Here is a 72,089-nt window from a genome sequence, read left to right as displayed (position 1 = left end):
TACAACCCAACGTATATAATGAAGGAAGTTATGAAGCGATAATTAGAGCATTTAGATGCGATTATGTGGAAGTAGCGACAAAGAAGGAGAAGACAGACGAGGATGAGGAAAAAGTAGAGGATGTTGAAGAACGCGTAAATGAAGGAAGAAATAGAGAAGAGGAAATAAAAGAGAGAGAAGTAGCAGTCGAAGCTTATCCTACAGAAAGTTCGAATTCACAATGGAAATTCCTGAAAAGACTCATGTAAGATTCAGTGGAGGATTAGTTGATGCAAGAAGAAGAAGAACAGAACCAACCCTTTCAAATTCAACCAATTGTGAAGGCCATGGTGAAGCATATCCCAGTCAATATTGTAATTGATAGCGGAAGTGAACTGACTGCGATCTCAGAAAATTTATTCATGCAGTGTAATGCCAATGAGGAATTGCCAGTTCCGAAAACACGTAAGATTAAAGTAAGAGGTCCAATTAGAAACAATGCTGCGGAAGTTGTGAGACAAACAAGGATAACTCTTTCGTGTCAAGGTCAAAAGATCGAAGCCGACTTCGTGAATATACCTAAACTAAATGTAGATTTCATTATAGGTGCAGATTTTGTAAATGAGAGAGCGATAATAGATATGGGGAAAGGTAGCGTAACATTCGGGAATATCACACTTCTCTTTGAGCAAAAGCTAAAATTAAAAGAAATACCAGTTATAAACAAACAATTAAGAATGACACGGGATAAAGAGGATGAAGAATAAGAATGGTATGCACAAAAGGGGGAATCGCCTCAACTCATGTTAGAAATCCATAAAGAAATCGACGAAAAATTGCAAGAAGTTCAAGGTATTTTGGAACACAGTAAAAGAGAATTAGAGGGTATTTTACGAGATAAAGCAGAGGTATTTTTACCTAAGACTGGCAGTATTAAACACTTTCAGTACAAGTTTGAAGTAAAACAGGCAAAACCTTAGGACTTCACCATGTGAGCCATATCAAAAAGTTTGAAGATTAATTTTATTACTGGTAAATAATCAGCACAATATTTCAAATTTATGTTGCAGATAAGATCGTCAGGAGAAAGAAGAATGAAGAGAGAGGAAGGTGAGAAAAAGAAAGTAGTTTCAATAAAAACAAAAATAACACCAATAGCACCATAGATTAAGGTGGAGGGATAAAGTGTAGATAGTCTAACAGCATGAAATACTAAAATGCTATACATCATGACACTACACAAAAATAAAAAACGAATTTGAGGATTCTTGTAGAAGTTAAGACTCAAAATATCTTAGAATTGTAACATGGAAAGGGTGCCGAAATTTGTAAAGCTTTTTAAGAAGGCGTAAATGGTTCAAATAGCTCTGAGCACTATGGGACTCAACATCTGTGGTCATCAGTCCCCTAGAACGTAGAACTACTTAAACCTAACTAACCTAAGGACATCACACACATCCATGCCTGAGGCAGGATTCGAACCTGCGACCGTAGCAGTCCCATGGTTCCAGACTGAGCGCCTAGAACCGCGATACCACCGTGGCCAGCAGAAGGCGTAAACAATGTAGGTACTAGACAGATGATTATAAGTAAAACTTTTTGTAAGAACCATTGTACAAACTCCAGCAAGGACGAGATGCAACGACCCTCAAGTTGCAACGAGAGAAGTATCAAGAAAGAAAAGGACGTAATTAGCAAGACACGATTCCTGCAAGGCAGAAGTGTCGAGAGAAGGGAAAGGACAGCGGAACCACAGAGTGGCGGAACCCTGCAGAGTCACAACAGGACACCGAATGCCAGAAGGGTCTCGGAACGCCCCAACTCAGCGGAGCGAGCAAAAAACGGCCCAACGAGAAGACCGATTTGGCAAGCCACCACTGGCAAAAAAATATGTGTAGAAGTCACAATACTACTATTAAACAGCATACTGATGCACGAAACTGAAGAAAACTTCCACAAAGTAAAAATGATGCGCCCAAACAATTTATCAAACTGTTACTAAGAGGAGAACTTCAAAGCGAGTAGTTATCAATAAATATAAATATTTCCATATCCTGCCCAGAGAAGAACCAAGAATCAAGTAAGAAGCAGAGAAAAAGCAGGAAGAACAGAAGTTGAAAATTCGCAAGATTCAGACCAAGAAAGAAGATGGGTGAAGAATAGATGACATACCTTCCCAAATACCTATACTATTGTAAACTAGTCGTCTGCGAAGTATTACTACAAAAAAGGACCGCTTTCAGCGACACTTAACGATGACTTTCACGCATACAAAGCCAGTAAACCACGAGATTCTGCACTCACAGCTCCAAGGATGCACAACAGCAACACACTTGCAAAGCCAACAAGGAACGACGAACGAAGCTGTACATCAAATACTTACCCACATCCATCTCGCTCAAGTCCATTACCTTCATGCAAAAACATTTTCCAACCTCATGCTTAAACATTCATAGGATTGTGTGAATATGTGAAATCAAATTACGTGATGTAGGCATTGTGCGAAAATAAACGTGTGAAAAACTAAATAAGTTAAGCACACCAGGCAGCTAATAAACTACAAAATAACAGTCATTGACTATGGACTTAAATAAAAAATAGACTATCGATAAAAATAAGTCATTAGTTCTGAAATGGACAGTATATAATGAACAAAAGTAAGGCATAATAAACATTAAAACTGTATGCCACTTATTTTCTCTTCATAAAAATAAAAGAATAACTATATTTTACTCATTTTCTCCTTATAAAAACAAAGAATAAAAAATTATCTTGTTGCATGTTTTCCCTTTTTTTAACATTTGTACCATTTGTTAGGATAATATCTCAATACTTGTGTATGTATATTTCGTTGTCAAAGCAATTCTTGGAAATAATTCTTATTTGTTAGTGTAACAATATTGAAATGAGTGTCTAGAAACAAAAACATTTTTCCTGTACATGATATTTAGAAAATGTGTTAGGAATAGATTTTACTTAATTACTACATTTGAAAAAAATAAAAAATAAGTAAAAAAATTCTAAGAAAATCGATAACAAACTTCTTAAAAAACAAACTTCACACTTAAATAAAGAAAGAAAATAATTATAAATAAATAATAATAGTAATAGCATAGAAATATTCTTCTCTTGTCAATATAAACATATAAATTAGTAATACAAACTAGCATACAACCAGAATAACGTGGTTGAACAGTAGGCAACAAAATTTAGACAAAGGAATAATTTTTGACTGACTTCATCATTGCCTAACTTCAGTGTAAAAATTAAGTTCGAAGGGTGGTGATATGTAAGGTGTCAGGCAAATCCAACACCTTCCATGAAAACCCTGACATGATAAGCAAATCCGGCAGTATGTCACATAGTTCCGAATAAATCCTACCATTAAATTAACCAAAGTAATACGATCAACGAGTGAGCAAATGGAATACCACAGACTAACACAAGGACGCCTAAATGCATGTCATACCTTCCCACCGTGAAACAGATGCAGTTCCGAGGGGAGAAACGAGAACAGAGGCCGAGAGCAGAACCGTGTTAAGCTAGAAGGCCCTACGATAAGGGACGGACACCAACGTCGCCAGCTAACCACCAGGACCACCCCCCCCAGCCCATGTTAAAAGCTAGAGCCCTCCAGAAGAACAGTATAGGTCTTACGATAACACTAAAAGGGCCACACCAGCCACAAGTTTTAGCGTGAGACGTTTTCGCATCTCTGTTACGTTGCAATCCTAGGAAATATTGCCCAACCACGAAAAGTAACCGATAGGACCACCCCCCAGCCCATGTTAAAAGCTAGAGCCCTCCAGAAGAACAGTATAGATCTTACGATAACACAAAAAGGGTCACACCAGCCGCAAGTTTTAGCGTGAGACTTTTTCGCGTCTCTGTTACGTTGCAAACTTTAAAAACATTGCCCCACCACGAAAAGTATAACGTTTCTCATTGGATGGACAGAATTTTTGTAGGCGGAACTTAAGGTTAACATTGAGACCCTGATTGGTCAGATGAAAACACAGCCAGATAGTTTTTTTTAAACCAACTTCGGTAAATTGTAGTAAGGAGAAGTTAGGAGGGAATTGCTTCCGAGACAGCGAGGTGAGCGGAGCTGTGCTGCCCGCTGCCCCCTGACGAACACCGACAAGGTAATGAACGCACGCGATGCCGCTTAACAGCGCATAAGGCTTCACTCAGAACTACAGAAGTCTCATCTGTTACATCCCCTTTTTACGTAATACTAGTGTCAATCGTCAATTGAAGCTCATGGTATTCACATTTGCTACTTAAGTTAAAATCTGAAACGCGATGATTTTTGTGTTATATAATTATTGAGAAGCCACATCAGCCACTGTAATTTACGACAAGTTAGATAAGTAATTAAAGATAATTGAGGGTCACTGTAGACCATTTCGATAGTTTTCTCTTTTGTGAAACTTAATTTAAACCTAGATTATAGATGTGATATGGCATAGGACATCCTTCGATCCGTTGTAGAACTTGGACACCCATTCAGGGAATATTCGTTCACATTTTTGTTGAACGCAGTTGGTTTTTATCATCCTGTATTAAAACATTTCCTTTTATCAATAGTGCAATTTATAAACAATGTTTTGTCAGTAGAATAAAGTTTCCAATGGTAAACTTAACTGCTTTTTCGACGTTATTTTACCAGCTAACAAAAAATAGGAAAGCCTTGAACCCCTTCCACTAAATTTAGTTAGTATTAAGATTCTTTTACAGGGAGTGCAGTGGAGCTGATGCTGAAATCATTAAGTATTTGGTTATATCATCGCTAGTCTCACTGAACTCTTCCGAGCTCTACACGTCATGTGTGGTCTGGCGTCTCCTTACCAGCAACAGGTCCCAGGTTCAAACTAGTCAATTCCCTAAAAAACACGCTCAGAGCGTCGTTGCGCGAAAGTGGTAGACATAGAACAACAGACACCACGCAGAATGTTAGATGGTCACCGACGTCATCTGTCTCTTTTCCATCTGTAGAGCACCTCGTGTAAACGTGACGGCTGCATAGAGTTCGTGTGGTTGAGTGCCTTGTCAATTCTTACTTAGCGTTCTTGGATACTGTGGCTGCACTATAGTCCATGATGGACCAGGCAATTAGGAGTAGCAGAAACACCATTAGCGATAAGCTTAACATCAAAACTCGGGATCGCTAAGTAGACGATCTTAAGGAATTCCGCTGCCATGGAAGCAAATTAACATATGATGGGCGAACCAAGGAGGACATAAAATGCGGATTAGTACAGGCAAAGAGGGCGTACCTGGCCAGAGAAATCTGTTGGCATCGAACAACGTTCCTAATCTAGGGAAGAAATTTCTGAGAATTTACTTCTGAGGCACAGAATGGTATGGATGTTATTCATGGACAGGGGAAAAAGCAGATACGAAGAGAGCCGAAGCGTTTGAGATTTGGTGTTAGAAGGGAACGTTGAAACTTAGGTGGATGAGGTAAGGAATAAGGTGATTCTTTGCAGAATCGGAGAAAACAGACACATAAGGAAAACAGGAGGTGAAGAAGTTGGTACCTGGCGGGCGGCATCCATCCAGTCACACGACTGACGACTTAAGAAAGGAAACAGCAGAAATAATTTTTTCACACATTTTAGTACATTTTTTTTGCCTTAAAATTAGCATCTTTCCTGCAACTTTATTGTTACATTTTGCACCGAGAATCCTTTAGCTAGTCATTGTTATCTACTCGTAGCACCTAACCACATCTCCTTTTATTAGTTTCATCACTCGTGAACATTTTCTATAGGCTGTGGGGCTCAGCTACGGTTCAAACACTTTTTTCAGTAACAGTTGTTGTTGTTGTGGTCTTCAGTCCTGAGACTGGTTTGATGCAGCTCTCCATGCTACTCTATCCTGTGCAAGCTTCTTCATCTCCCAGTGCCTACTGCAACCCACATCCTTCTGAATCTGCTTAGTATATTCATCTCTTGGTCTCCCTCTACGACTTTTACTCTCCACGCTGCCCTCCAATACTAAATTGGTGATCCCTTGATGCCTCAGAACATGTCCTACCAACCGATCCCTTCTTCCACTCAAGTTGTCCCACAAACTCCTCCCCAATTCTATTCAGTACCTCCTCATTAGTTATGTGATCTACTCATCTAATCTCCAGCATTCTTCTGTAGCATCACATGTCGAAAGCTTCTATTCTCGTCTTGTCCAAACTATTTATCGTCCATGTTTCACTTCCATACATGGCTACACTCCATACAAAAGTAGCAGTATCCCAATAAAAAATTCTAAAAATGCCTACCCTTCAGGTGAAGTGTTACCTTGAGACAGCCACGTTGGTTATCATGGTTTTCACTGTGCATCACTTTTATTTTTGGGTTTAACATTGGCTTTACAGTATTTTATTAAGAGCGAAATTGTCAAGTCACCTCATTTTCAGGAGTTGAGGAAAACTATGACTTAGGTATCACTGGAGGATCGTATTGGTATACAGGGTGTTAGAAAAAGGTACGGCCAAACTTTCAGGAAACATTCCTCACACACAAATAAAGAAAAGATGTTATGTGGACATGTGTCCGAAAACGCTTAATTTCCATGTTAGAGCTCATTTTAGTTTCGTCAGTATGTACTGTACTTCCTCGATTCACCGCCAGTTGACCCAATTGAAAGAAGGTAATGTTCACTTCGGTGCTTGTGTTGACATGCGACTCATTGCTCTACAGTACTAGCATCAAGCACATCAGTACGTAGCATCAACAGTTTAGTGTTCATCACGAACGTGGTTTTGCAGTCAGTGCAATGTTTACAAATGCGGAATTGGCAGATGCCCATTTGATGTATGGATTAGCACGGGGCAATAGCCGTGGCGCGGTACGTTTTTATCGAGACAGATTTCCAGAACGAAGGTGTCCCGACAGGAAGACATTCGAAGCAATTGATCGGCGTCTTAGGGAGCACGGAACATCCCAGCCTGTGACTCGCGACGGGGGAAGACCTAGAACGACGAGGACACCTGCAATGGACGAGGAAATTCTTCGTGCAGTTGACGATAACCCTAATGTCAGCGTCAGAGAAGTTGCTGCTGTACAAGGTAACGTTGACCACGTCGCTGTATGGAGAGTGCTACGGGAGAACCAGTTGTTTCCGTACCATGTACAGCGTGTGCAGGCACTATCAGTAGCTGATTGGCCTCCACGGGTACACTTCTGCGAATGGTTCATCCAACAATGTGTCAATCCTCATTTCAGTGCAAATGTTCTCTTTACGGATGAGGCTTCATTCCAACGTGATCAAATTGTAAATTTTCACAATCAACATGTGTGGGCAGACGAGAATCCGCACGCAATTGTGCAATCACGTCATCAACACAGATTTTCTGTGAACGTTTGGGCAGGCATTGTTGGTGATGTCTTGATTGGGCCCCATGTTCTTCCACCTACGCTCAATGGAGCACGTTATCATGATTTCATACGGGATACTCTACCTGTGCTGCTAGAACATGTGCCTTTACAAGTACGACACAACATGTGGTTCATGCACGATGGAGCTCCTGCACATTTCAATCGAAGTGTTCGTACCCTTCTCAACAACAGATTCGGTGACCGATGGATTGGTAGAGGCGGACCAATTCCATGGCCTCCACGCTCTCCTGACCTCAACCCTCTTGACTTTCATTTATGGGGGCATTTGAAAGCTCTTGTCTACGCAATCCCGGTACCAAATGTAGAGACTCTTCGTGCTCGTATTGTGGACGGCTGTGATACAATACGCCACTCTCCAGGGCTGCATCAGCGTATCAGGGATTCCATGCGACAGAGGGTGGATGCATGTATCCTCTCTAACGGAGGACATCTTGAACATTTCCTGTAACAAAATGTTCGAGGTCACGCTGGTACGTTCTGTTGCTGTTTGTTCCCATTTCATGATTAATGTGATTTGAAGAGAAGTAATAAAATGAGCTCTAACATGGAAAGTAAGCGTTTCCGGACACATGTCCACATAACATATTTTCTTTCTTTGTGTGTGAGGAATGTTTCCTGAAAGTTTGGCCGTACCTTTTTGTAACACCCTGTATATTGGCTACGAGTTAAGTGTTTCAGCTCTGCGCTAACTCGGTCACACTTTCTCTCGCACGAAGCGTTTTCAGCAGTGAGTCAGCTCCTAATGAGGGCGGTCCGTGGGTGGGCGCAACCCGTGGGATGCGCAGCAAAGATGCAGCCGTGTTTGTGTAAACTTGGCACGTGCTCGTTTTGGTTTAAAGGTATTCAGGTACGGCTGACGCAAAGTCCACAAATAAGGCGTGACACAATCGGCTGTCCACTCTAGCGCGCAAATAAACATTTAAGCCATATTATTTATGAATAGCCTACAGTAACTAAATGTGATTATTATTTGGAACGTGCATACCTTTTAAACTCAGTAATTTAAAAATCTGTTTATAGCAGGCAGAACACTGCGCACAGGAATGATAATCTATAACAAAATGAAACCAAAAGCTTCGTAGAATAAAAAAAAAAGTCCTGCGTGAGAAAAAATGTTGACGAACTGAACTCGAAACATCATCTGTCAAAAATCACGACGCAGTGCACAGAAATTCCGACAGCTTAAGACAGCAACCCTCAGATGCCACGGGCGCCGTAGCTGCGAAACCATTCCTGTGGCGTGCATCCGTTTGTGAATGTCTTGCTGGAACAATACAAGGTGTTCCAAGAACAGATTCATTCTATATCACAGGACTGTAAGTTCCACATGAATGAAGATAGAAATTGGGAATGAATGTTATCATTGTCGTAGGTCTCGCAGGACTCTCTTCTTTCAATATGACAACAGCCGTTTTCACTGGACAATTTGGTAAGTACACGGGCTATAATCCTTCATTTAGCATACCTGAAGAAAGAAGAGATATCTTGATCTCTTCCTCACAGTAATGAGAATATTATGAAGCTTAAATCGATCTTAAGTGATACTAGCATGAGGTCACCTGGAGATATCTATTTCTTCTGTGTGCTTATTGGAATATGGTAATGCACTTATGAAACAGGTAAATTTTGTATCCTTCGCGGTGGGCAATATGTGCAATGAAGCATCAAATACAACGATTTCTGTACTCTCAAGTTTGATCACAGAGTCATTTGCCATAGCGCTGATCGGCTGCCAACATTGAACGAGATTTGGGTTAGAAGTGGGGAACATACAACCTGTTAACCTTGGCAATACCTCACGGCATATACACTGTCGAAGATATTACCATCATATTCGAAGAACCTAGACATGTTTCCTGATTTAATCTCGTATCAGACACTAGCAGCGTGGCAAAGATCTACTCCAGGCTCATTATGAGAGCAAATGAACTGCAGCTTGCTGGGCTGTGAGTACAGCGAACGGTATGATTAATAAGTATTTTGTGCCCTCGCCCGCCACCTTGAGTCTTGCGGTGATTGATCTTGCCGGATGCTCGCTCACTTGACCTAACGGCCTAACAACTTTTATTTTCACTTTTCTAATTATACAACTCCAACCCCGGCATGACTTAGCTAAAGTCCCCTGCTTTTTCTGGTCCGTATCAAAAATGATACACCGGAACAGTGCGGATGAAGTTAATACACGATACGAGAGGAATAGAAGGCTATAAATTAGAAAACTGAAGTTGTTATCACGGTTTCTTTAGCGTGACGTTACTGATGATCGGTCTTATGGCACACGTTAAGCCCAAAGGAGTGTAAATTACAGAATGATCCAAAAGCCTGGTAACATTTGAAAATGCAGTATTTCACGGAATAATGTGGGTGGGGAGGTAAAAATTGACACACATGCTTGAAATGACATAAGGTTTTATTGAAACCAGAGAAAAGGTATACAGAATGACAAGCAGATGGCGATTCATACGATACAAAAGCGACAATTATCATAATAATTGATTTTTACCAAAGACGATCTTCTTTATTCATTCATCAGCAGTACCTGTACTCGGGACAATATTGTGAACGGCTCTGTACAGCATATGAGTAGGTATGGTGAGATATTGCCGTCTTATGTTGTCTTTCTGCAGCCTTAATGAGGTCAGACAAACGTGGTAGAATTGCGACTTTAGGTTGCCCCACAACCAATTATCACACAGAATGACGTCTGGCGACATGGGAGGCCAAGTATGATCTGGCGACATGGGAGGCGAAATGTGACGGAAGTGACGGCTCATCACGCGATCCTCACCAAACATTGTGCGGAAGAGATCTTTCACGTATGTAGCAGAATGGTGTGGAGCACCATCCTGCATAAAAGTCCTCCTTTTCGGCAACTGTTTATCAGCCAGGTTAATGACGACGCGATTCTGTAACATATCGGGGTACCGTGCAGCCGTCAGACTGCCAGTTTGAAAAATTGCAACCCGCGTTTCCTCGAAGGAAAAGGGTCCGATCACGACTGACTTGGTAAATCCAAGCCACATCGAGGCTTTCACGCCATGCAGTGGGGTTTCCACACACGATTCTCATTCCGAGCTACGGACGTGTTCCTGTCCAACGTCATCTATTGGCCAGCTTTTGCGGTCGTTTCCGGTTTCAATAAAACCCCAAATCACTTCGCGCATATGCGACAGTTTTTATCTCTCTACAAACATTATTCCGTGAATTAGTGCATTTTCAAATGCTAAAGGACTTTTGCGTCATCTTGTACATTCATTGTTGAGTAAGTATGTCGCCATTTAAACTAAACTGTTTTGAGAGGTGCACGTGGGATTTCGTGTTCTGTAACGTAGAAGTGAATAAGCGTAAAGTAAAATCTTCTTGGCGGCGTACTAAGCACAGTAGCGCACTGGAATTACTACATTCTTCTTGAAGTCTGAGGGTGTTTCGCCTGTGTAACACATCTTGCACACCACAAGGAAGAGTTCTGTCATGGCTGGCTCTCCCAAGGCTGTCAGTAGTTCTGACGGAGTATAGTCTATCTGCGGCACCTTGTAATTGGAGAAATTGGCTCGAATCCCTTATCGCCCATAGAACTTTAGGTTTCCCGCGGTTGCTCTAAATTGCTTGACCAGATTTGAAGATCAATCCCTCTCCAATGGAGATACAGTTACTCTCCAACGAAGAGCCACTGAACATTGATCTTCCTGCCAAAACAGTTTCAAAATCTGTAGCTCGGTAGTTACTACTCTTAGCAACTGACCCGTCAAACGTGCGTCAGATTCTGCGATTCTCTGTCCCCTACTCAATGAAACCCACAGTAGCTTTCCTCCACACCCTGTTGCACTAACACCGCTGTTAGAAAGGGAATGGCAGAAATTACCCTCAAAAGAAGAATCTGTGAATTTGTGCTATGATGTGATGTGCAGTTTCTGTCTTTCAGAATGTTTCTTAACTGTGTGTTAGAAACTGGGAAACTATTTCATGTCCTGGTTCTCTTACTGAATAACTGTCTACAACTAGCGTTGAAATAGAACTTAACAATTCATTTTTGACGTATTATGCCAAGTGAGTTTCTGGAAGACCCGCGTAATACCCTTGGACAAGTGTATTCTCTTCGCCAAAGATGTTCTCCTTCATTAAGTCTGACCAACACTTACACACTTTTCTATCCATCAAGTATAGAGTACGTTGAGTATTATTCACTGTTCATTCCACTACTCTTCGCACTGCAATCAATTAAAATCACCCTATTTGCAGTTAAGAAGAAGACAGTGGCCATCATTGTTGGCAGATGAAATCTAATTTATCCATTTTGGTCAAAACTTCTAGAAACGTTAAACGTCTATTTTTTAATGTCACGCCACAAGTCTTCCTTTTGTCAATGAAATAGGGTAACAATTAAGTGCCAATATGCTGCACGAATATCAAGATCTCATGTGGAAAACCAGTCCTAAGCAAAGAACGGAAAGCTATAAGGTGGAAGGAGTATGTAGAGGGTCTACACAAGGGAGACGAACTTGAAGGCAATTTCTAGAAAGAGAAGTGGACGTAGATGAATATGAGATGGGAAACATGATACTGCCAGAAGAATTTGACAAATTTCTGAAAGATCTAATTCGAAACAAGGTGCCGCAGATAGACTATACTCCGTCAGAACTGTAGTCGAATTACATCATTTGATGCTAAGGCAATCAGATTAGAAAACGAGACACTTCAAGCAGTAGATGAGTATTGCTATATGTGCAGAAAAATAACTGGTGATGCCAGAAATATAGAGGATATAAAATATATACTGGCAATGGCAAAAAAAGCGTTTCTAAAGGAGAGGAATTTGTTAATATCGAATATAAACTGAAGTGTTAGGAAGTCTTCTCTGATAGTATTTGTCTGGAGGGTAGCCATGTATGGAAGTGAAACATGGACAGTAAAAAGTTTAGATAAAAAAAGAATAGAGGCTCTCGAAACGTAGTGCTACAGAAGAATGCTGAAGATTATACGGATCGATCAGGTAACTAATGAGGAAGTACTGAATAGAACTAGGGAGACAAGAAATTTTTGGCACAACTTGACCAATAGAAGGGACTGGTTGATAGGAGACTTTCTGAGACATCAGATCACCAAACTTAGTACTGGAGGGATGTGGGTGGAGGGGGGGGGGGTTAAAAACTGAAGTGGGAGATCGAGAAGCGTATACAGATAGCACATTCAGAAAGATGTGGGCTGGAGTAGTTATTCGGAGATGAAGAGGCTTGTACAGGATGGAGTCGCACGGCCACTCAGTGCAAGCAAACATTTAAATTAAAGCAGCTCGAGGAAAAAACATGAAACCAGCACAGGGTGCCACATACGTGTCGAAACAGATATGAGTAAATAAGAAGAAAGAGAGAACTATATTTTGCAGAAGACGGAGATTTAAAGAAAATTATCTCACAAGAACAGTAAAACATGACCAGCAGCTCCGAGTTTAGGCAAGATGGTTACAGCTACAGCGATATTACACAAAGCTTTGTCATAGCTTATTGTTCAAGTAACATCTAACGTACTGTTTCTCCCTCGTATGAAATCAGAATGCTACTCTACTGGCCATTAAAATTGCAACACCACGAAGATGACGTGCTACAGACACGAATTTTAACCGACAGGAAGAAGATGCTGTGATATGTGAATGATCAGCTTTTCAGAGCATTCACACAGGGTGGTCGCCGGTGGCGACACCTACAGCTTGCTCACATGAGGAAAGTTTCCAACCTCATACACAAACAGCAGTTGACAGGCGTTGCCTGATGAAACGTTGTTGTGATGTCTCGTGTAAGGAGTAGAAATGCGTACCATCACGTTTCCGACTTTGATAAATGTCGTATTGTAGCCTATGTCCATTACGGTTTATCGTATCGCGACATTGCTGCTCTCGTTGGTCGAGATCCAATGTCTGTTAGCAGAATATGGAATCGGTGGGTTCAGCAGGGTAATACGGAATGCCGTGATGGATCCCAACGGCCTCGTATCACTAGCAGTCGAGATGACAGGCATCTTATCCGCATAGCTGTAACGGATCGTGCAGCCACGTGTCGATCCCTGAGTCAACAGATGGGGACGTTTGCAAGACAACAACCATCTGTACGACGACATTTGCAGTAGCATCGACTATCAGCTCGGAGAGCATGGCTGCGGGTACCCTTGACCCTGCATCACTGAAGGAGTGCCTGCGATGATGTACTCAACGACGAACCTGGGTGCACGTATGGCAAAACGTCATTTTTTCGGATGAATCCAGGTTCTGTTTACAACATCATGATGGTCGCATCCGTGTTTGGCAACATCGTGGTGAACGCACATTGGAAGCGTGTATTCGTCGTCGCCATACTGGCGTATTACCCGGCGTGATGGTATGGGGTGCCATTGGTTCGGCCACCTCTTGTTCGCATTGACGGCAATTTGAACAGTGGACGTTACATTTCAGATGTGTTACGACCCGTGACTCTACCCTTCATTCAATCCCTGCGAAACCCTATATTTCAGCAGGATAATGCACGACCGCATGTTGCTAGTCCTGTACGGGCCTTTCTGGATACAGAAAATGTTCGACTGCTGCCCTGGCCAGCACATTCTCCAGATCTCTCACCAATTGAAAACGTCTTGTCAATGGTGACCGAGCAACTGGCTCGTCACAATACGCCAGTCACTACTCTTGATGAACTGTGGTATCGTGTTGAAGCTGCATGGGTAGCTGTACCTGTACACGCCATCCAAGCTCTGTTTCACTCAATGCCCAGGCGTAGCAAGGCCGTTATTATGGCCAGAGTTGGTTGTTCTGGGTACTGATTTCTCAGGATCTATGCATCCAAATTGCGTGAAAATGTAATCACATGTCAGTGCTAGTATAACACACTTTTCCAATTAATACCCGTTTCTCATGTGCATTTCTTCTTGGTGTAGCAATTTTAATGGCCAGTAGTGTAGAAGTTAACAGAGAAATGTGTGGATTTTTGTTGACTGGGTAAAGGCGTTGGACGAAGAGATCATTCTAAAGGTCTTCGAAATTGTTGGTCTAGATTGGATTAAAAGAAGAGCTATAAAAGAAGTCTACACAAGTCAGAAAGAGATACTAACGACTGGCGAAGAGGAAACTTATGAAGCATGTATTGCAAGAAGTGTCAGGCAAAGACGTCGTCTGTAGCTAGCACTTTTCAATGTTTATGTTGAAAATTAAACAGACATAGCATTAGAAAATGGAAGTAGGGGGGATAAGAACACTCAAGCAGTATTGGCCGAATCAGAGGAAGAACTGCGATTTGTGAACTATAAAAGCGAGGAAACAATATGGAGTGAAGATAAGTGAAGGGGAGACCAAGCAAACATAGTCGTTCTGTCCAAATATCATTGGAAAAAAAGCCCATTGAGCAAGCAGGATCTTGTAGGCACCCCAATGGGGTATTATAGCGCCGTTACTGATTACGCTATAAATGATCGAGTGGAGAACGTCGAAAGCTCCATTAGACTGTGTGGAGACACTAAGATAAATATTTATGGGTAAAGGAGCTATTGAGGTGAAAGGTTTGCTGACAGCAAAAGAATACCGATACAACATTGGAAGAGTTTCTACAAGTGTTTGGTTTGGATGGAATTATTGTATGGAAGAGAATCTTGGACAATGAAACAGAAAGAGCAAAGATATACTATCTAACCACAAACAATGCGGAACTGACCACTCGATGTCACGACGGGCGGACTTGCAAGCATAAAAGAAGCGGGGAGCATTGTGTTGGCAATGGCGAAGCAGTGACAGTAGAATGGGTCGCTCAGGAGAGCTGAGTGACTTCGAATGTAGACTAGTTCAAATTCAAATGGCTCTAAGCACTATGGGACTTAACATCTGAGGTCCTCAGTCCCCTAGACTTAGAACTACTTAAACCTAACTAACCTAAGGACATCACACACATCCGTGCCTGAGGCACGATTCGAATCTGCGACCGTAGCGGCAGCGCGGTTCCGAACTGATGCGCCTAGAACCGTTCGGCCACAACGGCCGGCGAAGGATGGGTTACCTGTTTTCAGGCAGCTCATTGAAAGACTCCTCACCAGAGTTCAAGCCGTCATAAGGGCGAAGAGTGGACTCACTCACTAACTCAGATCAGTGTGTAAGCTTTCTAGAGAATATTGTCCGTCTAAGAGAAAACTGAACATATTGATTTCAAAGACTTTCTCCTCGTGTAACGTGAAGTTTAGATACAGTATTCATTTGCTGATTTTCTGAGCAAAAGTAATTCTTGTTTGGCCCCGTGTTGCGCATGTGAACAGTGTCGTGAAATAAAACTTTAAACTTAAATCTAACTTTGGCTCAGAAGTGGGTGAATTATGCTGCCTCAAAAGTTTTAGGTTACTTACCCAATAGCATCAAAAACCTGACAGATAGCCATATAGCATTTAAAAGGAAATTAAAAGAATTTCTGAATGGCAACTCCTTCTACTCATTACTCATTAGATGAATTTTTGGATATAGTAAGTGGGTAATTTCCCCATTCCCTTACAAAAAAATTCAAAGTATTAAGTGTCATGTAATATTTTCTGTAATGTAATATCTTGTAAAGACATCTTTTGTTAACCTGACAGGTTCCACATCATTATGCAGTGTCGTATTCATGATCTATGGAACAAGTACTAATTTGATCTAATCTAATGAAATGCAAATTTTGAAGCAAAGAGAATGAATCAAATTAAATGCCAAAGAAACTAATTACTTGGTCAATGAAAACCGTCTAACTACAGTCAGTATCTAAGCACATTATCAACGATGTGTAATATGAAGCGCAATGTTAGACTAAGAGGATCTACAAAAATTAATTACTGCTCCACTCGGGAGAAAATAACTGTTTGAAATTACCAACACTGTTCACTGAAAATTAATGTACTTACTATCACCACACCTGACAATTATGACTACACACTGTTGCACAAGAGTGCAAGGTGAGATCTGCCCTGAACTAAAAGCGACTTACATCTTTCTAACTATGCTGTTTTTGTGTCAGGAGTACTGCCGTTCTCGAAAGCAAATACAAATCAATAGATGGAGCAGCTAAAGATAAATAATCTATTCTACTTGTTTTTGTCAGAAACAATTGTTGCTTCGTGTGGCGTAATGTGCAATGCACACACGATAAAAATTCGAAATTTCACTATGAATCATGGAGGTGAGTTTTACTTTAGTGAAAATCGTTTTTGATAAATCAAACTCTGATTATTTAGAAAAATACTGCACAAAGTGAGAAAACTAAAAATTACAAAATTCTACCATTACAAAGAAACTACAAAGATACCTTCCAAAATCTTCTCTAGCAATAACATGAACAAGGCAGCATTAAATGTTTTTTTAGCTCCGTAATGAAGCATTCCACTTAGCTTCTCCCCGGTTCCCAATAACAGATCTCATTCTCTGAAAAACTCAACTGCTCACCACAATACCTCATATAAGAATGTCTCAGTGCTGCACAACAGACTGACTAACATGTCAACCACAGATAAAACTAAACCCAGAGTCAAGGATCTTACTCACAACTCATACACTGTGCTCATTCATCTCTGTCCCAGCACAGTAAAGGTGAAATATTTACAATAGCAGAAAACATATGAGAACATTACATTTCTTTCACTGATCTGAAGAGTTATTGCGAAGAAAAGTTACACTTAAAATAAAGCACTCCGTCTTCAGGCCACGAGTGGCCTTCCGGGACCATCCGACCGCCGTGTCATCCTTTCTATATTGCTCTTGAGGCGTCTCAATAGTACTCAACGCGAACGTTTATGACAGTTGAAAACGTGCTTGGAGATGGTGCAACGTTACGACATTTGGACAGAACTGATAATGTTGCTGCAACTAAAACGTTTCTTAGGAGGTTTTCTACGATTTTGTGGACAGAGATTCTCTTTTTGTATCCCTGCCAGTCTCTGGTACTCGCCTCGTTGTCTGGTCATTATGCAGCTTTGCTTCAGCTTATGAACCATTACTATGTATCTATGGAAGGTTTCTTGGGGAGATTCAAGTAACAGGGAATCAGTTACGCGAAATATAGTCCAGCTCCCAGCATATATGCAAGTGGCGATCAAAAATTTTCCGTTTGATGGCGTTGCTGCAGCCGCACATGCAACGTAGTGTGACCATAATGTGTGTGTTTAAGCACCGAACTGTTCACGTGCGTGCGGTAATTGCGGAAGCATGATCAGTGGCAACGTTAATACCAAATGCATCCAAACAGGAACAAAGTGCTTCTTTCTTTTCTTGGCTGCCGAAGAACAAACAACGGTAAATTTCCGTCACAGAATGAAGAATGTAGGGGCAGCATGTCTGTCGGAAACCTACATCGGGGATTGGTTTCGTGTTGGTCGCGATTCGGCACAAGACACCAGTCGATCTCCGAGTCCGGCCTCATCCATTGTTTATCGATTTCTAGGAATCTGGTGTAACCATCACTGGAGAACGGCACTGCGCAACAATGGAGAAATTTCAAGTGTGAGTCAAATGAAAACTTTAAATGTTTTTTAAACACTATTTTTTGTGCAGAAGTGGTACAAAGCTGTATCACTTTTCAACGTAATCTCCCCCACGCTCAAAGCAAATCCTCCCGCGCCTACGAAGTGCATAAATTCCTTTAGTAAAATATTCTTTGGTAGTCCGCGCAACCACTCATGCACTGCATGGTGTACGTCTTCATCAGAACGGAACTTCTTACCTCCCATTGCGCCATTGAGTGGTCCAAACGTATGGAAATCACTTGGGGCAAGGTCTGGTAAGTATGGTGGATGAGGAAGAGACTCAAAATGCAGGTCTGTGATTGTTGCAACTGCAGTGTGGGGGCCTTGCATTGTCATGTTGCAAAAGGACACCTGCTGACAGTAATCCACGTAGTTTTGATTTGATTTCAGGCCGCAGATGATTTTTTAGGAGATCTCTGTATGATGCACCGGTCACAGTGGTCCCTCTAGGCATATAATGCTCCAAAATGACGCCTTTTTCGTCCCAAAAGAGAGTCAGTATAATCTACCCTGCTGATGGTTCTGTTCGAAACTTCTTTGGTTTTGGTGATGAGGAATGGCGCCATTCCTTGCTCGCTATCTTCGTTTCCGGTTGGTGGAAGCGAACCCAGGTTCGTCCCCAGTCACGATTCTTGCAAGGAAGCCATCACCTTCTCGTTCAAAGCGCCGAAGAAGTTCTTCACAAACATCAACACGTCGTTCTCTTATTTCAGGAGTCAGCGTCCATGGCACCCATCTTTCAGACACTTTGTGAAACTGGAGCACATCATGCACAATGTGGTGTGCTGACCATTGACTAATCTGTAAACATGCTGCAGTGTCATTCAGTGTCACTCGGCGGTTTTCCTTCACTATGGCTTCAACTGCTGCAGTGTTCTGTGGAGTCACAACTCGTTGTGCCTGACCCGGACGAGGAGCCTCTTCCACTGAAGTCACACCATTTGCGAACCTCCTACTCAATTCGTTGACTTGCTGGTGTAACAAACATGCATCACCCTACTGAACCTTCACTAGTCGATGAATTTCAATAGGTTTCACACCTTCACTACGCAAAAACGGAATAACAGAACGCTGTTCTTCCCTGGTGCAAGTCGCAAGTGGGGCGACCACCTTTATACTGATACTGCGACGGTATGTGTGCATCTGCACTATGCTGCCATCTACAGGCCATTCTGCACGCTGTTTGTAGCACGCTTACCAGCTAACGGGATAACGGCGCGAAATTTCGATTTGTTGTTACAAATTTAAGGTTTTCATTTGACTCACCCTCGTATGTCGTGCAATTAAGGCGAAACGTTAACGAAAACTACGATGATGGCAACGCACTTCCTCATACAGCAAATGTCATAACGCAGAACTTACACCAACTCAAGAAGGAGACACTCTTATAGTCTTATAGTCCTGATCTCTCCCCATGCGATTATGCCTTCAATCACTGGAAAAAGGTCCTGAAGGGTCGGCGATTCCTGTCAGACGAGGATGTGCAGCAGGTAGTTGCGGACTTCTTCACGCAGAAGGACACGGTATTTTAGCAAACCGGTATTTCCTCTCTGGCGCGTAAGTGGGATCATTGCCTCAATGCTCACGGTAATTTTGCTTGATTGGCATACCGATCCTGGAGTGTATCACTGGACTGATATCAGCCGTGAAGTCGCTAGTCCCCATATCTATTTGTCGTTTTGGTTTTGCTCTACTTGTGTGACCCCAAGTGTTTCATTCAAACAAGGGCTGATCAGTAACAATATCTGGAGGAAAGCGAATGTGCTCAGGGAGTATCTTGAAGGCGTTATATGCCGTTTAGAATAGTCTGCAGGCGTTTTGATTTGTTTGGGACACGTCTAACGCTTCAAAGGTTGAGATAAAAGGATTTCGTATATCAACCAGTGATAAGACTTATTGTAACATCTCTTCATCAAAGGTGTTTACCTAATACAGGGAATTATACTCAGATAACAGAGCAATGCAATGTGTCCAAAATCAAAATGTATGAGAAATTCACGGTGTGGGTATTGTGTGTATTGGGGGAGGGGGCGAGTGGGGGGTCTGTGTGGATGCACAGTGGTGTGACAGTGTGTTACTCTTATCTCCAACGAAGTGGCAAGCCTTCTGTGCAGCAGGAATTAAATTATCTTCAGAAAGGTATCAGTATACAGAATATCGCTGTAATAAAGTAGCATATGATGGCTCTGTGTCGTATAAGACTCTCTTCACACTCTGTTGTGCAATTCTTTTCGTGGCAGAAACTGAGTTATAATCTGGCTGATAACTAGCACTGTCAAGGAATGGCGGTACTTTGCCATAATGAATCCTAAGCATATGGGTAGTCTGCATACACTCCAGCACCGACTACCAACGTGTACCATTACATTCTTCTGCATCTACATGTATACTCCGCAAATCACGTTTAAGTGCCTGGCAGCTTTCTCTGTGGGACGCTGTATGCAAACGCCACGCTAAGATTTTTTTATTATTTTGTTTTTAAGGACTTGCTACCATTGAACCCCTCAGAAGAATGAGTACCAAGTCGCCTTAAATATTAGCCCTTAAAGTATCAGGTGTTCTAACAATAACTCTACGATAATTTTCAAACGAATATCCTCGTAGGCTAAGAAGTCGTTAATATGAAACTATTAGGCAATAAGTTAAGAACAGACTGCCTTGACGGCGATGAAATGCTCCGAAAATCTGGCCCATGCTCAGCTTAACCACTTAGTGCTTTTTTGGTTCCTCTTGTCATAAGCGTACTGCAAATTGAATAGGTCGTTCATCAGACGCTACTTGCTTCTAAAGGCAAAGCATCAGCAGTATTTATTTTGTAATCATTAAGGGGAGAATCAGTTTTTGTTCTGAACTGAGTGAATGTCCCTTTTCCTTAAATTCATTGATAGTTTAGCCGTCAGTCAACTCGACAGCTGCTTGTACCTTTCCTTTGAAGACTCATTCTGTGCAAGTCTGCTGAGGTTTCACAACACTGCAGACTAGGTTTGATAGTCTTTTTATCGTAGAATTACTTCCTACAGTAGCACAGCATTACCATGCTTATTTCGCCTGACATTTTCTTGCCATTTCGATTGTCTTGTCAGGCAGTTCCATGCACAATCTACAACTAAACTCAAATTTTATGTGAAGAATTAACTACGTCATCGATCGCTATGGCAATGATGAGTGCCTACAGCACTGGGATACTAAGTCCGTAGTAGCGAGGTCTCTTTGTGAACTGGAGGCTGCAGATTCCAATCTCATTGGAAACTTAGACACTTTGCCAACTTTTTACCGATTCTATGACTTAGCTACAGGCTGTCAAAATCAGCAAAGAAGTTTTAAGGCATTCTCAGATTTTAGTCCCCTTGTGACCTCTGTTCATTGTCCCACAGACCTGAAGGTGCAAAAATGATTACTTTTTAATACTGGTACATTCCTGCTATTGGCAACATAATTTTTTTTTTCTGAGAACCGAATCTGATTAGTGAGAGTGGCATTGATAATTTGTTAATTGGGTTTCTTGATGTATCTACTCTCACTATCTGTTCCCATACTTTCGTGATAATCTTGAAATGCTACATTTGATACTGGACTTCATGTAGACGCAGACTATACCGAGGTCCAAAGTACTTGAAGTTCTGGGCAGGCTCGTATTTTTGGTACTTTTTTTATACTATACTTTCGTAATAAGGTTACTGTGATAGGCTGTAGTTTATTCGTATTGTAACAGTGTATGTTTTATAGCTATTTACACTAATTCATTGCCGGCCGCGGTGGCCGCGCGGTTCTAGGCGCGCAGTCCGGAACCGCGTGACTGCTACGGTCGCAGGTTCGAATCCTGCCTCGGGCATGGATGTGTGTGATGTCCTTAGGTTAGTTAGGTTTAAGTAGTTCTAAGTTCTAGGGGACTAATGACCACAGCTGTTAAGTCCCATAGTGCTCAGAGCCATTTGAACCATTTTTGAACTAATTCATTGACTATAACAGGCAAACACAAGAACGAAAGTATTCATCAACAAAATATCATCTAAAACTAATTAAACGATCAAAAATAAATACAACGATACGAACGTATGTAAAAAATATTTTTTGCGAGTAAAATTAAACAATGGAGAGTCCAGGTTGAATTATGAACATGTATGAGGTGTAAAGATTGCTATTCATCATAAAGATGACGTGTTGAGTTGCAGACAGGTGGAACAAGAAGACTGTTACACAGTGAGCTTTTTTCAGAAAAGGGTACTGCTATTGTTCAAGTTGACAGTTGTAGTCTGGCCAGAGTATTGGAGATAGCGATCATGAGTCGGTGAGGTGTACCTGCTTGTGTCAATGCGTGCGTGCGTGCGTGTGTGTGTGTGTGTGTGTGTGTGTGTGTGTGTGTGTGTGTGCGTGTGCGTGTGTGTTTGTGCTTTCCTTTCTTTTCTGAAGAAGGCTTTGACTGAAAGCTGAGTGTGTAGCGGTTTTATCGTTGTGCCTGTTTGCTGCTCAACATGCTATCTATATGTTGAGACGCGGTCTATCCTTTTCATATTCTTTTATGTAAATTTTTCCGCTCTGGTTACATCTTTCAGTATTTATGATGTTATATGCTACACAGGAAATAGTCACACCACTATTATTAGTGGATGATGTCCGAACGGTTTATCGGATATATGCATGAAAAACCAAACTACGACAACACAATTTTTATATTTGTCAATGCGAGTTCGGAAACCCTCTCTGTAGTACTTAGGCGTATGTTGTGCTGCGTCACAACTGCCTTCTTTTACGTGTACATAACGTCATGTGCACAATTACTGAAAAACATTGTATTTCTAGTATTGTTTCCTACACTCTTCTGAACATGTCTGCGACAGTGTTGGTTTTTCGTGTTTCTGACAGCACTGACGGCAAATATTTCGCAGGGTTTATCGTGTTTACTGCTTAACTACGTCCAGTGAAGAAGGTTGTTAAGTGATGTCTAGTGCTGCTTTAGAATACTCGAGAGCTTAAAAAAGTCTAAAAGCCATTAGTGGACGAAAACGTAGTAGTGAAGACGTGATGGAAATAAACTGCTGTGCGAGCTGAATTTTAAAGGCCCTTCTCTACATAAGTTCACAAGGATCTTATCGTAAGGCGTTGACGTTACAGCGATGTAGTAGAACCATTTATACTAAACGATGACAAAAACAGCAAGAAAGATTTCGATTTTTTTCTCAGTTGAAGATTCGTTTCAGATCCTGGCATGTTTATTCCACACTTCAAAGCAAGCAATGTTTTAAATAATACCCGGCATATGTGGAGGGTCATTTGAACAATTCCGGAACTTGGTAAAGGAAATTCAGTCTTGCACGCTACACCTAAGCATGTAATTTATTGCATGCAAGCAAAACCGACGACGTACTGCCTACAAGTAGCCGGTCTACTTCTAACTCGAAAGGCAACTAACCTCTCTTGCTGTACGGTTGCACCGTGTTCGCATATTGGTTTTCAGGCCCACAAGGAATTGTATCATATCAAAATAATTTCGGATAGAAGTAGTTCCACGGAACAAACAAAGATTAGTAAACACACTCTTGAATATCTGCTTCTTCACTGTGTCTCCTGAAAACGAGTCCCGTCATCTAATAAAAAGGTTCCATTATACGGTGCTACATCTCGCACTGTTCTGCGTTCACTTTCTCGGTCTTGTGTTGTGTCAGCAGTGAGCTGGCCTTTACAGCGCCGCTGGAACTGATGTTAGAAAGAGCAGTGGTTTTCAGAGAGGGTGTAGTTTTATCCGACCCTTTTTTGACATTACTTTAACATTTTGAGAAGAAATTATTTTAGAGTTTCGTTGAAATAAATGGAGTATCCTGAATTAATCATGAATATATAAAATTTTCTTTAATATGATGTTACTCGTAAAAAAAAAGTCCTTCAAATGAACCGAAAAATCCGAGTCTTAAATATTCCCTTATTCCTTAACAAATAAATAAAATGGAGAAAAAAGACGCATGCCATTCTGGAGCTTACAGCTCTCGTACGACCCGCTGTCCACATGGGGTGAAGAAAAATATGAAATTATCAAACATACAACTTATTACCATGCCTAAGACAGCGTAGTAAAACCGTAGGCATTGAAAATACACTCATGCTCATAAATTAAGGATAATGCTGATACATGGTGAAACAACGCTCTGGTGGGCGGTTTGCGGGTTTAAATCACCTCGCGGTATCACCAGGCAGTGCATTTTACCTGCGGTCGTCGCACGGTGGCGCTGGCAGCAGTCCACATACGCAGAGGTGTGTTGGTGCATGTCAGAGTACGGTGCAGCGAGTATGTGTGCAGACGTTTTCAGACATGCTAATGGTGACTGTGTGTCGAAAATGGCTCAAAGAACACATATTGATGACGTTATGAGGGATAGAATACTAAGTCGACTGGAGGCTGGTCAAACACAGCAGGTGGTAGAACGGGCCCTCCGTTTGCCACAAAGTGTGATCTGAGGGTTATGGCAACGATTCCAGCAGACAGGAAAAGTGTCCAGGTGCTACAGTACGGGACGTCCACAGTGTACAACATCACAAGACTACCAATATCACACCATCAGTGCCTGCAGACGGCCACGGAGTACTGCAGGTAGCTTTCTCGGGACCTTACTGCAGCCACTGGAACAACTGTCTCCAGACACACAGTCTACCGACCACTGAACAGACTTGGTTTATTCACCCGGAGACCTGCAAGATGCATTCCACTGACCCCTGGTCACAGGAGAGCCCTTAAAGCCTGGTGTCAAGAACACAGTACTTGGTCATTGGAACAATGGTCCCAGGTTATGTTCACGGACGAGTCCAGGTATAGTCTGAACAGTGATTCTCTCCGGGTTTTCATCTGGTGTGAACCAGAAACCAGATACCAACCCCTTAATGTCCTTGAAAGGTACCTGTATGGAGGTCGTGGTTTGATGGTATGGGGTGTGATTATGATTGGTGCACGTACACCCCTGCATGTCTTTGACAGAGGAACTGTAACAGGTCAGGTGTATTGGGACGTCATTTTGCACTAGTATGTCCGCCTTTTCAGGGGTGCAGTGGGTCCCAGCTTCCTCCTGACGGATGATAACGCACGGCCCCACCGAGCTGCCATTGTGGAGGAGTGAGCCCCTTGAAATAGAAGATATCAGGCGAATGGAGTGGCCTGCCTGTTCTCCGGACATAAACCCCATCGAGCACGTCTGGGATGCTCTCGATCGACGTATCGCTGCACGTCTTCAAACCCCTAGGACACTTCAGGAGCTCCGACAGTCACTGGTGCAAGAATGGGAGGCTATACTCCAGCAGCTGCTAGACCACCTTCTGCAGAGTATGCCAAACCGTTTTGCGGCCTGTGTACCTGTGCATGGTGACCATATCCCATATTGATGTCGGGGTACATTCTCAGGAAACAGTGGCGTTTTGTAGCACATGTGTTTCGGGACGGTTTTCTCAAACTGTCACCAATACCGTGAACTTACAGATCTGTGTCGTGTATGTTCCCTATGTGCCTAAGCTATTAGCGCCAGTTTTGTGTAGTGCCACGTTGTGTGGCACCACATTCTGCAATTATCCTTAATTTATGAGCATAAGTGTAGTTTTTAGTCGTCTCGGAATGGATAAATACAGGCCCTGCATGGTCTACGAGGGTATCTAACAACACTGTCCCCGCAAAATAGTGGCAAGTTCAGATAACGATTATGGAGTTGATATCGTCCACGCACGCTTCTCTCCAAAGTAGACCACAAAGGCTCAATAATACTAAGATATGGCGACTATGGTGGCATAGGGAGAAGCGACAATTCGTCCTCGAGCTCACAAAACAAGTCCGCGACGATGTGAGGCTGCGCGAAGAAGGCCCATGTAGTTTGTATCACAGAATCACCACTTGGTGACAAAAGTTTCACCAAGGGTTGGGCCTGATCAGCCAAAATGGCCACATAGTTCTTGACAGTAATGTGAGCCTGCAGAGTAACCATGGGACCCATGAAACAGCACAATATGGTTGCCCATATCATCACCAAGCCCCCGCCGCATTTCCACTCTTTGGACGTAAACTCGGCCAGGAATTGGAAACAATGCGCAGTAAAACTCATCCATCCACATATCTTTCTTCCATTACTCCACAGTCCAGGTTTCATGGCTTCGGCACCACATTTTTCTGTTATGGGCATTTGCATCGTTAATGAATGGTTAAGGAATTCCAAATGTCGCTGCAGTTCCCAGCTTATGGAGCTCTGTTCGTGATGTTTTGATGCTGACAGGTGTCGCGAATTCGCCATTCCATTCTGCTGTGACTTTCGCAGCTGTCGTTCTCCTATTTGTCGTCATATGGAAAAACTAGTAGAAGCCAACCTCGGGGAAGATCAGTTTGGATTCCGTAGAAACACTGGAACACGTGAGGCAATACTGACCTTACGACTTATCTTAGAAGAAAGATTAAGGAAAGGCAAACCTACGTTTCTAGCATTTGTGGACTTAGAGAAAGCTTTTGACAATGTTGACTGGAATACTCTCTTTCAAATTCTAAAGGTGGCAGGGGTAAAATACAGGGAGCGAAAGGCTATTTACAATTTGTACAGAAACCAGATGGCAGTTATAAGAGTCGAGGGACATGAAAGGGAAGCAGTGGTTGGGAAGGGAGTAAGACAGGGTTGTAGCCTCTCCCCGATGTTGTTCAATCTGTATATTGAGCAAGCAGTAAAGGAAACAAAAGAAAAATTCGGAGTAGGTATTAAAATTCATGGAGAAGAAATAAAAACTTTGAGGTTCGCCGATGACATTGTAATTCTGTCAGAGACAGCAAAGGACTTGGAAGAGCAGTTGAATGGAATGGACAGTGTCTTGAAAGGAGGATATAAGATGAACATCAACAAAAGCAAAACAAGGATAATGGAATGTAGTCTAATTAAGTCGGGTGATGCTGAGGGAATTAGATTAGGAAATGAGGCACTTAAAGTAGTAAAGGAATTTTGCTATTTGGGGAGCAAAATAACTGATGATGGTCGAAGTAGAGAGGATATAAAATGTAGGCTGGCAATGGCAAGGAAAGCGTTTCTGAAGAAGAGAAATTTGTTAACATCCAGTATTGATTTAAGTGTCAGGAAGTCATTTCTGAAAGTATTCGTATGGAGTGTAGCCATGTATGGAAGTGAAACATGGACGATAAATAGTTTGGACAAGAAGAGAATAGAAGCTTTCGAAATGTGGTGCTACAGAAGAATGCTGAAGATTAGATGGGTAGATCACATAACTAATGAGGAAGTATTGAATAGGATTGGGGAGAAGAGAAGTTTGTGACACAACCTGACCAGAAGAAGGGATCGGTTCGTAGGATATGTTCTGAGGCATCAAGGGATCACCAATTTAGTATTGGAGGGCAGCGTGGAGGGTAAAAATCGTAGGGGGAGACCAAGAGATGAATACACTAAGCAGATTCAGAAGGATGTAGGTTGCAGTAGGTACTGGGAGATGAAGAAGCTTGCACAGGATAGAGTAGCATGGAGAGCTGCATCAAACCAGTCTCAGGACTGAAGACCACAACAACAACAACATTCCTCTTCAGTAACCGACCGTCATTATTTCTCAACACATACCTTCGTCTGATTTGTGACTTACCGGATGATGTTTTTCTGCTTTCCATGTATACGGTATAAATATTCATCGTTAGATACAATAGCACAAACATGCGTGCTTCGCTGTTATCTCCATTTGTGTTCAAGCTTGCGTTTCTCGCTGTTTTTCCATATTTTCGTCAACCCCTGAATATAGCACCTGGTGAAGGCATGTTGCCGTTTTTGTGGTCTTCAGTCCGAAGACTGATTTGATGTAGCTCTCCACGTTAGTCTACCTCTGCAAGCACCTTCATCTCTGCATAACTACAGTTACCAACATCTTTTTGAGCCTGTTTACCGTATTGAAGCCCTGGTCTCCCCCTACAATTCCCCCCACCCCCACCCCATCTAAATGCACGCACACACACACACACACACACACACACACACACACGAGCGCGCGCGCTCGCGCGCGCGCTAACAAGCAAACTGACTATCCTTGATGCCTAAAAATGTGTCCTATAAAGGACCACTTCTTTTCTTTCAGTTGTGTCACAATTTAATTTTGGCCCAGTCCGATTTAGAGCCCTCTAATTGTTAACTGGATCTACCCTTAGAATTTTCAATATTCTACGGTCGTAGCACATTTCAAAAGCTTTTATTCTCTTTTTGTCCGAACCGCTTAACGCCAACCAGTAGTTCCAGGAAAGACAGTCTAACCTTAAATTTATATTCTATGGTAACAAATTTCAGTTTTCCAGAAACATTTTTCTTGCTTCTACTTCGGCCACAACACATCGCACTACGAAGACAAGCTCTGTCGACTATGCGTAGCCTATGGACGACAGAGGAACCCAGCCAACTGTAATACCCCAATACTCTTAGATCTCGTAAAGTGGCGGCAGGAAATTAGCTTTGCTCAGACGAGGCTTACGAGTTATGGGCCTAAAGCCTTAAGGATTTGTCACTAGCGCTACGGACATTCAGCGGCTTATCTGTCCTACGTGTGATGAGTTCTACCATTTGTTGTCTTTAACAACCATTCACGACATTACCATCTCCAGTCACAAACGAAAACACAAACAAGCGCAGCAGCGCGTGTGGCGGTATGTGCTGGCGTTCCACAGTAGGTGTATAAATTCTTGGCAACGCTAATGTAAACAGTTTTGACACTCAACAATTGCCATAAACGAACAAAATACTTGCACGTTTTTTGTAGAAATCAGTTCCTTCAGTGACGAAAAACTCTGTTTGAGAATTTAATAACGCATGACGTGCAGTCGTGTCCGTAAAAAAATCCAGAGAACCGAGTCTTCCTCAATTCTTTCCACGTCAAGTGAGTTACGTCACTGAAAGAGGCACTTCCTTTACAAGCGGTCGTGACCACTCCAGATGCTTGACGAAGTCGCCGAGTCACTGCGGGTATGTTTGCCGAAGCTGGCAAGAGCGGACCAAGAAAGGCGCTGGCACTTTGTAATCTGAGCGCCGTCTGAGCGAAAAGCCAGGCGGAAACAAGGCCGCAGTTACCACGGCACGGCGCGCTCTTCGCTTCGCGGGGAACGTGACACTGAATTAACAGCCCTATCACCTGGCTCCACTGCTGACTCAGCTCGCGGCGGACGTTCCTGGCAACAGCCCTTCGCTTCACACCTCCAGAATATTCCGCGGACTCACCGGCAAGAATACCACCCGATCACGATGGTGTCAGAGGCATTATTACTTACAGCACAGGCTTAATTTCTATGGACACATTACAGGTCGACACCCTTCTGAACAAAATTAGTGCACTTAACGGAGGAGGAAAAACCTTTTCACAGCTACGAATGAAAGATTCCGATGCAGTGGACCACATTAAGTGCGATGTACACTGGACGTCACAGAACGGAACGTGAAAATATTAGAGAATCCATTTCAAATTGAGGCATTTACACACTGTCAATGGAAGAGAAAGGGCCGGAACGTGTAAGTAGGCTGTTTAGGTTTTTATGTTGGCAATGCCACGTAGTGCTCTGTATGAAAATCGCTGACTGCGCTGTGTGCAGTCTGTGGCTGGTTGGACTCATTGTTGGAATATTCGCTTGTGTAGTGTTGGGCAGTTGTATTTGAACGGCGCGTAGCGTTGGGCAGTTGGAGGTGAGCCGCCAGCAGTGGTGGATGTGGGGAGAGAGATGTAAGAGTTTTGAGCGGACTATCTGGACGTGTGTCCGTCAGAAAAATGAAATTTGTTATAATGACTTTTGAACACTATTAAGGTAAATACACTGTTTGTTCCCTATCAAAATCTTTCATTTGCTAACTATTCCTATCAGTAGTAGTGCCTTCAGTAGTTAGAATCTTTTATTTAGCTGGCAGTACTGGCGCTCGCTGTATTGCAGTAGTTCAAGTAACGAAGATTTTTGTGAGGTAAGTGATTCATGGAAGGTATTGTTAGTCAGGGCCATGCTTTTGTAGGGATTGTCCAAAGTCAGATTGCGTTGCGCTAAAATATTGTGTCTCAGTTTAGTGATGAACAGAATAAGTAAAGAGAAAACTGTCTGAGTACGTTGTGTTTTACTCAGTTGTTTCTCTATCAAATAACGTAGAAGTTTATCTGCACGGTCATTCTTAATTTTCAAACGGGACGTTTCAAGCGTAGCGTCATATAGTATCTAGAAGAATGGAAGAAACCCTTGGCACGTACAAGACGGTAGTGTGGTTTGGTAACATCTGAACTTAACCTCTTCTGAACGCGCTCTTGACGTTGTGCATTTTGCACTTCTGTTTCTTCTTAATCTTTGCATTTTGTTTTAGTGACACACTCCGAAGGATGCATGAGGACTGTATATCTTTACAACCAGAGTTTTCCCCATCAGAACTTTTTTCGTGATGACCCGAAAACTGAAAATAAAAAGTTAGGGGGGCCGTTCAGAAAGTGAGGGCAATTAATTATTAGGAAAACAGCAGTTCAAGTAAAACCATTTCTGTACACAGTCTCCATTACCCTCTAACACAGTGGTTCCCAACTGAGAGATAAAATGAAATTTTCTGAGGGGTAAAAACTAAATCATTCGATTCTGTTTCAGTCACAAAAATAAATTATTTTCGAAAGATCATTACTATTATCACAACTTTGGAAGACTTGATTGTATAAGATATCAATAATTACTTTTTCTCAATTAGTAGCATTAATGCGCTAGAGGTTGTAGGTTCCTCGCATAGGCACCCACTACACACGTATTTTGTGCTTTGTCCCGTACATCGCTAATGATAAAAGTGAGACATACACGTAACAAATGCAAAATATCTCACGACAATGTCTTCTACGAGTTGAAGATAGTACCTGCAGTAGTCCAGAAATTATGTAATCACTCGCCTCTAAACAGATAAATGATTTAATTGACAGCACGACACTGCAGTAACTACATAAGGGCTACTATATGCTGTACACAGTTTTATTATTATTATTATTATTATTATTATTAGAAGATTGTTAGACATAAAGCATTAACAACCTGAAACCATCCAGTTTCTGACAGTTCAGAAGTAAGGAGAGCAGCAATTAAGTGATTTACGAACAGTAAGTGTAGTGCACACATCTGAATTCGTTTGATTTTAAATGGGGTTGCAGTGTGCAGGTGAAGCAAGTACCGCAATGGAGAGAAGTAGTGCAGGGGAAACACATTTTGTAACACTGTGGATACCCAGCTTTCTTTTCTGAGAAGGAGTTGTGGTTCAAATGGCTCTGAGCACTATGGGACTTAACTTCTGAGGTCATCAGTCCCCTAGAACTTAGAACTACTTAAACCTAACTAACCTAAGGACATCACACACATCCATGGCCGAGGCAGGATTCGAACCTGCGACCGCTGCGGTCGCGCGGTTCCAGACTGTAGCGCCTAGAACTGCTCGGCCATCCCGGCCAGCTAAGGAGTTGTAGGTAGCACTTGCGATGTACCACGAATTCTTTCATCATTCATTCTAACACACACACACACACACACACACACACACACACACACACACACACACACACACACACACAAATACACATTAAATATCATTCAACCATCAATAATTTTAGAAATACAAGTGTTCCAAGGAAAGTCTTTCATTCTACAGTTTAGTTAGGTGCTAAAGTTGATGATAATATGGGTGACAAGGGGGGAGGGGGGACAAGAGATGGCAGGGGCGTGGATGGCGGGGGTACTAGCTAATGTCTGCTTTCACTCAAGGATAATGGTCCTAACTTTGTTGCTGAAGCTCCGCTTTTGAAACTTCCTCTGCTCTAGGTGAGGACAGATGTTTCCACGTGCACCAAGACAGCCCTTTTTAAATTGAACTGTTGCTTGCTATCGAGCTTCGTGTTTTTGAATGGAATATGCATTCAATTTTTATAAGTCTTTGGCCAATCCGTTCATTAGTCTAGATACGATCGTACATCGGTAGAAAGTAGTTCCAATGCAACATGTAATTCATAATGTTCGCAGCAGAACTGAACTGCATATAATTGTAGTTGGAATGATTTTGAATTATTAGGTAATTACCAGAAGCTAAGTGCGAACTAGAATTATTTACTAATCAAACCTATATTTCGTGATAAATAAATAACCGGATTCGTCACTCCGCAGCTGGAACTAGCAAGCGAGGGCTCATATACTGTTCTATTACAATTGGTATTTAAAGTTCATTGCTAGGCTCCTTTACAATCACCAAGGTAATTAAATTTTATTGCGTCCATAACATCGGCTTCAGTCCCGGAATTTCTGAGTATCATAACTGCGCCCATGCTTGATTGCATACCGACCAGAATAACCAAAACTAACCTTCCGTCTGGTGACCGAAACCTTCTCCGCGTCCCAACGCAACGTATAGTCTCTATCCTAACCCATCATGTCTCTGTGCTCTCGATTCCAGTTCGTTTGCGACTTCCACTGCTTCATTCCTAGTCGATACAGTCTTTATGACAACTGACGCTATAAATTACCTGAAATTTACAACTTCCAAATTACTCGGTCGATTCAAAACAAGACGTAATTAGATTGCGCTAATGCACTTAGAATTTTGATGTATTTAATAATGTCACCTAGAAGAAGGTGTAATTAGATGAATGACGAACACTAACTTCAGTTAACGAAGGATTATTCAGCACTTGCACATACAAGAGCGCGGAGCGAACTGCCTCTGACCAGAACACATACAGCATATGTACAGCTACAGAACATTCCAGTACAATGATTTTTGACATTGGTGGATACTTCTAGAATGTACTCGAACCGAATATGTAAATTAAAATTGTACATTCCAAGTAAGTTTTTGAACTCACGACCCTCCATGCAACAGTGTAGTATCATAACCACTACACCACAATGCTACTCAAATTCGTGTGCGACAGTATTTACAACCATTTCTTTCTTTTTTTTTTTTTTTTTACAAATTGGGGCATTGATATAAACTGTTTAAAAATATCGCTACAAATACACACACCCCGTCCAAGATTTCTGCGAAACAGATTTTGTTCCTGGCGCATAAGCGAAGACAGTGCAGTAACTAAAAGTGGCAGTGTAAACTGTCAACTGTAAACAACGATCAGTAGTGAGCAGGCATTGTAAAGTAGTGGACATGAGGCCGTAAGGTGTCTACGTTGTTGTCCCGTATCGCAGTGGAGACCTCTAAATCAGATGTTTAAGACTTCTTTCACAATCTTTTGAAGGAGAGAGTAGTGTGTGTAAAATTTGTCCGGCACACTTTGACTCCCGATTATAGCTGACGACTCATGGACTTGACTGAAATTCAAAACGTGGACAATTTTTTCCGACAAAAATCCGAACACGTGACAAGACTTGGTGTTATGGGTGCAAACCTATTACAAAACGACAAAGTGCAGAAATTTACATGAAGGGTGAATGTTTTGACAACAAAATCTATATTGAAGTTAATGTGACAGGCGAGTTGAACAACATCACAAAGAAGGACTTTCCACATTGAAGTACGTACGTTCTGTGGGCTGCACCAACGTAAGGAAGACAGTGTAGAACGGCGGAAGCCCGAAGACCACCATCATAACTTTTATCTTTTTCTTAAATAATTTAGTCTCGGAACATTTAGGACCGTTTACACATGCACCCTTCATTATATTTCGTCTGTTGCCAGGAAAATTTATGATCTTACTGTGTTAGGTACTTATTGGCAACATTAGGACAATAACAGTTAAACAAACTTGACTGCACATACTGATAGGTAGAAAGAAAAAGACGAAATGGAAGCGATGAACTTAAACTGTGACAAAGTGACGCAGAAGTCCTGCAACCATAATGTAATCTTGACAGCACTTGTTATGGGAATACTAGACAGCTCGCTAGAAATGAACTGGTAGCTTGTTCATCAAAAATTTTTACTATAGCGTGTTTCATGTGCACCCCGTCGTCAGAACGTCAATCACAAAAGCCTTCATACAAACTATGGTGTGACATGCATCCATGCTCACCATCAGTGCATTCATATGCAAAATTACTGTAAACTTAAAGAAATGCGACATCGACGTCGCACTTCATGAGATGAAAGTACAAGTAGGAGACAATTTAGCGAGATGGCTATCTGTTCTGGTAATTTGCAATTACTACGTTTAATTGACTGATGAAATTTTCGTACTCGCACGATAACTCACAAGGGTATCTCACATGAACAGATCCATGTACGCCACCCATTACACATTCAAACCGGTAATACGAGGCGTGTTTTTAAAGTAAGTACCGTTTTGAAATTAAAAAAGGACGTGCTAAGATATCTCAATAATTTTATTTTAACATGAAAGCCTGTACCTTAATCTACGCACTGACGTCATTACAGTCTGATTCTTCCTTGTTTACGTTGTGTACTGAATGTTTAAGGTGCCTCCGATAATCGTGAGTCCCGCCGACTGTGAAGTACGGGTTTGTTAGTGCTAAAGGCCTAAAAGCGATCGATATTCATCGTTAGATCTGTGCAGTTTACGGAGAAAACGTTACGAGTGATGGAATGGTAAGAAAGTGGGTGAGAGCATTTAAAGGTGGACGCATAAATCTGCATGATGAACAACGGAGCGGGCGTCCTTCGATCGTTAAGGAATATTTGGTGCAGGAAGTGGACGATAAGGTGAGAGAAAACACAAGCTTTACGATTTCCTCCTTGCGGGAGTGCGTAGTGTTTTGTATGGCATTGTGACCGAGCACTTGAATTACCGAAAATTGTGCTCACGTTGGGTACCTAAAATGTTGACGGATGTGCAAAAAATGGTTCAAATGGCTCTGAGCACTATGGGACTTAACTTCTGAGGTCATCAGTCCCCTACAAATTAGAACTACTTAAACCTAACTAACCTAAGGACATCACGCACGTCCTTGGCCGAGGCAGGATTCGAACCTGTGACCGGAGCGGTCGCGCGGTTCCAGACTGAAGCAGCTAGAACCGCTCAGCCACCACGGCCGGCAACGGATGTGCACAAAACCAAACGTTTAGATAGTGCATTGACTTTGCTTGAGCGGTACCACAACGACGGTGATGATTTCTTATGCCAAATTGTTACGGGAGATGAGACATGGATGGCGTACGTCACACCAGAATCAAAGCAACAGTCCATGGAAGTTGAGCAAGGGCATCGATTTGCTGCAAGGCAATGCCCTTCCGCATGTGGCGAATCAGACCAAAGATCTCATCACATCTCCTTGATGGGAAACTCTAGATCATCCTCCGTACAGCCCCGATCTTGGGCCCAGTGACTACCATCTGTTCATGCACTTGAAGAAACACCTATGCGGTCAGCGTCTTCAAGACGATGTCAAAACAGTGGTGATGCAGTGGTTAACAAGTCAGGCGGCAGACTTCTATGAGGAGGGTATTCAAAAACTAGTACAACGTTATGACAAGTGCCTCAATATTGACGGAAATTATGTAGAAAAGTAGATTAAGGTACAGGCTTTCATGTAAGAATAAAATTATCGAGATATCTTAGCACGTCTTTTTTTAATTTGAAAACAGTACTTACTTAAAAAACACGCCTCGTATCATACCAATTTGTACAGGGCTATTACAAATGATTGAAGCGATTTCATAAATTCACTGTAGCTCCATTCATTGACATATGGTCACGACACACTACAGATACGTAGAAAAACTCATAAAGTTTTGTTCGGCTGAAGCCGCACTTCAGGTTTCTGCCGCCAGAGCGCTCGAGAGCGCAGTGAGACAAAATGACGACAGGAGCCGAGAAAGCGTATGTCGTCCTTGAAATGCAGTCACATCAGTCAGTCATAACAGTGCAACGACACTTCAGGACGAAGTTCAACAAAGATCCACTAACTGCTAACTCCATTCGGCGATGGTATGCGCAGTTTAAAGCTTCTGGATGCCTCTGTAAGGGGAAATCAACGGGTCGGCCTGCAGTGAGCGAAGAAACGGTTGAACACGTGCGGGCAAGTTTCACGCGTAGCCCGCGAAAGTCGACTGGAGACCGACAGCGCCGACTTCATCTTTCAACAGGATGGTGCTCCACCGCACTTCCATCATGATGTTCGGCATTTCTCAAACAGGAGATTGGAAAACCGATGGATCGGTCGTGGTGGACATCATGATCAGCAATTCGTGTCATGGCCTCCACACTCTCCCGACTTAACCCCATGCGACTTCTTTCTGTGGGGTTATGTGAAAATTCAGTGTTTAAACCTCCTCTACCAAGAAACGTGCCAGAACTGCGAGCTCGCATCAACGATGCTTTCGAACTCATTGATGGGGACATGCTGCGCCGAGTGTGGGAGGAACTTGATTATCGGCTTGATGTCTGCCGAATCACTAAAGGGGCACATATCGAACATTTGTGAATGCCTAAAAAAACTTTTTGAATTTTTGTATGTGTGTGCGAAGCATTGTGAAAATATCTCAAATAATAAAGTTATTGAAGAGCTGTGAAATCGCTTCAATCATTTGTAATAACCCTGTATATTTAGGAATTTTAATCGGAAGAAAGCAGCTGCAGTCTCTCATTTCTATCAAGGGGTTAGCCTTCTTTGAACGGATGAAAAAAGATGCTTTTCGTGATTTTTTCAAATAAAAAATTAATGATCAATCTGATGATACAGTTTTATTCCTTACACTTTTGTATTTAAGAACTCATTTTTGTGTCCACATCGGACGCTGCCAGGTACCGCTGCACTGTGTGGAACGAGCCCTTCCGGCCGGAACATCTCTCATAAGTGGGAATTTCCGAAGCCCTCTTTCCTGTTGGACCCTAAAAAAATAATTTTGTGTAAGTCATTTTCGATATATTTTTTATCCGTTTACAAAAGATACTACAAAAATATTACGTTCTTAAGAATGATGACGTACTGAAACAAATGTCATGTTCTTCGCTCACAAAATCGAGAAAAAAGCATGCAGCGGAAGTAGACATTTGAAGATAACGCAAAACGGCTGCATACGACGTTCAGTTTAGAATGCCGACATCAAATTCCGATCAGAATCGCATGCACCGTTCTCTACTTATGTTTCCCGTCAGTTTGACGAATATGGTTTCGAGAAAAATGCCTTTAAAGTTTTTGGCGACATTTCCTTGCATATAAGCGAAACTTTCCCCTGGGCCGTACAGCAATCTTCCTGGATCCAAAAGGGAGTCAAAAATGGTTCAAATAGCTCTGAGCACTATGGGACTCAACATCTTAGGTCATAAGTCCCCTAGAACTTAGAACTACTTAAACCTAACTAACCTAAGGACATCACACACACCAATGCCCGAGGCAGGATTCGAACCTGCGACCGTAGCAGTCCCGCGGTTCCGGACTGCAGCGCCAGAACCGCACGGCCACCGCGGCCGGCAAAAGGGAGTCCTCCTCCATCTTATTCGCGACCATGGTGGTCCTCCAGACCTCTTCGGCAGCTTCTGTCGTCCGCTGCTCTGCTCCCTCGATGTACTTTTCGTCCGCTTTCGTGCACAAGTTGTAACAGGCTGGGCTGGTCCCAAGTTCGAGTACGTTCATAACTTCAATAACCCTTTTTAGGCTGTTGATGAAATTACATGTCAATTACTTTTTCCCGCTGTGAATGGTTTTCGGAGACATTTTTTCACAAATCACCTTGTAACTCGATAACGGTGTCTATGGTGAACTTGGGATGAACGCTTCAATGACATGAAAGAAAACATTTAAGTAAAAAAAATCGATATTTAGAAACTCTGAGAGGGCTATTGATGGAACTAAATGTGGAAAGGATAAAATTCACTGGAATGTAGTACTCGCAAAACATTCCTTCTGGACAACGAGACTGTCTAGCAGAGACGTGTGTTACCGCTGCTAAAACTTTATTGTTGCTCTTTCTCGTAGGCCTAGCAAATTCTTCGTGTTTCCGAATTCTTAATTTTTTTTATGTTTCGGCATGTTTAGGATATGTTTCAACATAGAAACACACAGCTGCTCTAAAGGTTTGGCGACGTTCACCATAAACTAAAACAACACGTACTTTTCCAGTTGTCGTATACGTTGTGATGGTCTATATAGCTTACGAGCAAGTTATCTGATCCCTTCAAGGTCGGCGCACAGGCTGACAGGCTTCAAGTGCATTTGGAAACACAAGAAACGTCGGTGAATTAGAGTGCTCAGATGTGGTGTAGTGGGGCAACGTTTATGCAATCTCTTTCCGAGACAGTTGTTAGCGACGTTGTTACTATTTGATCTAGTTCCACGCATATTATGTCCTCTTTCAAAGCTGTCTCCAAGCCATGGATAAATACACTCCTGGAAATTGAAATAAGAACACCGTGAATTCATTGTCCCAGGAAGGGGAAACTTTATTGACACATTCCTGGGGTCAGATACATCACATGATCACACTGACAGAACCACAGGCACATAGACACAGGCAACAGAGCATGCACAATGTCGGCACTAGTACAGTGTATATCCACCTTTCGCAGCAATGCAGGCTGCTATTCTCCCATGGAGACGATCGTAGAGATGCTGGATGTAGTCCTGTGGAACGGCTTGCCATGCCATTTCCACCTGGCGCCTCAGTTGGACCAGCGTTCGTGCTGGACGTGCAGACCGCGTGAGACGACGCTTCATCCAGTCCCAAACATGCTCAATGGGGGACAGATCCGGAGATCTTGCTGGCCAGGGTAGTTGACTTACACCTTCTAGAGCACGTTGGGTGGCACGGGATACATGCGGACGTGCATTGTCCTGTTGGAACAGCAAGTTCCCTTGCCGGTCTAGGAATGGTAGAACGATGGGTTCGATGACGGTTTGGATGTACCGTGCACTATTCAGTGTCCCCTCGACGATCACCAGTGGTGTACGGCCAGTGTAGGAGATCGCTCCCCACACCATGATGCCGGGTGTTGGCCCTGTGTGCCTCGGTCGTATGCAGTCCTGATTGTGGCGCTCACCTACACGGCGCCAAACACGCATACGACCATCATTGGCACCAAGGCAGAAGCGACCCTCATCACTGAAGACGACACGTCTCCATTCGTCCCTCCATTCACGCCTGTCGCGACACCACTGGAGGCGGGCTGCACGATGTTGGGGCGTGAGCGGAAGACGGCCTAACGGTGTGCGGGACCGTAGCCCAGCTTCATGGAGACGGTTGCGAATGGTCATCGCCGATACCCCAGGAGCAACAGTGTCCCTAATTTGCTGGGAAGTGGCGGTGCGGTCCCCTACGGCACTGCGTAGGATCCTACGGTCTTGGCGTGCATCCGTGCGTCGCTGCGGTCCGGTCCCAGGTCGACGGGCACGTGCACCTTCCGCCGACCACTGGCGACAACATCGATGTACTGTGGAGACCTCACGCCCCACGTGTTGAGCAATTCGGCGGTACGTCCACCCGGCCTCCCGCATGCCCACTATACGCCCTCGCTCAAAGTCCGTCAACTGCACATACGGTTCACGTCCACGCTGTCGCGGCATGCTACCAGTGTTAAAGACTGCGATGGAGCTCCGTATGCCACGGCAAACTGGCTGACACTGACGGCGGCGGTGCACAAATGCTGCGCAGTTAGCGCCATTCGACGGCCAACACCGCGGTTCCTAGTGTGTCCGCTGTGCCGTGCGTGTGATCATTGCTTGTACAGCCCTCTCGCAGCGTCCGGAGCAAGTATGGTGGGTCTGACACACCGGTGTCAATGTGTTCTTTTTTCCATTTCCAGGAGTGTATTTAAAGTGACATTTAAACAAATTGTCGCAGTAATACGGCAGTTATGAAATTTAAAAATTACCAGCGTACAGCGCAAGATTCGTCAAGTTGTCCGCTATAACTAAGGGAAAAATGCGACTCCAAGTATTTAGTCGTTCTGGGTGCATTCGGTGTGGCCCCTCTTAGCTGTTTAACCCTTTAAACTAATGTAATGAATTGGGTTGGCGAAATGCAGTTGCTATGGGTGTAACAGGTGTCTCCCTTTGGGCTTTGGGCTAGCCGTCATCACCAATTTCGTCCAAATTTATATGTATGCAGAGTTGGGACAGAAATTAAAGTGACAGAGATGGGAACTCTAGATGGCCAAGTAAAAAGTAACTTTTTTGTCGCGGGTTGGGCGAGGCATGAGTCATTTACGACAGTGTATTTTCCAAACAGCGGCTGGCACAGGGAAAATGGTACAGGATAGTAATACGAGGGTCTCATCGTCGAGTCCCTACGGAGAAATCTTCTTTTTTTTATTTTTACGTTACTTACACTGCAAATAACCCGAAAATAAATAAAGTAACCAACTCGTATACAGTGCAGTTGGCTAATAATCCTTTCTGGGAAATTACTGCTTACTGTCTATGTATGCTTAGAAAGAGTGCCGGCCCTTTCGGAACGAGGATTCAGATAACGGTGGACGAGTACGATATAGGTCATTAGGCCCGAAAATCCTGGAAAACTTACCAAAGCGTTGTACAACACTTTTTGACTGATGTGATGAAACCCTGTGTCCAGAAGAACAAATTTCTCCTATTGACTGATGGGAAAACAAAGCAATCCACAACCATACAATGAAGTTCTTCAAGATGAAGAAGGACTGTTATCATGTTGTATTAAAATGATTCCTCCCAAATGCACTACACTAACTCACTCTGCGATGTCTATTTTTACCGTAAGGTAAAGAATTTGATAATAAACTTCAAAACAACTCTTACCGAGAGAAAAAAAGAAGAAATCACTTACCGAGACGACTGCGTCAAAATACATTCCATTGCACATCACCACCTAGCCTCGTCGATTTTCGTAAAGTAATGCATTACGCGTGGTTTACTGACAAACTGTGCGATTAGAGTACACGTTTTACGAACGTAAACGAAGTATGTTTTTCTATAGAAACTTTAAAACGCACATGTAATTGTAAAAATGCGGCGTTTATAACATGTGGGAGACGCAGAGAAAATTACTGGTTTCCCCGTTTTTACGAAGAATATCAATTCAGCACGTGTGAACCATCAAATGTGCAGGGGTTGCCCAGAAAGTAATGTACTGCATTTTTTTCTCAACCGAAAACAATGCTACGAAAGCGAAACGTTACGTATGTATTATTTGAAGACTCCTGAGTGAGCGCGCTAAGTTTCCGTCATTTCCGACAGATAGCGTAATTGCAGGACAGTTTCAAAATGGCGTCTGTAAGTAATTAGATTAGATTAGACTAGATTAATACTAGTTCCATGGATCATGAATACGATATTTCGTAATGATGTGGAACGAGTGAAATTTTCCAATACATGACATAATTAAGTTAATTTAACAACACACTTAAGTTAATATAACAACTTTTTTATTTTTTGTGTTTTTATTTTATTTTATTTTTTTATTTTTTTAAATATTTTTTTTCATCTTTTCTTAATTTATATCTAAAAATTCCTCTATGGAGTAGAAGGAGTTGACATTCAGAAATTCATTTAATTTCTTCTTAAATACTTGTTGGTTATCTGTCAGACTTTTGATTCTATTTGGTAAGTGACCAAAGACTTTAGTGCCAGTATAATTCACCCCTTTCTGTGCCAAAGTTAGATTTAATCTTGAATAATGAAGATCATCCTTTCTCCTAGTATTGTAGTTATGCACACTGCTATTACTTTTGAATTGGGTATGGTTGTTAATAACAAATTTCATAAGAGAGTATATATACTGAGAAGCTACTGTGAATATCCCTAGATCCTTAAATAAATGTCTGTAGTATGATCTTGGGTGGACTCCAGCTATTATTCTGATTACACGCTTTTGTACAATAAATACTTTATTCCTCAGTGATGAATTACCCCAAAATATGATGCCATATGAAAGCAATGAGTGAAAATAGGCGTAGTAAGCTAATTTACTAAGATGTTTATCACCAAAATTTGCAATGACCCTTATTGCATAAGTAGCTGAACTCAAACGTTTCAGCAGACCATCGATGTGTTTCTTCCAATTTAATCGCTCATCAATGGACACACCTAAAAATTTGGAATATTCTGCCTTAGCTATATGCTTCTGATTAAGGTCTATATTTATTAATGCCGTCATACCATTCACTGTACGGAACTGTATGTACTGTGTCTTATCAAAATTCAATGAGAGTCCATTTACAAGGAACCACTTAGTAATTTTCTGAAAGACAGTATTGACAATTTCATCAGTTAATTCTTGTTTGTCAGGTGTGATTATTGTACTTGTATCATCAGCAAAGAGAACTAACTTTGCCTCTTCATGAATATAGAATGGCAAGTCATTAATATATATTAAGAACAACAAAGGACCCAAGACTGACCCTTGCGGAACCCCATTCTTGATAGTTCCCCAGTTTGAGGAATGTGCTGATCTTTGCATATTATGAGAACTACTTATTTCAACTTTCTGCACTCTTCCAGTTCAGTATCAATTAAACCATTTGTGCACTGTCCCACTCATGCCACAATACTTGAGCTTGTCTAGCAGGATTTCATGATTTACACAATCAAAAGCCGTTGAGAGATCACAAAAAATCCCAATGGGTGGTGTTCGGTTATTCAGATCATTCAAAATTTGATTGGTGAAAGCATATATGGCATTTTCTGTTGAAAAACCTTTCTGGAAACCAAACTGACATTTTGTTAGTACTTCATGTTTACAGATATGTGAAGCTACTCTTGAATACATTACTTTCTCAAAAATTTACAAGCAACGTGCCATCATTGAATTTCTCACTGCAGAGAAAGAAACTGTGGAGAATATTCACAAACGCTTGTGTAAAGTCTACGGAGCAGCTGCTGTTGACGGAAGTACAGTTAGTTGCTGGACACAGAGGATGAGGTCATCAGAAGGCGGTTCGGCGGAGCTCCACCATTTGCAGCGGTCAGGGAGACCATCCGAGGCTGTCACACCTGACATGTTGCAGCGAGCTGATGTTGTCATTCCACTTGTTTGGGCCATTCAAGGATACCATTCGTAGAAGATGATGAGGACGTAATTCACACAGTGGAGCACTGGCCCCGCCACCAGGACAACGATTGGTACCTACAGGGCATACACGCCCTTGTTTCGCGCTGCAGCAAGGCCACAGAACGGAATGGAGATTAAGTGGAAAAATAGGGTATGTAGGTAAAACACTATCCTTTCGTGTGCGTAATTCTCATTTTGTTCAATAATGAATAGTAGAAGAAAAAAAGATGCGTTGCGTTACTTTCTGGGCAACCCTCGTAAAATAGGAAAAGTATCCAATTTTATATACAAAGTGTGGTGTCACCGCCAGACACCACACTTGCTGGGTGGTAGCCTTTAAATCGGCCGCGGTCCGGTAGTATACGTCGGACCCGCGTGTCGCCACTGTCAGTGATTGCAGACCGAGCGCCGCCACACGGCAGGTCTAGAGAGACTTCCTAGCACTCGCCCCAGTTGTACAGCCGACTTTGCTAGCGATGGTTCACTGACAAATTACGCTCTCATTTGCCGAGACGATAGTTAGTATAGCCTTCAGCTACGTCATTTGCTACGACCTAGCAAGGCGTCATTATCATTTGCTATTTATCTTGTGAAGCATGTACCGTCAGACCGATGTTTACCAATTATGGATTAAAGTTAAGTATTCCAGAAGCTACGTACTTTTTTACTAAACTCAACTCCTTTAACTGTTCCAGACCTCACGCCAGCCTGCGTGAGCTTAAACGCGTGCCTTTCGGCTATCTCATAGTGGCTTGGCTGTCTTGCCAAGTCACAACACAAAGTTTTCGTGTACGCCTTACAAACCGTTCTTGGAAATTTATTTCCAACCCATGTTTTCCTTTGGCTTATCGTTTCATGCCTTTTATGAAAATATCAGTAGATACAATATACTGAACAGTGATTCGATTTATTTGCAGTGTAAGTAACGTGAAAAATGAAAATAAAAAAAATATTTTTCCGTATAATCACTCGACCCCACGCTCGTTGGATTACAGTTCCCTATTCTTTGCGCCACGCTGACAGCAATCTGAGAGTTACTGTAACACGAATGGCGCAGGCCTCGCGTGACCTGCACCAAAAATGGTTTCCCTAAAGCCTTAGCCATCTGGAGCTCCCAATGCTGTCACTTTCATTTCTGCCCAGTCCCTGCATAAGCCGTAAATCTGGGCGAAATCGGTGATGACACGTAGGAGAGGTCCCTTTGTCAGTGGTTAGACCAGTCGTTCCCTCACACTATCACCCAGCGAAAGCGAATCGTGGATATGTGGCAGTACCTAAACATATGGAGTCGGCTGTTATAGAAAGAAATGCCAAAACAACGTGTAAGGGACTCTCATTTACCAATTATCTAAAAGGCTGCTCCATTAGTACTCGGAACTACAAAGAAAAGTTTGATGCGAGTGTAGGCTTCTGCGGCCGTTTTGAACTTCAATATGACGTTTGTGAGTAAATGAACGCATCATCATGTTTGTAAATCCAACATTTCTGCCCTTGTAGCAAGTGATTTTCATCAGAATAGTTTCCGGAACATTGGTTTTACACAGGCATTTCAGAAATTATGTTCCACGATAAAACCATTACGCAACACTAGTTGCGCATTGTCAGAAGAGAGTACATGTTCCACTGTTCGTACAAACACAGTTCTGCTGCGGTACGAATAACGGGAGCGTCCCACAGTGCCACTGAAATTGCGTGGCAACTGGAAACGAACTCCCAAGTTGAACTACTGATACGCGAGGCAGTACGATTCGTGTGAGCAAAACGTCTAAATTGCACACAGATTCGCCTTGGAAGTATGGTAATATACGGACCAAGTGCAGTGCTGCTTCCAGCCGTAGTGAAATGGTGTCAAAATTTGACAAAGGCCACTTGTATAAACTATGATGGAAAAAAAGTTGCTACACCAAAAGTAATTAATGTAGGAAAAGAAATTTTGATAAAACATTTGTAAAGGTAACGTATTGAAGTGATAAACATTGCAAAACTACAGGTTAATTTAAGGGCAAGCTAAGCCATTGCAGATGTGAAATACTGGTACTTTAATAATCAGTTTTACCTCCAGAATGTTGAACGGAAGCATACAAACATGTATGCGTTGCGTTGCATAAGCGCCGGATATCGGTTTTTGCGGTGGGATTCCGTGCCTGTTGCACTTGTTTGATCAATACAGGGACGGTTAATGCTGTTTGTGGATGACACTAGAGTTCTCGTCGATGTCCCATGCGACAATAATGTAATGATACTGATTTTCTTTGCAAGATGTGGCAACATTGCAGGCTTGTGTAGGCACAATATCTTTGAACTTGGTGTATGAGCTGCTTCAAGTCCAAGCAGCACATCGATGCAACTGCTCAGTCGTGAGTTGTACTGTAATAAGTTAGCATCTGTTTGTGTCTCTTGTCATGGAAATGGAACCACATAATATTGCGCGACGGTATGCCATTTCTTATTGGGTTAAATTGGGTGTAAACGCGACGACAACTTATGGTATGTTTCAGAAAGCTTTTGGAGAGAATGTTATGGCAAGAGCTCAAGTTTTTTGTTGGCATAAAATGTTTAGTGAAGGCAGAACGATTGTTGAAGATGAAGACCGCAGTGGACGACCATCAACCTCATGGATGTATGTCAACTTGGCCAGGGTACGTGAACTTGTATGATCTGACTGAAGATTATCTGTGAAAATGATTGCAGAAGAACTGAACATCAATCGAGAAATGGTTTGTCTAATAATAACTGAAGATCTTGGTACGAGAAAGATTTGTGCAAAAATGGTCCCCAAAAATCTCAGCACAACAGTGAGAAACAAGGAAAAATGTGGCAGCCGATCTGTTAGAGCAAACGGAAATCGATCCAGAATTGTTGAGCCGTGTTATCACTGGTGATGAAAGTTGGTTTTTTTCAGCACGATCCAGAGACAAACCGCCAAAGTTAGCAATGGTGCTCAAAGGGCTCACGCAGACCAAAAAAAGCTTGCATTTCAAAATCAAAAGTGAAATGCATGCTTATGTGCTTCTTTGATTCCAAGGCAATTGTTCATAAAGAGTGGGTGCCTCTTGGACAAACAGTTAGCCGATATTACCACAAAGAAATTTTAGGAAGACTTTGTAAAAGAGTTCTTCGTGTCCGTGCCAACATTGCTGATAATTGGATTCTGCATCACGATTATGCGCCATCCCATACTGCTCTGTCAATACAGCAATTTTTAACATCAAAACAAGTTTAAGTCCTACCACAGCCACCGTTTTCACCAGATATCGCTCCATGCGACTTTTTTCTATTTCCAAGAGTCAAAACGGTGGTCCAGGGACACCATTTTAAAACAACACAAGATGTCCAAAAAGCTGTGACGAGGGTCTTGGAGGATATTACAGAAGATGAGTTCCAGAAATTTTATCATCAATGGCAGAAGCACTGGAAAAAGTATGTGCAACCAGAAGGAAACTACTTTGGAGGAGACAACACTAAACTTGACTAAAACGGTAAGCAACATTTTTTTACACATCAGTCTCATTACTTTACTGTCGCACGTTGTAGACAGATCCAGTGATCGAGCAGGCCAAGGCAACGTACCGACACTCTATAGAGAATGTTGTGTTACAACAATGATATGTGGGCGAGCGTTATCCTGTTCGAAAACAGCACCTGGAATGCTGCTCATGAATGGCAGCGCAACAGGTCGAATCACCACAATATTGCACAAATTTGCTGTCAGGGCGCGCGGGATAACCACGAGAGTGCTCCCGATGTCGTACGAAATAGGACCCTGGGCCATAACTCCAGGTGTAGTTCCAGTGCGTCCAAGCACATAGACAAGTTGATTGCAGCCCCTAAACTGTCCTCCTCCTAACCAACATACTGCTACCAATGGCACAGAGGTAGAACCGGATTTTATCAGGAAACACAAAAGACCTCCATCCTGCCCTCCAATGACCTTGACACTACAGTTAGTTTGGCTTGGAGCTATCCTTGAAGTAACCGACTTTTAATAGTTCGTTATGGCACTGTGGTGAAAACTGCTGCTCAAATTGCTGTTGCAGATGCACCAGAGCCATACGCGATGGCGTTCCCTCTCGGCAGAGCCACGTCGCCGTCTGGAGCCCGGTCTTCTTGAGACCGTTCATTCTCGCGACCACCACTGCCAGCAGTCATGTACAGTGGCTACATTTCTGCGAAGTCTTTCTGCAGCATCGGTAAAGGAACATCCAGCTTCTCGTAGTCCTGTTGCACGACATCGTTCAAACTCAGCGATGTTTTCATTATGTCACCAATTTCGCCATAAAGGCATTCTTGACTAACATCAGCTCACTACACCCACACTGAAAGGTAACTAGCGCTCATGACCGTTACAGCGTGTATTTAAAGCAAACCTGATTTACATCCTCAATGTGAGAAATGGGTCTGGTGCGAAATTTGAACAGACATCATCTTTCCTATGCAGAAACACGCCTACCAAGTTCCGTTTGTGTCACACATTCCTTCTTGGTGCTGCGATTTTTTTTCCTGCATTGCAAGTCTTTGAGGCTGATCGGAAAGTCCAGATCTTGCGCTATGTGATTTCGGCAAGTTGAAAGGATATCTGAGAGGAAAGAAATTGTCCAGCAATGAGGGTGTTGACGCAGAGGTTCTCGAATGTCCCCGTGACCAAGGATAGAATTTCTATCGTCAGAACTGAACGATTGGTAGAACTTTCCGACAATGGTTTACAGAGAGTTGGCAGCTATGTTGAAAAGTATTGTTATGTACATATAGCACTCTGAAATGCAGTGCAGCATTCAGTAAAATGTACTTGACCTGCTGTAACAATGTTTGACTTACTTTTTGAAATTCCTTCGTATAAACATGACGATTCGTTCATATAACTGAAAATATTTTTATGAGAAGTGGGAAAGTCGTCAAATAAAACAAGTATATGCAGATCGAAAATACAGAGGACCTTATATCCTGTTGTTGACAGAAGAAAAGAGGAAGGTATCTGGCAAGAAATTAACCCTTGACAAGGAAAGGTCTCACCAAGTTCGATTCTTCCAAATTTACGCGTGTTCAGTAGCGAGCACGCGTTCAGAATTTATTTTCTATAATAGGCTGTTCAACCCTTAAATTATTGGAGAGACCCTATACCATCAATAATATCGTCAGATGGCAAAGTGATATGACAAATTTAAAATGTCGAACAACCAAGTCTTTGTGTAAGCCAGAAAATTGCGTGGAATGACAAGCATTTAGGGACATGGATGTACGAGGCTTCGGCCCTAGAAACCTCTCTCCTCTTTTACCTGTATTTCTTTCTAAAATTAGTGAGCAAAGAATTTTTCTTAACATTTTCCAGTTTCAATTCTGCAGAGTACGTCCTATGTATCTTCAGTAATTCTCAATAGATGACACTTATTTAGTTCTGTCCTTTTGCTCCTTTGAAGATTTATTCCACTGGGATAGTTGTTTTTTTCGTTGCAATTCATAAACTCAAATATCCCTTCTTTGTTCAATTTAGAAACTAGGACAGTGAATCGTATATATTAGGAAAAAGTTACTATGACAAAATAAACTTATAAATACAGCCCAAAAACGTCCTAAGGCTGGTTTGTGAAGATGTGTCAACATACGAATGGCGAATATTGTCAGACCGTCAATATTAGACGTGACGCACACAGTCTGTATTGATAACATTGATAATTTTGGCTACATCAATACTGCTAGACAATATTTCAAATATTTTCGGTATGCCAATACGTCTTCTCCGACGGTCAGTCAGTTGACGGCTTGACAATGATAATGAACATGTGAGGGCCGATTTAGTTGTTCTGACTTTTAGATGTTTTTATACTTGTAGGTACACCGTTTGACCAGAAGTATCTGGATATCTCTGTGTAATGCACAGTTGACCCGCCAGTGTCAAAGGGGGTGAGGAGTACTGTGTTGTCAGTAAAGAAACAGTAACAGCACACTGGGTCGGTCAAGACAGCTCAGTGACTTCGAACGTCGACTTATCATTGAATGTCACGTGAGTAACAAATCCATCACGGACATTCTAAAGGTGCACAGGTCAACTGTTGATGATGTAATTGAAAATGGAAACGCTGAGAAACAAGCACAGTTAAAACAAGGCCAGACAAGCCTCATATACTGACGAACAGGGACCGTCAAGGTAGATGCGAACAGTCGCATGAAATCAGGGGAACGGATGACTCGTGAGTTTCAAGTGCTACCAGTGGTCCAGCTAGAAAGCAAGAACATTCATTGTGCTTAGGAAGTTAAGAAGACTCGTTTACAATGGCGAAGCGCACCCCCCCCCCCCCCCCCATAAATTTCAGTATCAAGTGGTAAGCGATGATTGAAGCGTTAAGACAGACATTTGTGGACAATGGATGTCGGGGAACGAGCGATCTGGAGTGATGAATCACACTATACATTCTAGCAATCCGACAGAAGTGTGTGGATTTGGCGAATGACAGGGCAACGTTATTTGCCATCATGTGAACTGCCAACAGTGAAGTACACAGATGGTGGTGGCATGGTATGGAGATGATTTTCGTGGCTGGGGTGTTTCCCATTTCACTTAAGAAATTGCTAAATGCAAAAGGATATGAACACATTCTACAACATTCTGCACTGTATATGGTAGAGAAAAAGTTCGGAGACAATGACTGAATTGAAATGTTTAATCACCTACTTGATTTTTCTCTATTTGTGTTGGTTTCCTTTTGAAATGAGACGTTCTGATATTCGGCAGCAGTCGTGCAATCTGAATGCCACTCTTACGAACTCAGTAAAAAAAAAAAAGGAAAACTCTTTCAGCGATTTCACGCCGTCGGCCGGGGATGGCCGAGCGGTTCTAGGCGCTACAGTCTGGAACCGCGCGACCGCTACGGTCGCAGGTTCGAATCCTGCCTCGGGCATGGATGTGTGTAATGTCCTTAGGTTAGCTAGGTTTAAGTTGTTCTAAGTTCTAGGGGACTGATGACCTCAGAAGTTAAGTCCCATAGTGCTCAGAGCCATTTGAACGATTTTTTTTATTTCACGCCTTCGAAAGAAATTACACTCCTGGAAATTGAAATAAGAACACCGTGAATTCATTGTCCCAGAAAGGGGAAACTTTATTGACACATTCCTGGGGTCAGATACATCACATGATCACACTGACAGAACCACAGGCACATAGACACGGGCAACAGAGCATGCACAATGTCGGCACTAGTACAGTGTATATCCACCTTTCGCAGCAATGCAGGCTGCTATTCTCCCATGGAGACGACCGTAGAGATGCTGGATGTAGTCCTGTGGAACGGCTTGCCATGCCATTTCAACCTGGCGCCTCAGTTGGACCAGCGTTCGTGCTGGACGTGCAGACCGCGTGAGACGACGCTTCATCCAGTCCCAAACATGCTCAATGGGGGACAGATCCGGAGATCTTGCTGGCCAGGGTAGTTGACTTACACCTTCTAGAGCACATTGGGTGGCACGGGATACATGTGGACGTGCATTGACCTGTTGGAACAGCAAGTTCCCTTGCCGGTCTAGGAATGGTAGAACGATGGGTTCGATGACGGTTTGGATGTACCGTGCACTATTCAGTGTCCCCTCGACGATCACCAGTGGTGTACGGCCAGTGTAGGAGATCGCTCCCCACACCATGATGCCGGGTGTTGGCCCTGTGTGCCTCGGTCGTATGCAGTCCTGATTGTGGCACTCACCTGCACGGCGCCAAGCACGCATACCACCATGATTGGCACCAAGGCAGAAGCGACTCTCATCGCTGAAGACGACACGTCTCCATTCGTCCCTCCATTCACACCTGTCGCGACACCACTGGAGGCGGGCTGCACGATGTTGGGGCGTGAGCGGAAGACGGCCTAATGGTGTGCGGGACCGTAGCCCAGCTTCATGGAGCCGGTTGCGAACGGTCCTCGCCGATACCCCAGGAGCAACAGTGTCCCTAATTTGCTGGGAAGTGGCGGTGCGGTCCCCTACGGCACTGCGTAGGATCCTACGGTGTTGGCGTGCATCCGTGCGTCGCTGCGGTCCGGTCCCAGGTCGACGGGCGCGTGCACCTTCCGCCGACCACTGGCGACAACATCGATGTACTGTGGAGACCTCACGCCCCACGTGTTGAGCAATTCGGCGGTACGTCCACCCGGCCTCCCGCATGCCCACTATACGCCCTCGCTCAAAGTCCGTCAACTGCACATACGGTTCACGTCCACGCTGTCGCGGCATGCTACCAGTGTTAAAGACTGCGATGGAGCTCCGTATGCCACGGCAAACTGGCTGACACTGACGGCGGCGGTGCACAAATGCTGCGCAGCTAGCGCCATTCGACGGCCAACACCGCGGTTCCTGGTGTGTCCGCTGTGCCGTGCGTGTGATCATTGCTTGTACAGCCCTCTCGCAGTGTCCGGAGCAAGTATGGTGGGTCTGACTCACCGGTGTCAATGTGTTCTTTTTTCCATTTCCAGGGGTGTATTTAGTCATATGGAATATATGACTACTATGACTTTACAGACGAATGGAAAAACTAGTAGAAGCCAACCTCGGGGAAGATCAGTTTGGATTCCGTAGAAACACTGGAACACGTGAGGCAATACTGACCTTAAGACTTATCTTAGAAGAAAGATTAAGGAAAGGCAAACCTACGTTTCTAGCATTTGTAGACTTGGAGAAAGCTTTTGACAATGTTGACTGGAATACTCTCTTTCAAATTCTAAAGGTGGCAGGGGTAAAATACAGGGAGCGAAAGGCTATTTACAATTTGTACAGAAACCAGATGGCAGTTATAAGAGTCGAGGGACATGAAAGGGAAGCAGTGGTTGGGAAGAGAGTAAGACAGGGTTGTAGCGTCTCCCCGATGTTGTTCAATCTGTATATTGAGCAAGCAGTAAAGGAAACAAAAGAAAAATTCGGAATAGGTATTAAAATTCATGGAGAAGAAATAAAAACTTTGAGGTTCGCCGATGACATTGTAATTCTGTCAGAGACTTGGAAGAGCAGTTGAATGTAATGGACAGTATCTTGAAAGGAGGATATAAGATGAACATCAACAAAAGAAAAACAAGGATGATGGAATGTAGTCTAATTAAGTCGGGTGATGCTGAGGGGATTAGATTAGGAAATGAGACACTTAAAGTAGTAAAGAAGTTTTGCTATTTGGGGAGCAAAATATGATGGTCGAAGTAGAGAGGATATAAAATGTAGACTGGCAATGGCAAGGAAAGCATTTCTGAAGAAGAGAAATTTGTTAACATCGAGTATAGATTTAAGTGTCAGGAAGTTGTTTCTGAAAGTATTTGTATGGAGTGTAGCCATGTATGGAAGTGAAATATGGACGATAAATGGTTTAGACAAGCAGAGAATAGAAGCTTTCGAAAAGTGGTGCCTCAGAAGAATGCTGAAGATTAGACGGGTGGATCACATAACTAATGAGGAGGTATTGAATAGAATTGGAGAGAAGAGAAGTTTGTGGCACAACTTGACTAGAAGAAGAGATCGGCTGGTAGGACATGTTCTGAGGCATCAAGGGATCACCAATTCAGTATTGGAGGGCAGCGTGGAGGGTAAAAATCGTAGAGGGAGACCAAGAGATGAATACACTAAGTAGATTCAGAAGGATGTAGGTTGCAGTAGGTACTGGGAGATGAAAAAGCTTGCACAGGATAGAGTAGCATGGAGAGCTGCATCAAACCAGTCTCAGGACTGAAGACCACAACGACAACAATGGAATATAACAGCCAAATCTTTCCAATGAAAAGTCCTCAAGTAGATCTCCGTGGGAGTACCAGTTCTGAGCATCGAATGCACAACGAAAACACACATTGAAATATACAAGTGTGACTGACCATATTTGTAAGATTTTCAGTAATAAAGGGTCGCATGTTCAAAGTCATGAGGTTGAGCGAAATAAGTTAAATAGATTACTTCTTATTAATTTAGCTTCTTTCGTTGATGTAAAGTATAAAATATAATTACTTTTGAATACATTATGGGAGTGACAATGATCAACATGTTACCAATATTTACTATTAAAACCAGTCTTGATCAAAATTTATTTAGTACAGTGACCGGTTTCGACCACTACTGTGGTCATCTTTAGACCAATGAGTAAGAACCTCCTTCTGCTAGAGAATCACTACTGAGAATGATTCTCTAGCAGAAGGAGGTTCTAACTCATTGGTCTGAAGATGACCGCAGTAGTGGTCGAAACCGGTCACCGTACTAAATAAATTGTGATCAAGACTGTCTTTAATAGTAAATATAATCCGAGGTCAATGATACTCATACAAAAATAGAATTTGTTGTAGAAATGGTACAATAAGAAAAAGTTAGCTTGAAACTAGAAATCGTCGAGTTTTAACTATCCACACGGTGCTGAAAGGGGGTTAAGCTTGTGTGTGTAGCACCGTTAAACTAATTATTAAAAAAGACTGTTCACAAAGAAGATTCATTTATCAGATCAGGCACTGGATTTTATACTACAATTATTTATAAACAGTTGAACGTAGTGACAAAGAAAATCGCTGGCGGACCTGCAGGTGGCGTTCCAATAGGTCTGAACTGCTCGCAAATACCATTAAAGGGAATTGCTGCGTACTAAATCCAGCTCTGAATTAATGCAAGTGTAATACAAGCTGCGATTTAAAGGACACGCAAGTTGCGAGTTGCTCAGAGGTGAAAGGACTGCGCTGCTGCGAAATTACGACACTTACTGAAACAGTAAACCTGTCCAAGGCTTCAGACTAGCGTCTCGGCTATCCAAAATCGGACCTCGCGAAGACAAGCGCCGCTCTCCGCCCTCGCTATAACGACACATTCCAGCTCCAGAAAGCAACGTTCTCGAGGGAAGAGTCTGTCACGATCACCAACCTGCCAACCCAGCAGTTCTTTTTGCAGCACAGATCGAAGGGCAGAAACTGCTAAAATACTTGAGTAGCGCCCACTGTTGATTCCTTAATCGTCTGAAGTTTGGCGCACTGTTTACTATCTCGCAGCTCATTGGGTAAACCAGAAATGGGGGTGAGCGGCTGCTGGAGTTACCAGAGTAACAAAAGTTCTCACGCTGTTGAAACGCAAAGCGGCGGAGTCGGGTACTTCAGTGCCCTGCAGGGGCAGCAGATTTGTCACGCTAGCGAACACTTCCAGGACTCAGCGAAACTTCCTAATTTTACAGGGGGCGCTCTGTCCTACCGTCAAACAAGAGTGATAACAGGAATTTTGTGCATTCTTAGAATTTCGCCGCCCTTGAGAAGTTCAGGGATAGAGCCATGCGTTCTCAGTTGACCAACCTTCCCAGTCACGATACCGATTCGTCTGTGCTGTTTCACACAAGACAAAGCTGTAACTTGGCTCACTGTTAAATGGCCTTGTCAAAAGTTCGCTTTTACTATTAGAAATGGATCCTCATTACATTTTTTGGTCAGCTTCTACATAGTGTTTTTGTATACTAGTTGACTGTACAAAATTTTCTTGGATGTAGATACACGAGGTACGACAATAAAGTAATGAGACTGATGTGAAAAAAAAATGTTGCTTACGGTTTTAGTCAAGTTTAGTGTTGTCTCCTTCAAAGTAGATCCCTCCTGATTGCACACACTTTTTCCAGGGCTTCTGCCATTGATGGTAACATTTCTGGAACTCATCTTCTGTAATATCCTCCGGGACCCTCGTCACAGCTTTTTGGACATCTTGTGTTGTTTTAAAATGGTGTCCCTTGACCGCAGTTTTGACTCTTGGAAACAGAAAGAAGTCCCACGGAGCGATATCTGGTCAGTAAGGTGGCTGTGATAGTACTGAAATTTGTTTTGAGGTTAAAAATTGCTGTACTGACAGTGCAGCATGAGATGGCACATTATAGTGATGCAGAATCCACTGCACAGACACGAAGAACTCTTTTACGAAATCTATCTAAAATTTCTTTGTTGTAATATTGGTTAACTGTTTGTCCAGGAGGCACTCACTCTTTTTGAACAATTGCCTTGGAATCAAAGAAGCACACAAGCATGCATTTCACTTTTGACTTTGACATGCGAACTTTTTTTGGTCTGGGTGATGCCTTTGAGCACCATTGCGAACTTTGGCATTTTGTCTCTGGATAGTAATGAAAAAACTAACTTTCAGCACCAGTGATAACACGGCTCAACAATTCTGGATAGATTTCCGTTTGCTCTAACAGATCGGCTGCCACATTTTTCCGTGTTTCTCCCTGTTGTGGTGTAATTTGTGTTGTAAGATTTTTGGGGACCATTTTTGCACAAATCTTTCTGATACGTAGATCTTCAGTTATTATTAGACGAACCGTTTCTCGATTGATGTTCAGTTCTTCTGCAATCATTTTCACGGACAAACTTCGATAAGATCGTACGAGTTCACGCACCCTGGCCAAGTTGACATCCATCCGTCAGGTTGATAGTCGTCCACTGCGGTCTTCATCTTCAACATTCGTTCTGCCTTCACTAAACATTTTATGCCAATGAAAAACTTGAGCTCTTGACATAACGTCCTCTCCAAAAGCCTTCTGAATCTTACTGTGAGTTGCCGTCGCGTTTTCACCCAATTTCACGCAAAAAGAAATGGAATACCGTTGCGCAATAATATGCTGTTCCATTTCCGTGACCAGAGGCACAAACACGTGATAACTAATTACAACACAACTCACGACTGAGCAGTTGCTTCGATGTGCCACTTGGACTAGAAGCAGCTTATAAACCAAGGTCAAAGATATTGTGCCTACGCAAGCCTACAGAGTTGCCAAAGAAAATCAGTCTCATTACTTTATTATCGCACCTCGTATTTTTTACGATTTCTGATCTAAAATTCTTTGGGAAGATCTACACTACTGGCCCTTAAAAGTGCTACGCCAAGAAGAAATGCAGATGATAAACGGGTATTCATTGGACGAATATATTAATCTAGAACTGAAATGTTATTACATTTTCACGCAATTTTTGTGCATAGATCCTGAGAAATCAATACCCATAACAACCAAATCTGGCCGTAATAAAGGCCTTGCTACGCCTGGGCATTGAGACACACAGAGCTTGGATGTACAGGTACAGCTGCCCATGGAGCTTCAACACGATACCACAGTTCATCAAGAGTAGTGAATGGCGTATTGTGACGAGACAGTTGCTCGGCTACCGTTGACCAGATGTTTTCAATTGGGGAGGCATCTTGAGAATGTGCTGGCCAGGGCAGCAGTCGAACATTTTCTGTATCCAGAAAGGCCCGTACAGGACCTGCAACATGCGGTCGTGCATTATCCTGCTGAAATATAGGCTTTCGCAGGGATCGAATGAAGGGTAGAGACACGGCTAGTAACACATCTGAAACGTAACGTCCACTGTTCAAAGTGCCGTCAATGCTAACAGTCATTGGATCTCGACCAACGCGAGCAGCAATGTCGCGATACTATAAACCGCAATTGCGATAGGCTACAATCCGACCTTTATCAAAGTCGGAAACGTGATGGTACGCATTTCTCCTCCTTAAACGAGGCATCACAACAACGTTTCACCAGGCAACGCCGGTCAACTGGTGTTTGTGTATGAAAAATCGGTTGGAAACTTTCCTCATGTCAGCACGTTGTACGTGTCGCCACCGGCGCCATCCTTGTGTGAATGGTCTGAAAAGCTAATCAGTTGCATATCACAGCATCTTCTTACTGTCGGTTAAATTTCGCGTCTGTAGCACGTCATCTGCCCAATAGTGTACAACCTGACTTGCTGACGGTGATGTTCTTGGATAACGTACTTTCACTGGTATTAACAATACATGTCATTTCATGCTAATGATTTCCTATTCAAATTCACCGCTGCTTTACATTTTGTTCGGTGTGTTATCTTATATAAATTAACATATTTTTTTCTAAAATGTAAAAAGTATTTTTTGAAAGTTCGCCTTTACTATTAGAACTGGATCCCCATTATATTTTTTGGTCAACTTTTATACAGTGAATTCATATCCTAGTTGACTGCACAAAAGTTTCTTAGGATACATTTCCTCCATTTGTGTAGAGATCTGAAGATAGTTGTAGACAGCAACTAAAATTAGTTATCATACTTTAAATGTAATAGGAAAATTGCAGTTTATTGCAGTTTAAGCATTAAAAGTTCTTTACTTTAACAAATTGTTACTTAAGAAAGTAATTTTTGTCACATTAATCGCGTTGCACACTTTCCAACTTCCGGCAGAGTTTAGTCCCAAGAGTGAAACATGGCGGGGGGTGCGGTTATGCTTTGGGCAGCCATATAGTGGTATTCAGTTTGCCTCAGTGTAATTCTGTGAGGTTACATTACTGTCAAGGATAATGCGACCTTTTTCGCTGATCAAGTCCATCCAGTAATAAAATGTTTATCGCCGACGGTGATGCAGCTGGTATCGTCCACCACTGGTTCAAAATAAATGTCTCTGAGCACTATGGGACTTAACATCTGAGGTCATCAGTCCCCTAGAACTTAGAACTACTTAAACCTACCTAACCTAAGCACATCACACACATCCATGCCCGAGGCAGGATTCGAACCTGCGACCGTAGCAGTCACGCGGTCCAAGACTGAAGCGCCTAGAACCGCTCGGCTACAGCAGCCGGCTTCCACGACTCGTCTTGTGAGCACGAGGATTAATTGTCGCATCTTCCCTGGCCACCAGATCTCTATATTACTGCGTCTTCTTCGGCCTACTGTGGAGAGAAGGGTGTGTGCTCGCTATCCACCTCCATCATCATTACCAGGACTTGAAACTATTTGGCAGGTAGTATAACACTGCTGCCTGTAATTCTGTGGAATGTGCTTCATATTCTGAATCTGATGTTCAAAAATATTAAATTTATGAGAGACAATCAACATTGGAACTCTGCCTTTCCCGGTAACGTTATAGAAAAACTGAGGCCTGATAATATTTTGTCTAATCTGAACAGCTGACCAAGGAGCGCACATACCCGCGGGGAAAAAATCTTCGCAATACCAGTTGACAGTGCTGCATTGGTTTCTAACACGAGGGTTGCTCGATACATGCGTGCCTGAAGATGGCATAATATAATGCCGAAACTACACTACTGGCCATTAAAATTGCTATACCACGAAGATGACGTGCTACTGACGCGAAATTTAACCGACAGGAAGAAGATGCTGTGATATGCAAATGATTAGCTTTTCAGAGCATTCACACTAGGTTGGCGCCGGTGGCGACACCTACAACGTGCTGACATGAGGAAAGTTTCCAACCGATTTCTCATACACAAACACCAGTTGACCGGCGTTGCCTGGTGAAACGTTGTTTGTGATGCCTCGTGTGAGGAGGAGAAATGCGTACCATCACATTTCCGAATTGTCGAATTGTACCCTATCGCGATTGCGGGTTATCGTATCGCGACATTGCTGCTCGCGTTAGTCGAGATCCAATGACTGTTAGCAGAATATGGAATCGGTCGGTTCAGGAGGGTAATCTGGAAAGCCGTGCTGGATCCCAACGGCCTCGTATCACTAGCAGTCGAGATGACAGTCATCTTATCAGCATGGCTGTAACGCATCGTGCAGCCACGTCTCGATCCCTGAGCCAACAGATGGGGACGTTTGCAACACAACGACCATCTGCACGAACAGTTCGACGATGTTTGCAGCAGCATGGACTATCAGCTCGGAGACCGTGGCTGCGGTTACCCTTGACGCTGCATCAGAGACAGGAGCTCCTGCGATGGTGTGCTCAACGACGAACCTGGGTGCACGAATGGCAACACGTCATCTTTTCGGATGAATCCAGGTTCTGCTTACAGCATCATGATGCTCGCATCCGTGTTTGGCGACATCGCGGTGAACGCACATTGGAGGCGTGTATTCGTCGTCGCCATACTGGCGTATGATGGTATGGGATGCCATTGGTTACAGGTCTCGGTCACCTGTTGTTCTCTTTGAACAGTGGACGTTACATTTCAGATGTGTTACGACCCGTAGCTCTACCGTTCATTCGATCCCTGCGAAACCCTAAATTTGAGCACGATAATGCACGACCTCATGTTGCAGGTCCTGTACGGGGCTTTCTGGATACAGAAAATGTTCGACTGCTGCCCTGGCCAGCACATTCGCCAGATCTTTCACCAACTGAAAACGTCTGGTCAATGGTGGCCGAGCAACTGGCTCGTCACCATGCGCCAGTCACTTCTCTTGATGAACTGTGGTGTCGTGTTGAAGCTGCGTGGACAGCTGTACCTGTACACATCATCCAAGCTCTGTTTATCTCAATGCCCAGGCGTATCAAGGCCAGAGGTGGTTGTTCTGGGTACTGATTTCTCAGGATCTATGCACCCAAACTGCGTGAAAATGTAATCACATGTCAGTTCTAGTATAATATATTTGTCCAATGAATACCCGTTTATCATCTGCATTTCTTCTTGGTGTAGCAATTTTAATGGCCAGTAGTTGTCTAACAAATAAAACCAAAACAACGGCTGTTGGTGTTTTATTATTGGTTCTCCACCCTGGTGGACAATACCGACAACACCTCGACAGCTATCTGCTACTGCCTGGTCCGGCAGCCAAATTGGAGCAATGTTGACGTCGACAGTGCTGAGGCCGCACACTGCGGTAAAATGCTTCACCTGTTGATTCGCTGTCGCGCCCTGTCAGGTGGTCCTCGCGTCGCAGGCCCAGTGGCCGCCACTGGCCGCCCGCTACCGGAGGCTCCTGAGAGCAGCGCGCCGCAGCGGTGCGTGTCCTTGGCCGCGGGCCGGCTCCGCGCGGCGGCCGGATGTGTCGCCCACGCGTGCCGCTCTGCGGTAATAGAGCGCCGCGCCGCGCCGCTGCCGCCCGGCCGGTGCGGTGGCAGCAGCCAAGCACGTGCCGCCCTGGGCGCGCGCTGCCGACCGGGCCCGCTACTGTAATCACGCTCCCGTCTCCACTGCGGCATTAATATTCACGGCCCGGTAATGGCAGGAGCGCCTAATGCAGCCGCCTAACTCACGGCTGCCGGCCGCCGGTAAACGGCCGACAATGCGCCGCTCTCCGTTTGTAATCATTTTAATAGTTCCGCTCTCATATCCGTAGTATATTGCCGGCGCATAAACGGCCTGACGACAACGGCACCGTCAGTGGCCAGGATTAACTGGCCATACACTCGTCTTAAATTCATACAGGACGCTCTTCTCGTTAGATGAAAATATAAATTTACTTCGGGGGCGTCTCTCCTGACCAGGCAGCTATATACTGAACTATAGCGGGAGTCACGCACACTGTTTGATCGGATAAGTCCGGACACCTACTAGCAGATATTAATATAGGGTTGAAACATCCCCTTGAAAAATTATGAACGACTGTGCTGGTAAACGTCTACGTTATTTGATTTTCAAACAGCTGAGCAAAACTCAACGTACTCAGGCAGTTTTCTCTTTATTGATTCTGATTATTTCTAAACTGACACAATATTTTAGCGCAACGCATCTGAATTTTCAGTAATCCCTACAAAAGTATAGCCATGACTAACAATAACCTATACCCTTTATGAATCGCTTACCTCACAAAAATCTTCGATACTCGAACTACTGTAATACATCGAGCGCCAATACTGCCAGATACATAAAAGATTGAAACTACTGAATGCACTAACTACTGATAGGCATATAGTTAGCAAATGAAAGATTTTGATAGAGAACAAACAATGTATTTACCTTAATAATTCCGGGCGGGAAGGAGGGCCTGGTCCCCGGCACGAATCCGCCCGGCGGATTTGTGTCGAGGTCCGGTGACCCGGCCAGTCTGTGGATGGTTTTTAGGCGGTTTTCCATCTGCCTCGGCGAATGCGGGCTGGTTCCCCTTATTCCGCCTCAGTTACACTATGTCGGCGATTGCTGCGGAAACAAGTTCTCCACGTACGCTTACACCACCATTATTCTACCATGCAAACTCGTCTGGTGTGAGACGTTCCCTGCGGGGTCCACCGGGGGCCGCAACGCCCAATAACCCTGGGTTCAGTGTGGTCGGCGGAGGGGCGAAGTGGACTGCGGTAGTCGTCGTCGGGTTGTGGACCATTGCGGCTACCGGGGGGACGGAGGCTCTCCGTCGTTTCTAGGTCCCCGGTTAACATACAATACAATAAATTACCTTAATAATGTTCAAAAGTCATTATATATCTATATCTATCAATTCATGACATCTATTTTGACAAATTTCGTTTTTCTGACGGACACACGTCCGGATCGTCCGCTCATATTAACATCTCAAAACTCTGTCATCTCTCTCCCCACATCCAACACTGCTGGCGGATCACCTCCAACTGCCCAACGCTACGCGCTGTTCACATCCAGCTGCCAAACACTACACAAGTGAATATTCCAACAATGAGTCCAACCAGCCACAGACTGCACACGTACAGTCAGTGATTTTCATACAGATCGTTACGTAGCGTTACCGCCATAAAAACCTAAACAGCCTACTTACAAGGTTTTAAGGGGTGGGAAATGTCCACCATTGTTTAATAGCCGTCTTAGAAAAGCGCTACGTAAACAAAGAGCACTTCATCTCAGATTCAAGAGGAGTAAAAGCCTATCTGACAAACAAAACCTGAATGAAGCGAAATAAGCGAAAGGAGAGCAATGAGAGAAGCGTTCAATGATTTTGAAAGTAAGACGTTGTCAACCGACCTAAGTAAAAACCCTAAGAGATTTTGGTCGTATGTAAAATCAGTAAGAGGGTCAAAATCATCTATTCATTCTTCCAGCGACCACGCCGGCACTCAAACGGAAGATAACAGAGAGAAGGCCGAAATACAGAATTCGTTCTTCCGAAGTTGTTTCGTAACACTGTCCCTCCTTTCAATCGCCGTACGAACGTCGAAATGGCAGATATTGAGATAAAACAGATCGCGGATATGAAAAGCAGCTACAATAGCTTAGTAGTGGAAAGGCATCCTGTAAGATTCAATAAAGATTATACGGATGATCTTGCTGCCCTTCTAGCAGTAATTTATCCTAAAACGGTTGAACAACGAAAGCTTCCTAACGACTGGAAAAAAGCGCATTCCCGTTTTTAAGAAAGGCCGTAAGACAGATCCACACAATTATAGACCTATATCGTTGACGTCAATCTGTTGTAGAATCATGAAACATGTTTTATGCTCAATAATTATGACGTTTTTGGAAAATGAACATCTCGTCTATAAAAATCAACACTGACACCGCAAACAGAGATCCTGCGAAACTCACCTCGCTCTGTTCCTTCATGAGATCCACAGTACAGTCGACAACGGCGCTCAGGTTGATGCAAAAAAATGGTTCAAATGGCTCTGAGCACTATGGGACTCAACATCTGTGGTCATCAGTCCCCTAGAACTTAGAACTACTTAAACCTAACCAACCTAAGGACATTACACACATCCATGCCCGAGGCAGGATTCGAACCTGCGACCGTAGCGGTCACGCGGTTCCAAACTGACGCGCCTAGAACCGCACGGCCACACCGGCCGGCAGGTTGATGCAGTGTTCCTTGACTTCAGTAAGACATTTGACACCGTCACGCATTGCCATTTAATGAAAAAAAAATACGAACTTGCCGAACATCGGAGCAGTCTTGCGATTGGATTCAAGACTTTCTTGCAGAGAGAACTAAATACGTTGCTCTTAATTGAACGAAATCCACAGATGTAAAGGTAATATCAGGAGTACTACAGGGTTGTGTGATAGGACCGTTGCTGCTGTTTACAATATGTATCAATGATCTAGTAGAATGCGTCCGATACTCTTTAAGACTATTGGCAGACGATGCAGTTGTCTATACCAAAGAAGCAACGCCAGAAGATAGTAAGAATTTGCAAAACGCCCTGTAGAGAACCGACGAATTGTAAAGGCTCTAGCGGTTGAACCTGAACGTCAATAAATGTAACATATTACGCATACATAGGAAAAGATATCCACTACTGTACAGCTACACTTTTGATGACAAACAGCTGGAGACAGTGTCAGCCGTAAAATATCCAGGCGTAACTATCCACTGCGACATTACGTGCAATGACACATAAAACAGATAGTGGGAAAAATAGATAGGTTAGGTTAGTGTTGTTTAACGTCCCGTCGACAACGAGGTCATTAGAGACGGAGCGCAAGCTCGGGTTAGGGAAGGATGGGGAAGGAAATCGACCGTGCCCTTTCAAAGGAACCATCCCGGCATTTGCCTGAAACGATTTAGGGAAATCATGGAAAACCTAAATCAGGATGGCTGGAGACGGGATTGAACCGTCGTCCTCCCGAATGCGAGTCCAGTGTGCTAACCACTGCGCCACCTCGCTCGGTGAAAAGTAGATACCAGACTCAGATTCATAAGAAGAATCTTAAGGAAATGTAACTCATCCACGAAAGAAGTGGCTTATAAGACGCTTGTTCTCCCTATTCTTCAGTATTGTTTGGGACCGTATCAGGTAGGACTGATAGAGGGGGGAGAGAAGATCCAACGAAGAGCGGCGCGTTTCGTCACGGGATCGTTTAGCTGACGAGAGAGCGTTACGGAGATGCCAAACAAACTCCACTGACAGACGTTACAAGAGAGGCGTTGTGCATCACAGAGAGATTTACTATTGAAATTTCGAGACAGCACATTTCAGGAGCAGTCGGAAAATATATCACTTCCCCCAACATACATCTCGCGTATTCACGACGAGGAGAAAATTCGAGAAATTAGACACAATACAGAGGGTTACCGACAATCATTCTTTCCACGCACTATACGCGAATGGAACAGGTACCGAAAGTACCCTTCGCCACACACCATTGCGTGGCTTTCGGAGTATGATGTATATGTAGATGTAATATGGATTGTGTCCACGCTTTCCTTTTATCACAGCCTGATCTATGCTGGGGACTACTTGATTTCGTAGTGTATGCAGAAATGGCAGCCCATTCTTCCTCAAGACCTGAAACCAGAGAAAGTAGGTGTGAAAGCTGATGCTTTTAGAAAATTAGACGTTTTGTCTCATCCCAAATGTGTTCCATTGCTTCAGATCAGGGTTCTGCGCAGACCAATCCATATTGTCCACAAACCATTGCACAGAGATGCTGCTTTATGGCACGATGCATTGTCATGCTGATACTGTGATATAACTGGTCTGTTACATGTCGCTACGCGATCTCTATTCTTTCTGAAAATATCTGTGGCTCCTTAACTGTGCTGGGAGAAAGGACATTGCGAAAAAAATAATTTCATTAAAAAAATGTGAGTAAATTAAATACCGAAGCTTTTCGTTTGATTTGCGATTATGTATTTCAAAGGCCATTTTCTACGTAACTACAATTTGCATATTACATTCAAAAAGGACCTGCATTCCTTTGTTTTTCTCGGTATCCGATAATTTTTCTCAGTGGGATTATGATGAAAGTAAGCTACAGTTCCATTCGCGGTCAGTACAATAACTAACAATTTATTTCCAATACAGGGTGATTCAAAAAGAATACCACAACTTTAGGAATTTAAAACTCTGCAACGACAAAAGGCAGAGCTAAGCACTATCTGTCGACGAATTAAGGGAGCTATAAAGTTTCATTTAGTTGTACATTTGTTCGCCATTTCAGCCAATAAAGTTTTTGGTCCCTTTTTCTTCGAAGGTGCTACTGCAACTGGACTACAGTCTCTGGAGATGTTAGAGTATTGGCTGTTCCCTCAGCTCGAACAAGAAGCACAACAATTCATATTTCAGCAGGATGGAGCGCCACCACATTGGCACTTATCTGTCCGTAACTACCTGAACGTCAACTACCCGAGGCGATGGATCGGCCGCCAGGCAGCCCGTGACAGAGCACGTCATCACTGGCCTCCAAGAAGCCCTGATCTTACCCCCTGCGATTTTTTCTTATGATGGTATGTTAAGGATATGGTGTTTCGGCCACCTCTCCCAGCCACCATTGATGATTTGAAACGAGAAATAACAGCAGCTATCCAAACTGTTACGTCTGCTATGCTACAGAGAGTGTGGAACGAGTTGGAGTATCGGGTTGATATTGCTCGTGTGTCTGGAGGGGGCCATATTGAACATCTCTGAACTTGGTTTTGAGTGAAAAAAAACCTTTTTAAATACTCTTTGTAATGATGTATAACAGAAGGTTATATTATGTTTCTTTCATTAAATACACACTTTTAAAGTTGTGGTATTCTTTTTGAATTACCCTGTATAACGGTGGGTCGTAGCTATTTCGTAGTTTTAAAGTAAATGAAAGTTAAAATTATTATTATCATTTTTGATTCATACGAAAAGATTAAACCAAAGATTATCAAGCCTCAGTTTTTTTTTTATAACGTTACCGACAGAGTCCCGATAAATGATTGTCTCTCAACATTTTAATATTCTTGATCAGCAGATTCAGAATATACGGTTTTCCACATCCCGCTAGGTGAATACCGGGCTGGTCCCCACGTTCGCCTCAGGTACACGATTCACAGACATTTGAAAACGTTCGCACTATTTCATGGCTTACACTAGATGCAGACAGCTGGGGTACACTACTTCCGTCTCGGGGGATTCGGGGTGGCGACAGGAAGGGCATCCCGCCACTCTCTGACACAAAGACCACCAAATACATAGTAACAAGGTCGATCCCGTGTTGAAGGGGACAAAGGCCCGAAGAAAATGTTGGTGATGATGATCAGACTCAGAATACAAAGCAGATTCCACAGAATTACAGGCGGTAATGTCATACTACCTACCAAACAGTGGCTAGTTCAAGCGATAATGATGGAGGTGGGCAGTGATGACCCACGTTTCTCTGAAAAATAGACCACAAAAGCCCAATAATATTGAGGTCTTCTGACTGTGGTGGCCAGAGGAGACAATTCATCCTCGTGCTCACAAAACCAGTACTGGACCACGTGAACTGTGCGAACAGGCGTTTTATCTCCGTGGAACACTACATAACCGTTGGGAGGCAAACATTTTCGCATGGGTTGGACTTGATCAGCGAAACAGGTCAAATGACCATATCTCACTCTTGGGACACAAACGCGGCGGGAACGTGGAAAGCGTGCAACAAGACTAGCTGCGACCAAATGACACGCTTAAATAAAAAAAAATTTAAAGCAAAAAATTTTTTAACGCCTAGACCGCAATTTTCCAATTACAATTAAAGTACGGTAACTAGTTTCAGTTACTGTCTACAACTATTTTCATATCATTAAACAAATGGATGAAAAGTAGCCTAAGGAAATTTTGTAGTCAACTAGGATGTGAAATCACTGTGTAAAAGCTGACCAAAAAATATAATGGGGATCCAGTTCTAAAAGTAAAATCGAACTTCTGAAAAATTCTTTTAACACTGTAGTACAAAATATGTTAAGTCTTATAACATACCGAAAAAAATGTAAAAAAAGCGGTGAATATGAATTTGAAATCATCATTAGCATGTAATGACATGCATTTGTAAATACCAATGAAAGTAGGTAGATCAAAAACATCACTGTGAGCAAGTCATGTCATACATCTTCCGGAATAATTTTAGATCGGAAGTCGCAAAAATATATGTCTACATCCAAGTGAATTTTAAACTTATAAAGATAACAATGGAAGGAAGTCAAAATTACAAGGTACGGACATGGTATTACACCGTCAACAAGCAACACGCACAATGTAGGAAGAAAATATTACGTAAATGACAGTAAATCAAGAATAAAATCCAAAAATGTTGTGACTAAGTCCACATAAATTTAAAACAATAAAAATAACGTGGGGATGAAGTTAAAGGTTAATAGCTATGAAAGACCGCCGTCTCCTCCCTGACAATGTCAGGCTTCACTAAATGACTTTCTCCATTGCTTCATGGTACAGGTTTTATGGCTTCCTGTTGTTTTGGTGCTGCCGGGGTTCGCAAGTACGACATTCAATTCTGCAGTGGCTTTTGCAGCTAAGTTTGCGTCACAATTCTTTTGAATGACCGTCCGTCACGATCAGTCAACACGTACTTTCGTCCGGGTTCTGACTTAGCGAATGTCGTTTTTTTCCGCTTTCCCTGTGTGCCGTATAAATCTTCTACATAGTGCCTCTGGAAACACCAGACATTTCGTGTGCCTTGGTTATGGAAGAACCACCACCAAACGAGCACCAACGATTTACCCACATTTGAAGTCACTTATCTCCGATATAACGCACTCACAACTACACAGAACACTGTTCTGACCACGACTGACGCTTGTAACACATTGAAGCCGTTGCACAGCTGCATTTATGTCCAAGTATGCATTTCTCGCGCTTCTCAGTGTTTCTGGAAATTCAACCCCTAAAAGAGTGCAATAGGGGATGAAAATTGTTAAAAAAATACTTCGTTACATCAAAAAAATTTTAAAGCTGAATTAATGAAATTGGTATTTCACTTCTCTGGTAGATATAAAGAAGTGTTTATTAGGGAATGAAAAATGCTATGGAGATATGTATGCAAGAAGGCAAAAGGCATGATTTAAAAAACTTTGGACTCCAGCTACCACACTCACTTTTTGGTCAGAAGTACATTCGGAAAAGACCATGCTTATGTGGCCTTAATTAGCGTGAAAAGCTTAGAAGGTGTTGCAATTTGTTATCAACATAAAAATTCAATTACATTAAAACAAAGAAAAATCTCTGCAGGTCATGTAGTCTACGCGAGCAAAGCAGTGGGCTCTAAGATGATGTTGGAATAAATATAATTTAATACTTGAACAAGCTATCTAGATTCTTTGCCTAATTTCTGGAGAGGTTTGTGTCCCGTACTTTTGACGAGAATGGCTTTCCTATCGACCGTGACGTACAAGAGTTAATATCCTCTCCTTTCTTCCGCAGTTAATCAACGCAAAAGTTACATTTATAAGAGAAAAAGGAGTTTATTATCGCCTTTGACAGTGCGGCCACAATAGAATTCAGGCGCGAAAATCCGTGTATTTCATACTGAAGGCACCTAGACGTGAGAAAATAGTGCTTTTAAATTAAAAGAACCCTGGGAGCATATAAGTACAGGGTTATTACAAATGATTGAAGCGACTTCACAGCTCTACAATAACTTTATTATTTGAGATATTTTCACAATGCTTTGCACACACATACAAAAACTCAAAAAGTTTTTTTAGGCATTCACAAATGTTCGATATGCGCCCCTTTAGTGATTCGGCAGACATCAAGCCGATAATCAAGCTCCTCCCACACTCGGCGCAGCATGTCCCCATCAATGAGTTCGAAAGCATCGTTGATGCGAGCTCGCAGTTCTGGCACGTTTCTTGGTAGAGGAGGTTTAAACACTGAATCTTTCACATAACCCCACAGAAAGAAATCGCATGGGGTTAAGTCGGGAGAGCGTGGAGGCTATGACATGAATTGCTGATCATGATCTACACCACGACCGATCCATCGGTTTTCCAATCTCCTGTTTAAGAAATGCCAAACATCATGATGGAAGTGCGGTGGAGCACCATCCTGTTGAAAGATGAAGTCGGCGCTGTCGGTCTCCAGTTGTGGCATGAGCCAATTTTCCAGCATGTCCAGATACACGTGTCCTGTAACGTTTTTTTTCGCAGAAGAAAAAGGGGCCGTAAACTTTAAACCGTGAGATTGCACAAAACACGTTAACGTTTGGTGAATTGCGAATTTGCTGCATGAATGCGTGAGGATTCTCTACCGCCCAGATTCGCACATTGTGTCTGTTCACTTCACCATTAAGAAAAAATGTTGCTTCATCACTGAAAACAAGTTTCGCACTGAACGAATCCTCTTCCATGAGCTGTTGCAACCGCGCCGAAAATTCAAAGCGTTTGACTTTGTCATCGGGTGTCAGGGCTTGTAGCAACTGTAAACGGTAAGGCTTCTGCTTTAGCCTTTTCCGTAAGATTTTCCAAACCGTCGGCTGTGGTACGTTTAGCTCCCTGCTTTCATTATTCGTCGACTTCCGCGGGCTACGCGTGAAACTTGTCCGCACGCGTTCAACCGTTTCTTCGCTCACTGCAGGCCGACCCGTTGATTTCCTCTTACAGAGGCATCCAGAAGCTTTAAACTGCGCACACCATCGCCAAATGGAGTTAGCAGTTGGTGGATCTTTGTTGAACTTCGTCCTGAAGTGTCGTTGCACTGTTATGACTGACTGATGTGAGTGCATTTCAAGCACGACATACGCTTTCTCGGCTCCTGTCGGCATTTTGTCTCACTGCGCTCTCGAGCACTCTGGCGGCAGAAACCTGAAGTGCGGCTTTAGCCGAACAAAACTTCATGAGTTTTTCTACGTATCTCTAGTGTGTCGTGGCCATACGTCAATGAATGGAGCTACAGTGAATTTATGAAATCGCTTCAATAATTTGTAATAGCCCTGTACATAGGGGAACTCGGGGCGGAACGGGGTACTTAATGTTTAACAATATCTATAAAATAAGGGAACACAAGGAAACACTTCTTAAAGGCGATAAAAAAAAACACCTTGTAGTGTAACCCGATGTACCTTATTTTAAAATCACTTAAAACAATACGTTTTGCATTTTTTTACAATTTTTCAAAGAAAGTCTTGCATATTTCCCGTTCCGCCCCACCCACGGGGCAGAATGGGATAAAGGTATTTTTTGTTAAATTATTGTATAAACGTTGAATTTGAATTACGAATATCGTATTAAACAATGACAAAATGTTGTATAACAGGCAATTCAGACTAAGGAATGTCTAATTTAAACAATTAAGAAGCCATTCTTCAAAATAAGAAAATGTTCTAATGTCATTCTAAAATGTACAATGCTTAATAACCACAAAACCACTAACTACTAGCCCTTTCGACAATAGTCACAAATCAGGTTTTCCTCTTCATCTTCACTGTCTAATGCCAGCACATGAATTGTGTGCCCACTCTGACATGCGACCCAGCCCTCATTAGAAACGAAGTCCTCAGAGCAGACACACTTAGCATCCTCTCTCTCTCATTCTCTCTTCTCCATCTTCTTCTCCCTTTTATTTTTCTTAAGGTCTTTGATGGCATCTGTTTCGTTTATTCTTTTTTTTTTGCATACAGTTTGACATTTTTGCCTTAAGTTGCATTGCACCTGACGTCTCTGTCCTGACATTGTTTAGCAGTTCTAGACGCTTCATTCTGGAACCGCGTGACCGCTACGATCACCGGTTCGAATCCTGCCTCGGGCATGGATGTGTGTGTGATGTCCTTAGGTTAGTTAGGTTTAAGTAGTTCTAAGTTCTAGGGGACTGCAGATGTTAAGTCCCATGTGCTCAGAGCCATTTGAGCCATTTTTGAGCTATACCTAACTAACCTAAGGACATCACACACATCCATGCCCGATCCAGGATACGAAACTGCGACCGTAGCAGCAGCGCGGTTCCGGACTGAAGTGCCTAGAACCGCTCGGCCACATCGGCTGGCGCTATTGATCTGCATCCTCCGATGAACATCTATGAGGGTACATGGTTCTATTCTGATCCGTCGCACTCCATTGAGAACGAAGTAGGTCGTGAAGTTCCACCATTTTTCCTCCACCTGGCTAAGCACTCTTCCATATGGGCGGGCGTAGGGCATCGATCACCTCGGAGCCACGAAGGAAAGTTCGAACGTGCGTATGTCGTAATCCCAGTCCTGCATGATCAATAGTTACCTCTCCAACATGTCTGTCGGAGTGACGAAATTTGAGAACATGTTTAGTATCTCGAATGATTCTGTCACACACTGCATCATTAACCAGTTTGACGTAGATGACACAGCTCATTATGGAGAAGTGTATTCCAATAACGTCTTCGTAATCAAGTTTAACTTCGTTTCGTAGGAATCGTTCTTTTATTCATTCGAAAAACAAATCTTGATAGTCGACTCCCGGTATGTATGCGTTATTCTATATCGGTGGCTTCAAAACCTGCGAGTACGCCGGACAGGTAAATAACCCCGCGGGCGGGTGCACGCGCGCACAATTTCCGCGACATGGACATAAATAGACGAACGAGCCGCAGCAGTGCCGGAGGCAGACTGTGTACCATAGCCTGTCCGTGCACATATCACAGCCGCATCCTAACTTCCATATCTCGTCAATCATGTGGTTAAAACATCTTCTCGTGCGTCCATTACGTATATTCCCGTATAGGAGAAACATTTCAACGGAAAGTCACTTGCCACGGTGGATAAATGCAATACTGCATTGCCTTTGCTATTCGGAAGTGCGATGTAAAGTTCCTTCGGACTTGCATGTATGTCTTAATCTGTATGCGTATTACAATGAGCTGTGCTCTCTGGATACTGGTAGTTTTTGTAGTATTTTGCATTATTTGTCTTTAATAATATTGTGACTTATGTAGGCAATGGTTTGAGAAGGAACGTCAACGTTCGAAAGTAGTCACCAAGAAATTGTACTCAATGCGATAGAAACTTGAATAAATAATAAAGTAATTGGAGGAGTACTGTGTAGCAAAGTACTTTTGTAATTCAGGGGGAGAAGCAAATGTAGAAGAATTCTAAGATTTTTTACTGTCAAGTCCTAGATTTTCTCTGTTTTTCCATTAACGAGGAAATGTCAACATATTTCATCTATGTTTATAGGAAAAACAGCAATAAAAATAGTTAAATATAGTCTTGACAGCAATAAAAAGTAAAATAACAGTTTTATGATTACAATTTCTGTTGATTGACACCTTCATACTTACTAAAGAATCAGTATTGATGTGCAATGCTGGCAGCAACAGCATCATTGTTATGTGTTACTCAGGTCATGCTTACGTAGCAAACATTACCTGACTAAACCGTTGTTCATTACATCAACTGAGAATCAAGCTTACTAAGGCAACTGTAATATAAAAAATGGCAGAACCCTGTCACATTGTCAGCTGTTAACATGCTGTGATCAGTCTGAAAGACAACATAACGCGCGAGAATGGACTCGTACTTATCTTCTTATTTACACTAAGTATCTACTATTTTTTCTCTGTTTCGATGTAGTTTATAATATATGGCCCCATTTCAAAAACAGGGTTTTAGTAAGGCTAACATAGTACCCTTGTTCTTTTAATGGTCTGATAGTGTTGTAAATTAAGGCACATTGGGAAGGTAGGCCGCTATTATTTACACCAATAAAATTATTGTATTACTACTTGCCATAATAGCACGTCGTTTGTGCGCGAAATAATTAATTTACGGTGAGAAGCTTAGTGTCAACAACCTATTTAGACTGTAAACAAATTGCGCCGGCCAGTGGCGTTTGTAGAGCAGTATAGCTTCCTTTATTACGCGCTGAAGTGTATATGCGTTCTTGTAATTGACTAATAGAAAATACAACGTCGTATAACCAGTGAACACGGACACACTCATGAATACGAGATGTATAATGATTACAGCACTTCTAAAAGTAGGGAGCCAAACGTTTAC

The sequence above is a fragment of the Schistocerca serialis genome, chromosome 5 (assembly GCF_023864345.2).
Source record: "Schistocerca serialis cubense isolate TAMUIC-IGC-003099 chromosome 5, iqSchSeri2.2, whole genome shotgun sequence".
In the NCBI taxonomy this organism is placed as follows: Eukaryota; Metazoa; Arthropoda; class Insecta; order Orthoptera; family Acrididae; genus Schistocerca; species Schistocerca serialis.
The sequence above is the reverse complement of the archived record's forward strand: the minus strand, read 5'-3'. Positions refer to the sequence as shown.